The 72,089-nt window shown below is 40.7% G+C and overlaps 3 protein-coding genes across 3 annotated transcripts; 2 read left to right on the forward strand and 1 right to left on the reverse strand.

Annotated features, from left to right (window-relative positions):
* Positions 1-8,834: 8,834 nt before the first annotated feature.
* LOC112201496 lies at positions 8,835-10,609 on the reverse strand. The gene is made up of 5 exons (XM_024342379.2): positions 10,453-10,609; positions 9,878-10,027; positions 9,706-9,783; positions 9,160-9,318; positions 8,835-9,061 (listed from the first exon to the last, which is right to left on the reverse strand). Exons 1-5 carry the CDS (start codon positions 10,534-10,536, stop codon positions 8,984-8,986), a joined length of 549 nt encoding a protein of 182 aa, XP_024198147.1. The 5' UTR covers positions 10,537-10,609; the 3' UTR covers positions 8,835-8,983.
* A 1,908-nt stretch (positions 10,610-12,517) lies between these two features.
* LOC112203724 lies at positions 12,518-12,886 on the forward strand. The gene has a single exon (XM_024344649.1). The coding sequence runs from the start codon at positions 12,518-12,520 to the stop codon at positions 12,884-12,886; it is 369 nt and encodes a 122-aa protein (XP_024200417.1).
* A 34,713-nt stretch (positions 12,887-47,599) lies between these two features.
* Positions 47,600-57,737, forward strand: LOC112203725 (WAT1-related protein At5g64700). Its single transcript, XM_024344650.2, has 5 exons — positions 47,600-47,808; positions 52,306-52,368; positions 53,918-54,034; positions 55,089-55,341; positions 57,516-57,737. Exons 1-5 carry the CDS (start codon positions 47,621-47,623, stop codon positions 57,735-57,737), a joined length of 843 nt encoding a protein of 280 aa, XP_024200418.2. The 5' UTR covers positions 47,600-47,620.
* Positions 57,738-72,089: the final 14,352 nt, after the last annotated feature.

Here is a 72,089-nt window from a genome sequence, read left to right on the forward strand (position 1 = left end):
CTAGCAATCTACTTCCCATACACCCCACCAACTTATTTCTATTCCCACTCACACAAAACTTTCCACTTTTTCTCTCTACTTTTCAAAACCACTCACTATTCATCTCACTAATACCCCTCTACATCATCTTTTTCTTTCTTATTACATCTTTATTATTTTTTGATAAAGCGTGGTGGGCTCATCCTGAATTATTTGTTTAGACTATAATTGCAGCTATAATTCATCCTCTATATTCAAAGGTAAGCAGTTAAATTTTACTATTCATAATTTCGATTGTCGACAGACTTGAGTTAGTTGCTATCTGTAATAGTACCAGCAGAGAATTGAAAAAAGAAAAAGAAAAGTTGAGAAAGTTGAAAAACTTTAGAGATAATCTCAACAGGGAAACTCCCAATTATTGGGATATCATCTATAGACTTCAAACAAGAATCTACAAAATTGAACAAGATATTGAAGATATCTTATATACTCTTAAAGAGGAACAAAAACCTCTTGATTATTTGAGCATTAGTTAGATCCGCAAATCACTGGTATCAGAGCTTGTAAAGAGCTCAAAAAGGGGAATCCCCAATGGGGACAATGTCTGATTTAATATTAGAGAAGTTGAATTCTCTATTAAAATCTTCTGATGAGAAATATCAGATCCTACTGGAGGAATTATCTAGATGCCAGGATCATTTAGAAAAACTACCTGATATAATCTACCAATTAGAAAAATTGGAAAACAAAATAGATTATATCAAAGAACTTTCAAAAACGGAAGAAGAAAAGCTAACAAGTGTTAGTAGAAAAATCAATGAACAACAAAAAACGCTGGATTGTATGAAAAGTATATTGAAAGACAAGAAAGTGCCTGCAGTAAAAACAAAGAAAGCTAATGGATTTAAACCATTAGAAAAACCAGATAAGAATCTTATTCCTAACATGATTTTTCTGGAACCATCTACTAGTCATACTTGTATTCAGTATGAAAACCCGAAAGATACAAGAGATGTCAAAATGATGAGCATCTTCGGGAAAAAGAAAGGAGTACAACTCCTAAATGCTGAAAAGTTCGAATACAATGAAATTGAACATGAGGTAAAAAACTCCTCAATTTCAAAGTTAAATTTCAAACAAATCTACAAAAGGGGAACGTTTGATCTGATGGAAAACCATCACTTCAAATTACTAGAATTTACAACCCCCTCCACAACAGGAGAAACATATCTACTAATGATCACTCCTGCAGAAGTTGTCCGAGCAAGAACAAAAAATTATCAATTTATGCATATTGGAGCAGTCCAAGTAGGCATAAAACTTCTTGCCCGAGAAGGCATAAACTGTTCAGTCCTATGTGTCTTACAAGACAATAGACTGACAGATTTTCAAGCTAGTTTGTTGGGAACCCTTGAAGCATCTTTATGCAATCAAGTGGCTTATTTCAACTGCTTCCCAAATTTCTCAACCAGCTTAAAAGATGCAGCTCTCTGTCTAAGACTAAGAGTCAAGACAGATGGCATATCAATGAAGAAAGATATGCAAGAACTGGCTATAGTATATAGAATATACTATAAATTGATGAGTACCACAGTAGAACCTAAAACTAGGATATCAAATATCCCACTGGTTTCCTCACCAGCCAGAAGAACCATTCACAGCAAATCCACAAGGTTACTTAGAATGAAGTAACTTTTCTTATTGAATGGAAATTGTTTGGTACGAAAAAACCAGCAGAAAATGCCAAAGCGGCAATTTATGAAAGCAGAAAGACAGGAGATATCAATCTAAAATTCGACGATCACAGAAAAGGTAACGTCTGTCCTGAAAATGTCAGGATAAACAGCAATCTTCTCAGAAGAAGCTACAGCACTAGAGAAGCTAGTGTTAGTGGTACCAAATACTCTGAAGAACCATCAGAGTCCATCACTGAAGAAGAATTAGAACCAGATCTGAATAGACCAGTAAATATGCTTAGAGCACAAAAGCTCTATGACCTCTATGATGAAGCAGAATCCTACGAAAATCCTGAACGATTAGAAAAACTAATCAAAGAAATGAAAATTTTCAAACCAGGAAAGGAGAGAAAACTCCTGCCCTATCAGGATATTGAAATGGAAGAAGGAGAAAGCTCCAATTCCAAAATTGTCATCATAAGAGAAAAACGAAAAATAAAACTCTCTTTACAGAAAGCCCCTACGGGCAAAAATGGAGAAAGAAATTCTCAGAGGTTTGTCCCAGAGGACAATATACCCAGAGTACCAGTTTCCACCCATGGAATTTGGCTAAATCTAGACAAAGCTCTAGACAAGTGAAAAACTCTTGACCAATGGGTTGACAGCCTGATGATGGCTTCTGCTCTGACCCTTGGAAAATTTGAAGCACCAGATCTTCAGGTGTACTATGAAACTACTCTCACTGGAGTAGCAAAAAAGTATTACTTCTCTTTCAAAGAGACTGCCAAAGGAAAAGACTGGCTAGAAGAAATTCAAAATTCAAAATCTCTGTATGATTTTGCAATACCCCTATATGATCAGTTCTGTGGAGATCTCTCAAATTTGAGTGAGAAGGCTAAAGAAACGGCCAAATCAAATATCTATGCTCTCAAAATTTGTGACATGAGATATTTTGAAGAATACTTGAATGAATTTCAAGAATATTACTGCACAATTGGTGAACTAGAAAATACTGATCTAGTCAACCTGTTGCACAGGAAACTCCCTGAACCATGGAGAACAGCTGTGAGAGAAAGCATAGCTGAAAAACCAATTAAAAGATTTTCAGTTGGAGGAATTGCCGACAGAATCAGGCAATTACTAAAAGAACAATGCAAAGCCAATCTTAGAGCTAAGATGGCCAAGAAACAACTCAAAGGAGTTGAAAATTTCTGTTATGGAATACTGGATATGCCAACCAACTGGGGACGTCATGAATCCAATTTCCACAGAAAAAGAAAAGAAAAATATTACTTGAAAAAATTCAAAAAAAGTAATAAGAAAAGAGATTGGAAATTTAAGAAAAGTTCCAAATTCAAGAAACAACATGATGAAGATCCAAAAAAGAAATTCTTCAAGAAAAAGAAGAATCACAGAATTAATCCTCAGAATACTCAACCAGGTAAGAAAGCTTGCAGATGCTGGTTATGTAAAGCTGAAGGGCACTATGCCAATCAATGCCCAGAAAAGGGTAAAAAATCTACTAAAGCTCTATTTGAAGAATATGACCCTATAGTAGAAACAGCAAATATGAAAGGCTACGAAATAGCCTATTCTGATGATGAAGAAGATGACAGATCAATATACTCTGCCTGGTCTGAAGAAGAAGAATCACCCGATTCTGAAATAGATTCTGAAGTAGAGTACTTAGAATCTAGACAGATGAATGTTTTACATGTCAAAAACTGGGAAGAAAGTAAGACAGAGGCAATAACGTCTTCTTATCAGGTGAAGCCTGGTACATTCGTTTGTGACTATTGCTTATGTCACTAAAAGAATGGACTTCCTATGTTCTGTGAAAGGTCCAAAAAGACTTATCACAAAGAATGCTTCATAGCAGAAGCAAGAAGAAAGACCAAAAATGGCCTTGTCAGCCAATTGGTAGAACAATAGTATGAAGAATATTTCTCTGAGAAAAAAGAGAGAATTAGAAACTAAGTTCCAAGAAATTATGAAACCATCTTCCTCAAAGAAAAGGAAGAAAATATCGAGGAAGAAAAACTCGATGCAACCATTGAACTAGTTGAAATACCAGAAAATATTCCAGAAGAATGTAAACCATTCACACCTCAAGAACAAGCTCAAGAAAATGAGCTACAACAATCGAAAGTCGTCTCTACTAGTAGATACAACAACTACATAGAGATTGGACTCAAATTCCCTGATCATAAAAAATATCATCTACATGCATTTGTAGACAATGGATCAGGATTTACAGTTGCAAAGAGATTTGCAATTCTAGAAGAACTCTGGAATGAAGATAAGAAAAGAACAACTACTGGTGTTACGTTTGATGGAAGCCATCTTACAATGAATAAAGTAGCAAAAACTGTTCATATCACCATTGGTTGAGGAACATTTGTCATCCACAACGTTTGGCAATCTGAAGGCCAAGGATCAGATTTCTTGTTGAGAAATGATTTTATTCTCCAACAGAGATTCATCCAGGATGAAGAAGCGATAGGCTTAAGAAAAGGAGAACGGGTGTTCTTGGCGACAGGCTTACTCAAGCCAAAAGTGTAGTAGGTCTAAATTTTACTACACAATATCAGAGATTGCAACAGAATAGTGGTGATCTTGCCCCCTACAAACCCAAATTTGAAACCATCCTCCAAATCAAACAACAAGAAGAACTACTTGTTGAAGAATCATCTTCTGAAGATGAAGAAGAAGAAATAACTAGCATAGACGAAGAAGCTAGTTTCATCCATGAACATAACCTCAAGCACTTTCAGAATAAGCTTGAGTCTCAGAAAATTCCCACTCTTGACAAAATTAAAAAACTACTAGAGCAGAATATCGATGTAGACCCTCAGAAGTTTTGGGAAAAAGACTCAGTGGTCTGTGAATTAAGATTACATGATATGAATGCTATCTGTCATGTCAAAGCCATTCATCAATACAAAGAGGAAGACCAAACAGAATTCAGAAAAGATATTGAAGATCTCCTGAACAAGAGATTAATCCAACCATCCTCTAGCCCTCATCATGCTCCAGCATTCTACGTGAGAAATCATGCAGAAAACCTCAGAGGCAAAGCCAGAATGGTAATTGACTACAGAGATGTCAACAAGAAGACTGTCAAAGACGGTTATCAAATTGCTCAAGTAAGAGTATTGATCAACCAGCTCAGAGGAGCTAAAGTCTTTTCAAAATTAGATGCAAAGTCGGGTTTTTGGCAAGTCAAGATGCATCCTGAGAGTGTTCCTCTCACTGCATTTGGAATACCACAAGGACATTACGAGTGGTTAGTAATGCCTTTTGGTCTAAAACAAGTCCCCCTCAATCAGGTAGATGGACAACATCTTCAAGCATGTGGCTGAATTCTGCGTTGTCTATATTGATGACATCCTTGTCTTCTCCAAAAATAGAGAAGAACACATGAAACACCTCCACAAGGTTGTAAAGCTGATAGTTCAGCATGGAATTATCCTAAGAGAAAAGAAAATCTTCTTTATCCTCGATGAAGTTGATTTCCTAGGAATAAACATCAAGAATGGAGTAATAAAACTCCAACCTCATATCCTTGAGAAAATCTGGAAGTTCCCAGATAAGATTTCTGATGCTAAGAGTCTAGAGAGATTCTTAGGAGTCATAAACTATGAGAGAGATTTCATTCCCAAAATCTCAGGACTAACAACAATGTTATCTCCTAAAACAAGTTCCAAGAGAAAATGGAACTTCACTGTAGATGATGAGAAAATTGTGAAGCAGATAAAAAATCATTGCAAAAATCTCCCTCCGCTCCAACAACCAGAGGAAAATGATGAGATCATTCTCCAAACCGATGCAAGTGACAATTACTGGTCCGGTGTTGTTCTGGCAAAAACGCCTGGAACTAACATTGAAAAGATCTGTAAATTTTGTAGTGGCAACTTCAGCCCTGCAGAATTAAATTATCCCACAGGGGAAAAAAAAATTTTGGCTGTCAAGAAAACAATTTTAAATTCTCCAGCTTTTCTTGGAAAACCCTTTACTGTCTGCACCGATTGTGCTAGAGTAAAGAATTTCAAAAATTTTAAACTTGATAAAGCTGCTGAAAGAGGAAGATTAGCAAACTGGCAATTATTTCTTAACCAATATGATTATAATGTTGAATTAATTACAGGAAACAAGAATTATCTTCCAGACGCCCTAACCATAGAAATGACAATGTTCAGCCGAAAAGATGACGACGAAAGTCGCAAACCCAGAAGCAGAAGAACTGGGAAAGAACATGAAACTAATGAGGATCCTAAAGAAAAAAAATCCTCAAAAGGTTTCTGCTAAACTCAAAAGATTTAGCCACAACTGATCAATCCCAGGGTAAAGGATTGACTAGCCTGTCTCAAACGGCAGACGGTAAAGTCTCATCAAGACAGTTGACGGCTGTTGCTTTGCCAAAAAGCAAACCTACTCCAACTGGAGTAATAAATGTTTTTAATTATGAACTTCAAATGTTTGAAACTCCTGTGTTCAGAACTGGCAGGAGACTTGCTTATCACCAGAAGGCAATTTTAGATAACATCTTATTTGCCTTTCAAGAAAGAAACAGTGGCATAATGTTCCCAGCTCTGTTTGGTTTAGCAGAAGAGCTCCATCAAAATGGCAGGCCACAGTTTGAAGAAGTTCATACACAGTAGAGTGCTGATAGAAATATAAAAAAATTCATTTTCTTGAAGATCCAGAAAGTGCTAGAGTTCCTATCATAGCATTAACAGAATCAGACTAGTTCGAGTTCCATAATCTGATAGGAAGTCATAATTCGGAGGCACGTATTCCTCCAACTCTCTTCATTATTGCAGGACCTTATGTTGGAAGATACCTAGTCAATGTTCAGAGTGAACATCCTCAAGAACACAAGCTCTGCTTTGTTGAAAATGGTTTTGTCCATAACCTATGGACTAAAACAAATGATGATCTCAAGGGACCGCCCCCTTTCATTGTCAACACAGTCAAAAATGTCAGAAAAAATGACTGTATGCTGAGACTGAAGTTCAGATCTACTCCACCATAATGGATAAAGAAGACAAATGGTGAAGTTGAATACATTTCTCCATATCATTATGTGAGAATTATTCAAAGGAGATATCTTCAGCCCGCCTGTGTTGGATACAATGGCCAGCCTAATTCAAGCATTCCATGGATGAATGCCATGTTTCTAGAATATATCAAAAAGATCATCTCTGAAGATACAAAAAATATGTTCCTAGCAGCAGGAGAAAAAACGATTATCACTGCTTATGATCATCCAGAAGAAATCAGCAGTGACCTCTTCATATCTCTCACCAGAAAAGAGATAGACTCGACATTGGCATGCTTACAGTGGGTTGAAAAGCTTGAAACAGACAACCACTACAAGATGTATGTTGATACAGATGTTGAAGACAATGCAACAACTGCTCGTATGGCCCAGGCAGATAACAACTCATTTGTCCTTAGTCACAATTCAGAAACAAACGAGAACATGTGAAGCAGCAGGTGTAGAAAACACCGAAAGCGTTTTTGGACTTTTCCCAAAAGTTGCTTTTGCTTTTCAAAAAGACAGTTGAAAAACATTTTACCTAAAGGAATCTGCTTTTTCCATCCGACCTCCACCAGCAGGAGCATTCAAGAAAGCAGAAAATCATGGAGTTGTTCTGTATATTTTTATGTTTTGAATTCCAGTTTGAGTTCCGCTCCCTATATAAGGAGCTTTAGCTTCAGTTGTAAGGCATTCGAAAATTTCCATATCAGTTCTAGATTAGAAAATTGAGAAGAATTAAATTCTCTCAAGAAGTAAGAAAGCCATACTAGCAGTATGCTCTTTCCTTCCTATCTAAGTGTGAATTAGTATGCTTTCATTACAAGTAAGTAACTGTAATCATTCTTATGGATAGCTAAACAGCTTTTTCCTAAGAATGAGGTTCTGAATTTTTAGTCTGTAATTATGTTTGAATAAATAATTTCAGATTGCTCATCCACCTTGTCATTTTATTTTAGTTTCATGTTTAAAAAATGTTTATTTCCGTTTTTGCCTCTATTTCTGTACTATTTTTAGGCTTGAACTTTATGTTTCTTAAAAAAATTGCGTCAGCTTAAGATAGAAATAAGCAGCAGTAATTCTGCCTGTTAAAGTAACCGCTAGGCAGGGAGCCGTTAGGTGAAAAACTTTGACATGTTGAAGGCTAGTTTTGTTTTTTTCAAGAGTTTGAACATGTTTTCCTAAGAAAAAGTAAAGGTTAAACCCAAAAGTCAGCATAGAACATATTAGACACTAGTTTAGAAAAGACTACCCCTATCGGTTTTTTCCTCTAAGATTTGTGTAAATGGGCACAATACAAACTTGTTGGTGCAAGTGGGCAAAATACATGTGATTTCTGAATAAACAGAAATGGTTTCTGGTTATATATAAAATGACTATGTGTATAGGGCCCTTACGGGGATTTCTTCCTCACCTTTTTTTAGGGATCCCGCTAGACCACATCAGAAATTTGACAGAACGACTGGGCATTACAGACTTGCAGGGAAGTGGGGATATCTTCTGACTTCGTGCGTCTCAAGATGGAAAATGCAGGCTTTGCATGCTTCTGACTTGACCCAAAACTTAGTGAAGTCTAGTAGATTAGGGATGCAGGCGTTGCATGCTTTAGACTTGACCAAACACTGAGTTGTGACAACTGACACGGAAGAAAAGATTTCTCCTGTTTCAAAGTAATATAATATCCTCTTTCTCTGCAGCAAGAAAACAATCCACCAAAGAGAAAAGCAATCCACAGAATATGGGTCCATTACACAGGAGGGAGACTGTTGTAACCATATTCTCACGAATCCATCTTGCTAATTCTGACCGCCTTCCCTATTTCAAATTGGTTTTGCTCAGATCTTATTTGTTCGTCTCTTTTACTCTGGGATTGGTTTAGGTAATGTGATTGATGGATGGACTGGATTCTAGCCCAAGAACAATGATATCTATTGGTGGGTTGTTAATCAATCTGATCATACATTCAAGATTCAAAATCTCTCACAATGTGTCACTCACTCAATTATACGATTTGCAACACAAATAGACAGATTGGCCTTTCACTCCCATTAAAGAACTAATACAAAAACATGGGTACAGTACAGATACTCCCAAGTCTCACCACTACTGGCTTCATTTGGTTTCAAAGCCTTGAGTTTTGTCCAAATTCTAGAATGCCTACAGGGTACCGTTCACTGCGGCTGGCGACAATGTTCAGGGAAGGGTTTCACCGCCTTGATTTTTCTCCAAATTCCAGAACGCAACAACAAAATCCCAGAATTACAAAAACATGCCTACAGTGTACCATTCACTGCAGCTGGCGACAATTTTCACAACGGGGCAGGTGCGGCATCGCAAAAATTTCTTCCCCATCTTCCATTTTCAACTGCAGAAGTCATAATACCATCAGAAATTGAATATATATATGCACACCCATATACATATAATATTTACACAGATGGAGATGGAGGAAAAAGATGGGACCTCATCTGGAGTCTGATCATAACGAAGCCGACGGCCATTCCACAAAAAAGCAAAGCAAGTGACATGCAGTGAATATCGATCACAGTAAGCAGTCATAAGCCTTTTCAGTTGAGTGGCTTTCTTGATCCTGAAGCACACTATGTTTTGATTTTCCGTGAACTACAAAACATGAACCAAAACTATTTCCAGCATCGACAATAAATAAAGCATTGTAATATGACTAATATCCATTGCAGCAGAAAAATTCAGAAAGTAAATTGAGAAAAACTAAAGGCATATACAGTAGTAGATTTAGCATCTTCAATGAATACAGTAAAGCTACAATCCTAGTATGTACTTGGTAAGTTAGTAGTATCATCATCATATGGTGAACAACATAATTCATAAAACTACAATTACTAAAGTGAAATTGCTGTAGTTTTTATTTATTTAATTATTGGATTCGCAAAGCATATTAGGTTTTCATTCATACAAGATACCCTATTTTTGGATTAGTTTTCAGGAACTAAAGCTGAACCCTAAGAGAAAGAAAGAAGAAGGCAGGACCTCGCCATTGACTGTGACATTGATCTTGCGTGGTTGGACTGAAATTGCATCAATTACATCCCCATCTTCCATTCTCAGCTAAAGGAAAAGGCATTCAGTCAGATTTTACCAATTCAATAGTAAAAACTGCATTCACAGAAATAGAGATGCACATGTTCACGAGGGAAGGGACCTGATCTGGAGTCTCCTCGGCCAAAACATAATGACCTTTATACACGAAACGAATATCATTGACTTCCAAAGACAGTCGGTCACAGGAAACAATCATAACCCTCCTCAGTTCACTGCTTCTCATCACATTGAAGTATACTTCATGCCCGTTCTACAAAAATTAACAACAACAACAAAAAAATTCAATAAAAACAGGCGAAAACTAAATCATATGCAATAACATCTGTTCTCAGCAGACTTCATGGCGAACAAAACTTTGTAAGGTAAATACAGAAACAAAAGATTGAGGCATATACAAGGCATTGCTTAACGCTCATAAAACAGACACTTCTTCTCTGATATTTAAGAAATTAAAATTTGTTTAATTATTGTATTATGAACAATTTTTCTTCTCTATGATATATAATGACAATTATCAAAATCAATGGAGCTGTAATATAAAACAGATAAATTGCAAAGCGTATTTAACTACACATTCAAAATCAAAACCATAGAAAAGAAACGTAATTTCTCAATTTCCAACTTAACATAAACTCTAAAAGAGAGAAAGAGAAAGGGCTGGCTCGTTGCGTTTACCGGGGACTTGATCTTGAGGTTGATGTAGGTGGGTGCTCCGTTGTGTGATCCCACTATCCGTCTGCGACCTTCGACACCCCCCATTTTCAAAATTTGAACGAGTTTGTTTCTCTGCTCCTCACTCTCTTCAGTCTTCACGCCCTTTTAACTTTTGTTTTTGGGCCTGAGACACTTATGTTCAAGACTTCAAGTAGAGGTGTGTCACAATTTATCTTGGGAAATGAACACCGTTGAGTGAAATTTGGACGAATCTTTTTTTTTTTTTTGGAGAAATGCAACATTTCATAAAAGGGGCAAAAGCCCACAGCAAGGGCTAGAGAAAAGTCTTAGGCCCAAGAACAGATATAATAGAAAAGTCTTTGGTCCAAGAACAGATACCAGGGCCATAAAACTTGGACGAATCTTGTGTTCAGAACAATAATGTGACTTGACAGATACAGTTGAAAAATTTGAACGGCTCTAAGAGCAAGTTCACCCGTAGTCAAGAAATGTCAAGGTCGAAAAGTCAAAGCGTCGACCAGTCAAGTAACTGTTCACTGTCACTGGACATGAGTTTCCACCCGTTTTTTTCTTGACCAGTCAAGACTGTTCATTTTTCACTGTTCAACGATTTTTTCTTACATAAATAAAAAACCAAGAATAAATACAATACAACGTTATTTAGTTGTTGCATGAGAAATTTGGTTTCTAATCGATTTTTATTTTCGAAACAAACGTTGTTTAGGGGGTCGTGAAAATTGACTTTTTATACGTTCAGAATTTGGGAAAACTTACTTCATGAAAGTTGTAGAGCTCATCGATACGATCTCGTGCATATATGGAACGCAATATTCGGAGTTCGTATGAATTTTTAAAATCTGAAATTTTTCTATAAATAGCAAAAAAAAAATTCAGGACGAAAATTTTTCTTTTTTTTCATTTCCCCCCTCCGGTTCTATCTCTCTCGCGCGCCCCCAGACCTGGAGGGTTTCGTCCGACCCGATTCACCTTTTTCTCCCTCCTCCGGCATCCTCCGTCCACGGACCGGGCTCCCCCGAGGTCGCCTCGCCTCGTTCGGCCGCTCCGTGGCGTCAGCCCGCCCAAACGCTGCCCCGAGGTCGAGATCGAAGCAACCCCAGGCGGAGCAAATCGTCCTCCGACTAAACCTCATTCGTGCGTCACCTCCACGCGTCTCTCTTTGCTTGTCTATTGCTGACGTTGGCCACGTCCGGCTTTGGCCGAGCTGGCGTCTCCTTCGACTGGTCATAATTTTAGTCAGGGCTTTGCCTTTTTTCTTGGCCTCGGTCAAGGAAAGCCAAACCTTGGCTGGGCAAAACTACACCGGTGGAGGGATGATTTTCCCCTTGCCCGGTCACCACATCAGTTTTCCTTGCTGGAGCCCAGGCAAAAGAGAACCGCTGGACTTGCTCTAATGATGTGACTCGAAAGACTCAGTTCTAAATTTTTTTTTTAATACGACTCACTTCTGAAATTTTGGGGGTGTATCGTATGTAAGGGGGCTGATCAATAGTCACTAATAATTATACACTAATTATATACCATTAGATGAGATAACAACTAAGAGCAAATTCATCCGTTGGGTCATCAGGTCACCAGGACAAGAAAATGTTCACTGCCACTGGACCTTTGTTTCCACCCGTTGGGTCAGGGTCACCAGTCAATTACTGCTCATTGAATATTTTATTATTTTTTTTAGTGTAAATAAGAAATGTATGATGTAAATAAATAGTATTGATGAACATTTTGGAAATGCAACGAAAGAAAATTTTATGGGTACACAAATTATATGTCCACCGACACTCTTTTTTTTTTTTTTTTACTCCACCGACACTTTTATCACATGTACACCGCCGAATTTTTTTTTTAAAAGGGTGAAAAACCCATCGACACTTTTTTCTAGTATGAAAATTTTCAATAAATAGACATGATCTTTACACTACACACACACACACACACACACCATCCGAGCTTAACAAACCTTCACCTTTTCTTATCTCTAGCATTACACATTCCCTTAATTTCCCTCATTTCAATGAATACGTTGTGGGATAAAATTCGACGGTCTATGGATGAAGATGATGAAGAGATGATGGTCACCAATGCCATTGTTATCGCAGTACTTGCAAAAGAATCTGGAAACCAAACTCGAAGGTGCGGTTCTTATCCGAATTGTGCACCAAATGAGGAGAGACTTAGAGAAGAACAGGGCAAAAAGTTGATGACCGACTACTTTGTCGAATGGCCAGTGTTCAAAGATTGGGAGTTCCGAACATGTTACAGGATGAGTCTCAATGTCTTCAAGCGTATATCTATTGACCTTTGCCAGTATGATCGTTACTTTATTCAAAAATTAGATGCTACCAAGAAAGTCGGATTACTTCCAGAGCAGAAGATCGATGACAGCTTCCTTGCGAATACTTGCTTACGGTGTTAGGGCAGATCAATGTGCTGAGTATTGTCGCATGGCGAAATCCACCTCCATCGTAGCCCTTCAGCGATTTACAAGAGGAATTGTTGATCTTTACTCAGCAGAATACCTCCGCCCTCCTACTGTTGTCGACGTCAGACGACTTCTTACCAAAGCTGAGTAGAGAAGTTTTCCAAGAATGATTGAGAGCATCGACTATATGCATTGGCAATGAAAGAATTGTCTGACATGTTAGGTTGGAGAATATAGTGGTAGGAAACATATCCCCACTATCATCTTGGAAGCAGTCGCATCTTACGACACCTAGATTTGGCAAGCATTCTTTGGAATGCCCGGGGCATACAAAAACCTCAACGTCCTAGCAAAGTCTCCGTTGTTTGACGAGCTTACCGCCGGTAGAGCACCTCAGATCTAATTCCAAGTTAATAACAGAATTTACAATTAAAGCAACTATCTCACTGAGAGTATTTATCCTCGATGAGCGACTTTCTTGAAAACAGTTCGAAATCCTACACGCCCCAAGGAAATTGAGTTTGCAAAGGCTCATCAGGGGTATATGAAGGATGTGGAAAGATGTTTTGGTATATTATAATTATGCATTGGTATTGTTAGAGGAGCTACTCGTGGGTGGCATAAAGAGGACTTTCGATATATCATGTTGACTTGTATTATATTACAAAACATTATTGTCGAGGATGAACGACCTGAAAACAACGATGATGTTAATGCTCAAGTCCGGTGGTAGCCGATTCCTTGCTTAACGAGGGTCCGGTGGGCGGACCGCTACTCCTAGGATTAGGTGATTCCTGTTACTGCAACACGATAGACAGGGCATCAGAGGGAGACCGCGTTGGGCGGTCTTCACTTCTCCGATGCCTAAGTCAGTCACTGTATATGCGCAGCATAACAATAAATGAGTAGTAATTGCGTAATTAATGAGGAGAGAGGAGAGAACCTTTTATAGGTGAGGAAGAGGTTGATCTTCTTCTTGTTTCCGATGTGGGACTGATGTGCTTCGATTCCCAGCGTCAGGGGCTTCTGATGCTATCTTGACGCGGCGCGTGGCGGCGCGTCAGCGGTGATCTGGGGGCGGCCCGGGGCTCGAGCAGTAGCCCTCCTGGCCGTGACTTCGCAGGTTATCCCCTTGGTGAGATTCGGTACCTCCGGCGGTACAATGAGCATGGCTCATTATAGCTAATTATGCTCGTTCTAGCACATGTAGGTACAAGTCCCCCAAGTCCCCAGTCAAGGAGGGCAATCTTGGTTGGGGAGTTGATCAGCGGTGTGAAGCGTTACTTCCGCTAGACTTGCAACAGCATAATTAGCGTCAGTGCGTTGTCAACCATGAATTTACTGAGCAAACGCTTTATACCCTTTCGGGTGGGCTCCTGCTAGGCCCGCCATGTAGTCCCCCACTCCCTAGCCAAGACGGACCTCCGGATGGTCGGCAAATTGTTTGTTGAGGGGAAGCTGCGCAGAGCAGAAGTGTTGGATAGCGAGCCCAATCTTAGTACCCAAGTGGCGGGGGTCAACGTACTTGATCAGGGTCGTCGTAGACTATTGAAAAGTCCCCGTGTCCCGTAGGGACGATCTGACCTTGACGTCGCGTGGCGGTCGTTGTCAGAATGAGGCGTAGCCTCGGGATCCGCCGCTGGCGGATACCCCCCGCTGGATGCAGCAGGAAAACAGCGTCGGGTAGATCTGTTTTCGGCCGTGGTTACTGAGCGGAACTGCTCTCAGCAACGCACGGGGTTTGCAAGATGGAGAGGGCTCTGCCGGCAGTGCCATGTATAGCCGGGGCTGTTTTTGTCAAGTGGAAGTCTAGCGGGAATTCGCTCAGCGGACTTCGACACTTGGAGGATGACAAGCGAGAAGTTCCGCTAGCGGGGTTTCGCTCAGCGGACTTCGATACTTGGAGCTTGACAAGTGAGAAGTTCCGCTAGCGGGGTTTCGCTCAGCGGACTTCGATACTTGGAGTCTGACAAGTGAGAAGTTCCGCTAGAGGGGTTTCGCTCAGCGGACTTCGATACTTGGAGCCTGACAAATGAGAAGTTCCGCTAGCGGGGTTTCGCTCAGCGGACTTCGATACTTGGAGCCTTTTACCCAAAAGTTGTGGCTTCTGTCGGACGCTTCGCCTGATGGTGGTGGACACGTGGCAAGCCCCTAAAGGGTTAGCGTGCGGAGGCGTGTCTCCTTCGTCGAGCCGTCTCCTCGCCATTAATGTCGAGTAATGATGGATTTCGTAACCGAGGGGACGCCTCGGTTAATCCGGAGAGTAACTGCAGCTGTTGGACACGCGTACGGCTGGCAGTCGATGTCGTTTTTTAAACGGACGGCGTGGGATTGTTTGACGTTGACATAAAAGGGGGGAAGGGCGCATATTTGGCACTGCTCTAAACTTCGAACTGTGCCCTCGTCGTCTTCAAGTGTTCTGTGTTTGAGATCGGAGAAGAAAGGCGAGGCGATATCGGCGAGTTCTTGCGCGTGGACGAACAGACGATCTCCGGCTGCGAAGAGTAGTGTGCACACTATTGTCAGAGGCTCCACTGTCAAGGTTGGTAATCTGGCCTTTTTCCTGTTTGATTGGGTGTCTGCGTTGTTGGATTTCTGGGTTTTTCCGTGATATGTTCTGTCAACGTACTGTGAGGGTGTGAGTGGGTTTGGGGAAGGGTGGTTGTGATTGACAATTGGGGTTGTTAGGGCTTTTCTAGATGGTCGAATCTGGGTTTTAGTCGGTTTGTTCTTGTTTTGGCATTTTCTGGGTTGAGTGTTGTTGATGTTCTTGGGCACTAACTGTTATAGGGATAGGTTAGATCCTGTGTGAGCTAACTGATTTGGGTTTTAGGGTTTTTGGGATGGCCGACGTCATAGAGATCTCGAGCAGTGAGGATTCCGGATCTGAAGTGTCGTTCAGCGCGGCGGATAGAAATTTTATTGACTCGTTGCGTCCGTCTGCCCGTGCAGGAACCTCACTGCCAGAACCGCTAGAAGTCGAGCCGCTACAGACCATTCCGTGGGACGTAGATATGGGTCGTGCGTCGCGTCCAGAGAGTTTTAGGGCGGGGGAGGTTGCTGCTGCGCATACTTTGCATGAAGAGCGGCTAGAAAGTAATAGTGCCGCCAGCGGTTCCGCTGGCGGGGGAGGTGACACGGGGGAGGATACCGAGTCTGCGTGGGTGTTCGAGGACGGCACTCCCGTTGACGAGGCGGGAGGTAGGATGACAGCAGTTGCCGTGAACCGAATGAAGTGGGTGTTCCGGTTGCCCGGGGCAGTGAAGCTACATCCACCGTCGGCAGAGGAGAGAGCTTCGATTTTGCCGTGGGCCATGCCGCGGTGCACGAGGCCATATTCCGCGAGGGAGTAACCCTCCCGCTGGTGCCCAACCTTCAGATTCTGCTGTGCAAGTTCGGCATCGCCTTTGGGCAAGTGTGCCCCAACATGTGGCGGTTACTGTTGTCGCTGAACTCGTTGTGGCAGTTGTCTGGTTGCGAAGGACCGACCGTGGCGGAGGTGTTGCATTTCTATGAACTGGTGTAGGTGAAGCGCCAGGGTTGTAGAGGGCAAGTAAACCTCAGCCGTCGGCAAGGAGTGCCCAAGCTGATAGAAAACCTGCGGGACTCTATGTCGTACTGGCGGGGCTCGTTTTGCGTTGCTGCAGCGGGATGGGAGTACCAGGCGGGGGCTAACGAGGGGGAGCCGTCGTTTAGAATTAAGTCAGAATTTCAGCCCATCCGAGGTTGTTTGTTGCTTCCGCTGAACACGACTGGCGTGGTTTCTCTTTTTTTTTTTTTTTTTGTGCTCTACTGATGATGACCTGTTTGTGCAGCGGGGTTGCGGTACAACTTAACTCGTGAGGAAGAGTGTCGGGTAGCACGCATCAGAGGTTGCTGGCGGAACCGCAACTTGCTGGACTTCCATCTACTTAGCGGGTGGGAGTTGCTGGTAGATCAACAATTGACGCGCGCCGTTGGTAAGTAATCTTAGCTGTACCGTACCTTTGGTGGGGTTGTCCCATGCTAACTGGCCTGCCACTAACTTTTGCAGAGACTCCGCCTGGAAACAAGGCTAGCCGCGACGCCTTTTCAAAAGCCATGGACCGCGCTGAAATCGACAACTTCCTTGAAGCCATAAATGCTTCCGGGATGGCGGCACAAAAGACGGTGGTGGATCCACAGACACTCGCGCTGAGCCAGTCAGAAGTTCCCTTGGTGCTGACAATGCCACACTACTCCCATCTTGGTAGTAATGGGCTGCCCGCCGTCCAGGCGGGGACCAGCGGGGCGAGTGAAGCGGCGCCGAGGAAAGAGAGGGCGCCGGCCCTTCGGCGCGGCGTGGCGAAAAAAGCGGTGCGCCCCACTGAGGGTGTCACCATAGCGGGGTTGGCGCCGCTGGCGGGGGGTTCGAGGCCAGCTGTTGCTGGGGGCACGCGGGTGCTCCAGCGAAAACGCCGCCAGCCGGACTCCGGTGGGGAAGAAGAGGAAGTGGAGGTAACGGGGGCCCGAGAGCAGCCCAAGAAGGCAGGCTCCGCCCGGGGCTGTTGCGGACGTGGCGAAAGAGGTGGGTGCGAGCGGCCTGGACTCATTCGCTGCCTGCGCTGAGTTCCTCAACGACAGTAAGCGGGACTTCCTGTACCACCTCTGCGAGCGGCTGGGGTTCGGCGGTCTGGAGGGGATCGTTAGGTCGACCGCCGTCAGCGAGTCGCCCTTCAGCACAGCCTTTGGGCACGTTGCCGTTGGGCTTCACGAGATGTTCCAGGCGGCGTCCAAGCAGCCCCTGGTTGAGCGGGAGCTGAGGGAGGAAGTGGCGGGCCTCCAGAGGGACTTGGGGAAGACCCAGGAGAAGTTGGCTGACGTCGAGCGTCGTCTGACAAAGGCCGACTGCGATGCGGCGGATGCCAAGGGCAAGCTGAACGTTGCCATTGAGCTGCACCTGGACCAGAATGAGCGGTACGCCAAGCTGGAGCAGGATATGTCTCTGGTGCAGGACCGGGTGACCGCGAAGGAGAAAAAAATTGAGATCCTTCAGCGGGAGTCCGCCGCTAAACAAACTGAAATCAAGCGGCTGGAGGGTGAGGTCGCTCGCCTGGAGGCTGAGGGAAACCGTGCTGCGGCTGCCGCTGTTGAATCGTATAAGCAGTCGGTGGAGCACAAGAAGGCGCTGAATGACGCAGCCAAGGCCGGTGCCCTAGCCAATGTGGAGATGTTGCGGCAGAAGGGCGCCATTGACTGGGCGAAAGCAGCCATGCCAGTCGTGCAGCCAAGTAAGGAAGCACCGCCGACAACAAGTACCGCTCCCACTGCCGCACCTGGTCCCGGAGTTCTCTCAGGTAGCGGGGAGAGTGGCGAGCCTCCAGAAGGTGACTCCCAACGGACGCCTACGCAGTCCGAGGCGTCCCGCGCTGGGTTCTTGGCGGCCCACACCACGGCGGATGGCACGATAGAGACTCCCAGTCCCACAGCCCGAGGGTCCGACCAGACGAGCCTCTCCCATCCTCCGCAGGCTGCCAGTGGAACTGCTGAAGGTAGCGGGGTCGACCCAACCAACCCTGCTGATCCCGCCAACCCCGTCAACCCCTAAATAGTAGGAAAGTTTTGTATAGCCGCTGAGGCATAATGATGTAATTCTGTTTTGAGATGAATGAAATTTGTTGGCACCCAAATTCCAAATGTTTGTTTGTGTGATAATGTGTGTGCCGCTAGAGGTCTTGATACTTGCTTTTGGCCATGAATGAAACATTAAAGGAATTAAAATTGGTCCAAGTGCACAATGTAGCCGACGTAGTCCGCTGACTGGCGTTGCCAGTTGCCCTCAGTGCTAGACTTGGTAACAATGGTTTGAATAATTCCTCATTTCATTGATAGCTGTCTGAACAACGTTTACAAAAGCGGGGTCGTACCCGTTGGGTAGCTTCCCTTAGCTAAATATTGAACAAAAATTTAGCTAAGTCAAGATGCTCTTGGGTAGCGGTATGACTATTTGTAGTAATACCGAAGGTGTTCGGTATTCCAAGGGTGGGTCGTTGTGACGCTGTCCTTGTCCATTAAGTAGAAGGTGCCTGGGCTAACGACCTCTACAATTTTGTATGGACCTTCCCAAGTTGGGCGGAGTTTTGTTGGTGGTGGTATGACTTCTTTCATTACCCAGTCCCCTAGTTGGAGGTTGCGGGCTTTGACCCTAGCGTTGTAGAAACGTGATACCCGCCGCTTATTCTGGAGATTGCGCAGATGGGCTGCGTCTCGCTTTTCCTCTAGTAGATCCATGTCGAGGTCAACGCCATCGCTATTGGTCTCGGGGCAGTAGCCTTCGACCCTAGCGGTTGGTTGGGTTACTTCGATAGGCAGGACAGCCTCAGTTCCGAACATCATACAAAAGGGGGTTTCACCTGTGGCGGAGGTCGGAGTTGTTCTAATGGCCCATAGAACCTCCGGGAGCTTCTCCGCCCACAAACCCTTTGCCTCATCGAGCCTCTTCTGTAACAGTTTCTTGATTATCTTGTTTGCCGCTTCGACCTGACCGTTGGTTTGGGGATGGGCGACCGATGCAAAACGCATCTTGGTGCCCAGATTGGCGGTGAAAGAGATGAGTTCCTTATTGTTGAACTGTGTACCGTTGTCTGTGATGATTGCGTGCGGGACACCATAGCGACAGTAGATGTTCTTCCAGAGGAAGTGGATTACCTTGGCGGTAGTTATTGCCGTCAGTGGCTCTGCCTCTATCCATTTGCTGCTGTAGTCAATGGCGACAATGATGTATTTGAATTGACCTTTGGCGGTTTGAAACTTTCCCATCAAATCCAAGCCCCACGTTGAGTGAATCCAAGGGCTGACGATAACCGACAGAGGTCCCGGCGGAGCGTGTGGAAAGTCTGCAAATTGTTGGCATTTGTGACAGGATATTGATATCCGCCGGGCGTCATCACCAAGCGTAGGCCAAAAGTAGCCTTGCCGCATTGTGCGATTGGCCAAAGACCTGGCGCTTGAGTGCTTTTCCGCATTCCCCGCCATGTATTGTTGCCAGCACGACCTTTCCCTCCTCTGGGGTTAGACAATGAAGGTTGGGGTGTGTGAATCCCTGGCGGTAAAGTTTGCCGCTCTGCATGTTGTAACGGATTGCTCTCCGCTGGAGCTGCCGTGCCTTGAACTTGTCCTCTGGCAATGTCCCGTTGCGCTTGTATTGGATAATCTCGTCCATCCAACTAGGATTGGCCTCAATGCTAAAGATCTCCGCCAGGGTTTTGGTGATACTTAGCCTGTCCAGGGATTCTACCCTTGTGTCTGCTGGGCTCTGGTGTGGTTGGGCGGTTGCCAGTCTTGCCAGTGAATCAGCCTTGGCATTCTTTTCCCTGGGTATTTGTGTGATGGTGTGGGACTTGAATTTTTTTAGCAGCGTTTTGGTGTACCCTAAGTATGCCGCTAACTGCTGATCCTTGGCCTGGAAGGTGTCGTTGACCTGGTTAACGACCAACTGAGAGTCGCTGAAGATGTTGACACTGTCGGCTCCTGAATCAATGGCGAGGAGTAGGCCGGCAATGAGTGCCTCATATTCCGCCATGTTATTAGAAGCTTTGAAGTTGAATTTCAACGCATACTCGACGCTAAGCCCCCCTGGTCCTGTCAAGATAATTCCGGCTCCGCTGGCCTTGGCGGAAGCGGAACCATCGACGTGTAGGTTCCAGTCTGATTGTTGGGGTGCCGGCTCCACAGCAGTAGCAATTTCAGTTCCGAGCGGTATAACGATCTTGGTTTCGGGCTGACGCTCGGTGAGCTCAGCAATGAAGTCTGCCACCGCTTGACCCTTCATGGCGGTTCGTGGTTTGTAATCAATGTCAAACTCACTGAGCTCAATGGCCCACTTGCTGAGGCGCCCCGAATGTTCAGGGTTCTGCAGTACTTGTCTCAGAGGTTGATTGGTTAGCACATGTATTGTATGGGCTTGGAAGTACTGGCGGAGGAGTCTGGCGGCAATGATGAGTGCGAGAGCAAGCTGCTCCAATAGAGGATACCGTGCCTCCGCTCCATTCATGCCTCTTCAGGCATAGAAAACTGGGAGCTCGTCCTGGCCCTCCCGCCGGACGATGGCGCAACTAACCGCTGACTGAGATACCGCTAGGTAAATGTACAGTGTTTCTCCTTGGACAGGGATGGAGAGGAGCGGTACTACCGCCAAGTATTCCTTCAGGCCTTGGAATGCCGCCTGGCACTCTGGGTTCCAGTCGATGACCTTCTTGTGGGTTGTTTTGAGGACTTTGAAAAATGGGGCACACCTGTCGGTCAGTCTGGAGATGAATCGAGACAGGGCGGTTAGCTTGCCCTGGAGGCATTGGACGTGCACCTTCCATTCCGGGTCCTTCAGGTTGAGGATGGCCTGTACCTTGTCAGGGTTGGCCTCGATGCCCCGTTCACTCACAATATATCCCAGGAATTTGCTGGCGGTGACGCCAAAGAAACATTTCTCCAGGTTGAGGCGCATGCCGTAGGCCAAGAGGATGGTTATTATGATTTTCAGATTTGCCACATGTCCGCTGGCTTTTATACTTTTGACCAACATCTCGTCTACGTAGACCTCGATTATCTTGCCCAGATGTTCCGCGAACATGGCGTTCATCAGCCGCTGATAAGTTGCCCCTGCGTTCTTCAAACCGAAAGGCATCACATTGTAACAATACAGGCCTTTGTCGGTGGTGAAGGTGGTGCATTCCTGGTCGTCGGGATGCATCCTGATCTGGTTATAACCGGAGAAAGCATCCATCATGCTGAGAAGCTCGTGTCCAGCGGTTGCGTCGACGAGTGGATCGATGCGAGGTAACGGGAAGCTATCTTTCGGGCATGCCTTGTTAAGGTTTTTGAAGTCAACGCACATCCTCCACTTGCCGCTAGCCTTCTTGACCATAACCAGATTGGAAATCCACTGGGGATAGATGACCTGGCGGATGAATCCAATGCCCTGGAGCTTGGCAATCTCCTCTCTGATAGCGCGGTACTTTTCTTCGTCGAAGGCTCTGCGCTTCTGTTTGATAGAGTAAAAGGATGGTTTGATGCTCAACTTGTGTGAGATGATTTCAGGGGAGATACCTGGCATGTCTGCATATGACCAGGCAAAGACCGTAGCGTTGTCACGTAGGAACTGGGTGAGCTCCGCCGCCAGCTCTGGGTCCAATTGAGCCCCTATGCGGACCGTCCGCTCAAGGTGCTCGTCCGAGATGCTGACAACCCTCAGTGATGTTTATGGGTTGACCGGCTCCTTCCTTACATACTTCTTTTCATCCTCCCTGGTCCTCAAAAATGTTTGGTGGCGGTGCCCGACTGCCTACCGCTAGGATCTCGTGGCGGCGGGCCGATTGTGCCATGGTAGTAGAATAACACTCGCGTGCCAATTGCTGACTTCCCTTGACACATCCTGTGCCGTTGGGTGTGGGGAATTTCATGAGCAGCATGTACCCGGCGATGATGCACTTGAGTTTGTTGAGCGCTGGCCGACCAATGATGGCGTTGTATGAACTCGAACAATCGACAACTATGAACTCCGTATGTATCTCAGCCATACATGGACTAGTGCCCATAACGATCCGCATATAGTCAGAACCCAGCGGTTGCGTGACGTCGCCGGAGAAGCTGAGCAGTGGTTCATGGTCTTGGAGCAATTTTCTGTTCCTCTTAAGGTTGTTGTAACAACCGCCGAATATAACGTTGACAACGGAGCCGCTATCAACCAGGATTCTTCCCACTGACATTTTGCCCAGAATAGCGTCAATCAAGAAAGGATCGTCGTGGGGCAGATGTACTCCGCGTTCCTCCTCCTCCGAGAAGGTAATGGGTTCCCAACCAGACCTTGGGAGTTTGGCGGATCTTTCGTAGCGGATGTTGCAGACTTCCTTTGGGTGATTAGCTCGAGCATAACGCTTTCTAGCTCTGTGAGACATGCTGGTGATTGGAGCACCTCCGTCGATTGTGTTGATGCGGCCCATGGGCTCAATATCGGCAATTACAGGTGGCGGCTGGCGTACCTTGAACTGCTCAAGCTTGCCGTCTCGGTACAAGGTCTCGATGGCCGTTTTGAGGGCGTTGCAGCTGTTGGTATTGTGACCGCTGTCCTCGTGGTATTTGCACCACCTGCCGGTATTCCTTAGCTTTCCTGTTTTTGGGTATTTTCCCGGGGCGGCGGCGGGATCTGATCCTTGCACTGATTGTATATTTCTTCATGTGAAGCCGTGAGGACTGTAAATACCGCATACCGCTGGGAAGACTTCGCATGTTTGTTGCGGTTGTCCCCATGGGATGGGCGGTTTCCCTTGTAGTGCTGATCCTTTTGCCGCTTGTTTTGGTACTGACCCTGCTGCCACTCCCTCTTCTTGTCAGTTGGCGGTGTGGAGGTTTTATTAGCGGTCCCTTGCTGACTGGAAGAGGGTTGTGTCGACTTTGCCAATGCCGCTGTTGGCGGAGGGGCCTCCCCATATGTGATGAATTCTGCTTGGGCATGAATGACCGCCTCGCTCATGAGGTGGTCGTATACCGCATTTGGATGATTGTAGTTGAGGTGATAGAGAAATGGCCCTTTGAGGAGTCCCTGCTTAAAAGCCGCCGAAGCCATTGTTTTATCGAGATCACGGCACTGAGATGCTGCCGCTCTCCATCTTGTGACGAATGCCTTCAGTGTCTCCTCCGCACCCTGCTTGACGTTGAACAGTTGGCTTGTGTTGTGGTGCCCGGCGGACAGTAGGATGAACCGAGAAAGGAAAGCATGCGATAATGCCTGAAATGAGTCAATGGATCACGGCGGGCATTCGAAGAACCAATTCATTACCTCATTGTCCAGCGTTTCACTGAACAAGTGGCACAGGGTGGCGTCATCGAATCCCTTGTTGTTGGTGACCTTCTTGAAGGTGTCCATATGGACGAAGGGATCAATCTTACCGCTGTAATATGACATACGCCGGTCTGACGGCTAGCAAAATTGCAGCGGTAAATGGTCCTGGCCTGGCCGCGAAAAGCAGGTTTGAAGTTGGTGCCGGGGTGCCCGATTCCGCCCGGATTAACCTTTGTTCCAACTGCTGCATCCTCTCCAGTATTTGAGCGGTTGCGTCGCTGGCGGGGCTTGGGCGGGTACTCCGCTGAACTGATCCTCGCCCGGGAGCGGGCGGGTCTCCCTCTGTTCTCGCCCTAGGTCTCGAGCGGTGGGTGCGCATTGATGACTCCGCCTCCTGTTCCAACATTGGCTGGGGTGCAGGGGGTGGTCCCATTGCCGCTAGCTCTGGTGGGTGTAGCGGGACATACATGTGTACGACCGGTGCTGGCATCAATGCTCCCGTGTCGGGTCGGCTATGCCTGGTGCTTCGTGATTGTTCACTTCGTGCAGGGTTGGCGGTTGCCTCCAGCGCCTTCTTTAGCTCGTCGAAGCGGGACACCAGCGTGGCCACCTGCCTCTGGGCCTCTGCCTTTTCCTTGCGCTCTTGTTCACGTTCTCTGTTTGCCTTGTGAAGATCCGCCAGTGCCAGCTCGTACAGGGAGGCGAGGTCTTGGCCTGGCGGGCGGCTGCTACCTGGGTTTGTCTCATCGCCGGGGTTGACCGGGGTGGTGAATAACGCGCGGTTGACGCCTACCGCTGGGTTGGTGGGTTGCGGAATGGCGGATTGATCTGCCTGCTCTTCAGCGTTTCCCCCACTGTCGTTAGTCATGGTGATTGTGGCGGGATGACCTTTTGTTCAAGGGTTCCCACAGACGGCGCCAATGTTAATGCTCAAGTCCGGAGGTAGCCGATTCCTTGCTTAACGAGGGTCCGGTGGGCGGACCGCTACTCCTAGGATTAGGTGATTCCTGTTACTGCAACACGATAGACAGGGCGTCAGAGGGAGACCGCGTTGGGCGGTCTTCACTTCTCCGATGCTTAAGTCAGTCACTGTATATGCGCAGCATAACAATAAATGAGTAGTAATTGCGTAATTAATGAGGAGAGAGGAGAGAACCTTTTATAGGTGAGGAAGAGGTTGATCTTCTTCTTGTTTCCGATGTGGGACTGATGTGCTTTGATTCCCAGCGTCAGGGGCTTCTGATGCTATCTTGACGAGGCGCGTGGCGGCGCGTCAGCGGTGATCTGGGGGCGGCCCGGGGCTCGAGCGGTAGCCCGCCTGGCAGTGACTTCGCAGGTCATCCCCTTGGTGAGATTCGGTACCTCCGGCGGTACAATGAGCGTGGCTCATTATAGCTAATTATGCTCGTTCTAGCACATGTAGGTATAGATGATAAGTTGGAGTCTGATGATGAAGAGGATAACAATATGAGGCCTAGGATTGCTGAGGTATGGGAGGGACCCACCGGTAGAGACTTTGATCTTGTTGGTAGATAGACATAATATGAACATATTCATGGACTGATACCAAGAAATTAGATCTAAGCATAATCACTCCAACCTTTAGGAAGATCTCATTAAGCACTTTTGGAAAGTTCAAGGCAACAGACGTATCTAGATATGCTATTTGTGTGTGTTTTCATTTAGTGTTTATCTTTTCAATTATGTTTGTGTGGTTTTCATTTAGCTTTTATGTTTTTAATTATGTTTGTGTGGTTTTCATTTGTAAGGGTATTATTGCTTGAGGACTTCCTTCCAATGTACCCACATATTCAAATAAATTTTCATTTCATCAATCTAATATTACATAAGTGAAAAACCAAGCATTGGAATCATAACAATACAATTATTTAAAATATATAACTCCCTAATTTTCCTAATCCTCATCTTCATTAGGAATCCAATTTGTGCTTGAAGGGCCATCCATATGGTTGGGGTTGGTAGATTCACCCGAAGATAAAGGTGGGGAAGGGACTGCACCGGCGAATGGTGGTTATGGGAAGCCACCGGGGAAAGAAGGTTGTGGATAATATCCATCGGTGAATGGTGGTTGTGGGAAGTTAGATCCACGGGTTGCATCTTCATCTTCTTTCTCCGCAATTTATTTTTGTTTTCTTTGCCAATATTTCTTTTTGGTTGGCATCATCTTACTTGTGTCCATCTCCATAATTCGCTCTTCCCTCTCTTGAATTTTGAATTCCCTCTCTTGTATTTTGAATGCCTCGTTTCGCATATCCATCTGTAAGCGTATATAATCTGGTTGTTGTTGGTCATGGAGATGTCAAGCATATTCCTCATCACGTTTCATCATTAATGTTTGGTTGATTGCTATAGTCTCCATGGTGGATGTGAGAGGACTGAAATCATTACATGTTTTCTTTCCTTTCTGGATAACTTCTTTGGCAGCCTTCTTTCCTTGAGGCCTCACAGAAGGATTGGGAGTTACATTGGCATTTACCTCATCTACATTTATGTCCAAGTTGACATGAGAATCAGGAACAGATTGTTGTGTGTGCATCCGTTCAGTTCCTCCCCTGGAGGTTCTTCCAGTCGAAGAGGTCTGGCTTGGAATGTCACCAAATTGTTGAAACCCCTTAACAATCTCGTAACATTCTAAACTAATGAAATCACCTCTTTTTGGCCTTCCTTTTGATTTGGTCATCGCAGCTCTCCACAAATCTTGTGTTTGACGTTACTATGCTAATTTAAAAAATATATATATAAATCTATTAGTACAAATATAAACGAGGTACAATGTATCAACTAATTAAATCCATCTACATCACCTACTAACTTTGAGTATAAGGTGAGTATAATGTATAAATTAATAATTTTAAGTAGAAAGTATGATTATCAAGTAGTAATTTGAAGTATAATTATCAACTAAATTTTAATATATCAACTAATAATTTAAAGTAAGATGTATCAACTAATTAAATTTTAATATACACTAAAAGAATCATAAAAATTAATATTCATGTTACACTACAAATTCATACCTCATCAATCATATTTGCACCACTCTTGTACCAACTTTTCGCTTGCCTTAACGAACAATGCCAAGCAAAAAGTTCGACTTTTAAGGTTTTCCACCTCCCTTGAAAAGCTTGCAATGATCGGACATATTCATCCCAATGTTCGGCATAGTGTTAGCGTACGTCTATCCATAGATCATCTTTTCTTCATTCCGTACCCTTTGCCGGATCTTGGCTCACAGCCCTCCAAGACTTGCACAATTGAATGTCTTCCATAGGCTGCCAATGTGTCCTGTCAATACTTAGATCTGCTACGGGTTGTACGATCGTATTGGCTCGTACGCTCATATTAGAATAAAAAAATTTCGGAAGATGAAAGCTATGAGGAGAAGGAACAAAAAAATTTGAGGAAGTAAAAAAGATGATTTTTTTGGTGTGAGAGGTAAAATAGGAGGTGAGGTATTTATGGGAAATTTTAGTTATGTTTTTTTTTGTTATCGTTGTAATCTAAAGGTTATTAGTTAAGTTTTGTTTTGTTTTGTTTTTTTTTTTTAACCTCTGCAAATCAGGTTTATAGGTCCATAATTATAAGCCGTCAGATCCCTTTAATAATCAAAAGCAACGGTCCAAATCTGTGGACCGTTGCATTCAAATTCCCAAGGAGCTCGAGCCAAACGGCTAGTTGCCACGTCGCCACCTGCACGCCACTACACAACAAAAACTTGGCTTATACGCTCATGCACGCTTGTCGGCGCTACATGACAAGCGACTGGGAGCCACTCCTTCTACACACGACGTGTCTCTCCTCTCCTCTTCTTTTTGGGCCAGCGTGGAGCCCTGGGTCACGGGCTCAGTCACCATGCCGCCCGAGCTAATGTCCTGGGCCTTCTGCTGTGTTGTTGGCCCAACTCTGGTGGAAGATGGAATAGTGAAATTTTGGTTACCCAAGTCACCATTTGACGTGGTGCCCGGGCATAAACAAGCCTAGTGAACTTGCTCTAATAGATGAGACTGAATAATAATTTTCAATTCAGTTTAGAAAAAAAAATATATATTCTAAAATACAAAGGTCTATGATTATCCTTTATTCTTTTTTATCGATCCTTCATTTACTACAGACAAAACCCAATTTGAAATAGCCAATCAGTCAAAATTATCTATTTAGGTACTTTTTTCTCTAACCTAATTCATTTAAGGTATCAATTGAAAAACTACTTTTAAATTTTCATAGAACATAGAGTAAACTTTTTTTGTTTGTTAAAAAAAAAAAAAAAAGAGTACCCCTTAAAGTAAACTTTGTTTAAAGGTTAAGAAAAAAATTCTTCATTTGTGTTTAAGGAAAAAAGAATTTAGGAGAATACTGAGATGCTTTTATTAATAATAGGAGTCTCTTTATATAGAGGATTACATATACAATATCTTGGAGTCCAAGGTATCCTAATCAAATACGGATTAGGAGATCAAAAATATTCTACCATATTACAACTACAAAAAGTAATCATGTTTGGGCCAAGCACACATAATTTTGGGTTTCCTTCAACACTCCCTCTTGTGTTATCCAAACATTGGTGTTTCTCACGTTGCCTCATTAAAAATATTGCCAAGTAACAAAAACCCAGTGGGACAAAACTAACCTATGTCGAAGGGGAAAAATAGTACAACACACCCTTCACATTTTGAGATCAAGCATGTAGACATCAAATCCTCCCCCTGATATCGGTGTCTCCTCCAGATTGCTACAATCATGGGAATTGAGAAAATCACCAAAACCAATGCTCTTCACATGCTTCTCGAATGTGGATTTGAGCGATGACTTAATAAATAAGTCTGCCACATTGTCCTAAGATTTAACTTGATTCATTTTGATCTTGATGAGAGTTTTTTTGTTGTTGATTGTAGAAGAATTTAGGCGATATATGCTTGATGTTGTTGCCCTTGATGTAACCTTGCTTCATTAGTTCAATGCAAGCAGCACTATTCTCATAAATGCTCATAATTTCATATGGGGTAGACTTTAAACCACAAGTACTTCGAATATGCCCAACTATCGATCTTAAATGTATACATTCGCAAACAGTTTCGTGAAGAGCTATAATCTCTGCATAATTTGAAGAAGTATCGACAATGGTCTATTTTGTAAACCTCTAAGATATCGCAGAATTTCTCATGGTAAATACATAACCGGTTTCGGAACGACCTTTATACAGGAAAGATAGAAACCCGACGTACATCAGCAAAACTCATCAAAATATCGCTCAAATTTTGATGGAAGGAGGAAGCACGTGTGCTGGTGATGGCGGCGGCGGGAACAGCACCGACAGCAGTAGTGGCAGCGGCGGTGGTTCTTTAATATGTGGAGTCCGATTCCACCATATCGGAATTTTGGGTTTCTCTTTCTAGGGATCGCACATGCTCATATCTATGATACTTTTTAGGTAACGAAAGATAGTCTTTCCACCAGTCTAATGGCGTTGCATTGGCGCTGAGCTATATCTAAAGAAAAACTACAAACCGAAGGCAACAAAAGACTATGGCAAGTGTCATTACATGTCATTCTTGGAAATAAAAGGTTCTAATAAAAATCGGCGACTTCTATGTCATTTGACATTGGCATAGTCAAAAATCTTCAACCTTCAGCTCGACATTTTGATCTTCATATTCTGTGTGATAAGCTATTCTGGCTTCCCAACAAGCTTTATAGGTAACAGCTATTAAACCAGATACATGACACATTTTGCCTAATGATTAATTGCTTCACATTGAAATCACACTTCATCATTAAATTTGCTCATATATTGCGGGCCCTATGGCCGACGGAGGCGCCACCATTGCCCGTGGTAGTGGCGATCCCTCTCTTTTCACCACGGCCTCCACCGTCGTGTGTCTGTTTGATTGTTATAGCGGTTTCCTTCTTCAGTATAGAGATTAGATGGATCAAAACGTCCGAATCGATTACCCTTAGATTTAAGGTTTCACTCATGGCGACCTTCCTTTGGTGTGCTATTATAATTTTTGGGCTAAATACTGCTTATTACCCTGTGGTTTGGGTCAAAAATCAATTCAGTCCTTAAACTTCTAATTTCATCAAAAACACCATTGGATTATGGTTTCTCATCCAATAGGTCATTCTGTCATGCTTCTGTCAAATGAAGCCGTTAAACAATTGACATGGCATGCCAACTCAGCTCTAGTGGGATCCACATTGGAAGGAAAAATTCTAAAACTAACCCTGACAAACTATGGTTTGAGTCCAAAATCAATTCAGTCCATGAACAACCTTTATCTAATTTCAAGAGAACTCGTTTGGTTGTAGATCATCTATTTCTTGTCTTGACAAACTAGGCTCTTCAAGCCTTCTTCTCCATCTTTTCCTTCTTCTTACGAATCTTTTCATCCTCAATGCCTCCCTTTGAACCTTTGTGACATAAATCCTTTAATGAAACTATTAACGTTAGAGATCCGAGGGGGTCTCTAGTTAGCTTTAGAGAGAGAGAAAGAAAGAGAGAACGACACAAGAAAAGTATAGTGGTTCGTTTCCCGCCTTAGTGGGAAACTACGTCCACTTGAATGTTGTAGTATGTGTGTTTAGGATTACAAAGTGTGTAATGGAGTGTAGTTTATGTGGGAGGAGAGTTCCTTTTATAGGTGAAGGAAGCCATCTCCTTTATATTTTCTTAGATGTGGGACAAGAACCCACTATTCTAGTATAGAAAGCCATGTTGTGAGGGTAACTTGGCAAGGCTTGGAAGGTGGCTTCCCGGCGACGTATTTGCCACTTCCGGATACCGTGGCATAGCTTGAACATAGGGTTACAAGATGCAAGTAGCGGTTGGGCCTCACCGTGCCTTGTGGGTATCTCAAAGAGGGTGTTACTTATGCTTGGTGATGTAGCAAAGTAGCTTGCCAGTAGAGCTATCTACAGAAACCAAATTATTTGTATCCTCCAAAAGCCGGTATCAGATATGTGTACCAAAATTTTTCAGAGATTGACATGACTTCAAGAGCACCGAAACCAACTCTCCAAGAACACCCATAACTAAAAAAGAATTAATTAACCCGTAACCACCGAAACTTCAAGAACACCCACACCAACCGTCCCCTCACCTCCTCATCCATCTCTAGATTTCTCTTGACCATTGCAACCTTCCCAAATTTAAAATCAAACCCCAATTTTCCACCCCAATCCCAAAAATCCTCTCTCAATCTTCAACCACCATATGGTGGATCAAGACAGTGCGGTCGCCATCTATAATTGCGGTGCAATCGCTGACGCGAAGATCAAGCCAAGCTCACCTAGGACGCCAACGCCTACTTTGTCATCGTCTTCGACCCGTCCCACCGCTACGCCAGTATTCTTTGCATGTTCTATCCCTCCCTCGTCAAGGACATCAAACGTGTCGGTTCGATCCCCATCATGGCCAGATCTTGGGTCGGGCATTTCATTGAGGCTCATATCCTTGAAGCCATCGAGGTGGAGTACCTCGACGAGAGCGAATATCTTGCCGTCGCTGATGAAGACCATCATAAACAAGTAGAAAATGCGTAATAGGTGGCGTGATATGGATTTTGGGTGAAACCTAGGTTTAAAGAGAGCCAGGGTTAGTTTTGGTATTTTTCGGTCTGTGTGGGTCCCACATAGCTGACTTGGTAGGCCACGTCAACTGTTTAATAGCTCCATTTGTCAGAAGCATGACGGAATAACCTATTGGATGAGAAATCATAATGTAGGGGTGTTTTTGATGAAATAGAAAGTTCAGGGATTGAATTGATTTTAGACCAAAACCACAGGGCAGTAACCTGTATTTATCCCATAATCCTTTTTCACAAGAAGGTGAAGAGAGTCTTCTCAATCAATTCCTCATCTATAATATTCTGATTATAGGATCGCATCATAGATCTAATGCTAAGGATTTCTGAATAGTAGTGAAGTATTGACTTATAGTCTATGAGGGAAAGCTTTTGTCATCTCTTACTCAATTCGGAAGTTGGGAGTCTCACATATTCCCAAAGTGCTCTTCAAGCGCAACCCATAGATTCCTTGGGTTATTTCCAACCATATACTCGAGTAGTGTCCTTAGTGAAGCAGAGTCGAGTTTGTTCAAGTTTGACATCCTAAAAAGGGAAAACAAGAAGAAATTAGTTTAGGAGCCCAAAACGCTTCCAAGAAAACAATAAATTCTGAGTGTAATTCATTACCAAGAAATTGACTTTCAAGAATTTGGAATTAGACCGATGATTTGAATGGTCATTTGTTTATACTCTCAACCAACCTGTTGTTCGGAGTATATTCAATTTCTCAACGAACCTCTTGCTCAGAGTAGCATGAACCCCCACAGTTCGGCTTAGAATCTCATGTTATAAGAAAGGTGGGATTTAGAAGAAATATACTAGAATGACAGAGTACGGAAAGCAGGAATTTAAAGAAAGGAAGAACCTTTAGAAAATCTTACTTGTTAGGATTGCAGATGTGCTTTCGATCCTGGTGTAGGATTGTAGAAGACTTGTGATACACACACACACACACAATAGATCATCGGACTAATGTATATATATTTTTCCCTCATAATGCCACTAAGAGAGAGAGAGAGAGAGAGAGAGAGACAGACAGACAGGAGACTACAGACAGACGGAGGGAGGGAGGGAGAGAGAGAGAGAGAGAGATCATTTTCACCATACATGGATCAAAGATAAAATCGTAGCTAGTTGGGAACACTGGAGCTGCCACTTGGAGCTCTATCCAGATCGTGAAGCTGCTAGGGCTGGGCATTTTAGCCTGGAAGCCAGGCCCAACCAGTCACAACCCTGCCCGTACGGTCCAGGCCCTAATTTTTTTACCCAAAATGGTTCGGTATGGGCCTGAAGTATGTAAAAGACGGTCCGGGCCCAGGCCTTGTGTTTTTAGGGAAGAAATAAAAAAATTAAAAAAAAAAACAAAATTATTAAAAAAAAAAAAAAAAAAAACCCATCATGCCCGTATATATCATTATTAGGTATTTATTTTCTCTCTACGCGTCATTCTTCACTCCATGCGTCAAATAATTTTTCTTCTTCTTATTCCTATTCTCTTTCAGTTCTAAAGAAACCTTAATCTCGAAGCCTAATCTAGCAAGAAACCTCACAATCTAAGTCCAATTTTTCAAGAACCAAAAGAAATCTCAAACCTACTTATGGTGTAGTGCCAATCACGCTTTCCATGGCACATGTTGAGCTGCGCCATGTTCATGTCGCCGATAGCATCGATCTCGATAGAGATGGAGAAGCTGTCCTGACCCATCGATTTTTCTCAATGTAAAGGAAGAGCTTTGGTTATTTTCTGGGTTTGTTTTGGATTTGGGTGTTGGAATTTGTTATGGTTCTAAGCTGGTCTATCCTATGTTGACCAGCAATAGTCTTACTTTTTACTAATTCGCACCGTATCGCTAATTTATCTGAAGGTTTTGATCAGTGCACATGGTTTGCACGTGGCTGTTTTGAGTAAATGCTAGGATTAGTTTTAACGAGTTAGATGGTTGACAAATGTCATGATCATAGGCAATCCCAAGTGGATATATTAGGGTTCTTTGTAAGCTTGCAGTCGTGTTGAATGAGAATTTTGCGTTCATTTTATTTCTTTTTAGCTCTTATATTCTTTTAGGGTTCAATACCTTATCAACTGGTATCAGAGCCCTCGATTTTGGGCAATGGTTAAGCTGTTCCACACACTTCCAAAGAGGTTAGCAGTGTGGAGTTTGATCTTCAAGTGCACCGAGATGAAACCGCTTCTAAGTTCCGTGAGCTGCAAATGACTCTTAATGTGTATCAGGAGTCACTGAACTCTTTATGGGTTGAGATGATGAAGGAGCTCCAGTTAGTAAAGGAAAACTCAGCTGCAGCTGTAGCTTACCTGGACTCCTCCTTGCTCAAGTTTGGATCTCTTCCTCCCACAAATGGATCTCCAGTCCTCCAAGCCAGTGGACCCCCTTTGGCACCAATATCTGAATCTCCACTTGCAACAACCAGGGAGGACTTTTCTTCTTCTACTAGGGCCTCACATCGACTGTTGTGACTTCCAACAATGGTAGCACTTCTAAACCTCCCTCTACTTCTTCCTTAGGTCTACTTGAGAATGATACTGCTTTAGGATTTACTAGTGGTGTGACCACTGAGCTAGTTGATTTATCTGCTGCTTTGAATACCTCTTGTGTGCTAGTGACAAATGCATCTGGAGCTATCATGTCACATACTGTTACCACTGGCATGAAGGGTAAAACTGATAGTAACCTGCAACTGACTCAAGGAAGTGGGGGCTAGCCCTATACTCAACTCTATCAGCACTCCAACTTTGGATCTCAGCCTTTTAATCACTTTGCTAGACCTTATATTGCTTCTAATAGTAACCAAGTTCATTCATTTCCACAACTCACACCAGTTGGGGCTACAGATCCCTTTACTATGACATATTCAAGACCCTGCTCCCATATCCCCATGACTTTTGCTCAATTATCTATCTCAACATGCTTCTCACACTACTTCCCATTCAGTGAGTACTACACAAGATATTTTTGCTACCACCACCACAACAACACCTCACTGTACTACCCTTGGGGGACCTTACAGCCAAAATTCTTACCCAACTCAAAATCAACATCAGTCTTTCACACACCAGCTACAACCTCCATTTTTCCAACAACAAACATACACACTAGTTTAGGATCCCACATTACCTACCATGAAACAAATGAAACTTGAGTTTAGCTCTTTCAGTGGAGGGGGTCCAGTGGAGTGACTGAATAAGGCAGAGCAATTTTTTTAGTTTTATCAAGTACCAGAGGATTGGAAATTAGCCATAGCAACTATGTAACTAAGGCTGGACTCGGTTCGGTACAGAAGCCTATGGGCTGATACCATGTACCGTACCAACCTATATTGGTATGCAGAAAATCATACCACTACCGGCCACAAAATCCAATATACCGAGAAGTCGGTATACCGATTTAATTGGTCGGTTTGGTATGGTTGGGCCTATAACCGAGTTTGATATTGGGCCGCAAACCAGTCACCAATACATCACCATAAGTCCATAATTCTAGAAAAACATCAAGCCTGCAAACATCCAAACACAGACTTAAACATTAGAATCAGTCAACAAATATCGAAACACATATTTAAACATCAACATAATCATCATAACCTGTCTCGTCTTCTTCTGTTTTCTCCTTCAGAGTGATGGAAGAGTGATTGTGGTGAAGGAAGAAGCAGCCTCAGATCTGCAACCTCTCCACTGTCAGTGGCTCAAACTAGTTTGATCTCTTCGCCTTTCTTTTTTCTTTGCCCACAGATCCTTCATGATCCTTTGATACCCACAACCCAAATACCAAAAGAGTTTAAACTTTGAACTCATAACAAAGAAAAGGGTAATCAAGAAAAGGCCTTGAGTTGTGATAAGTGTGTAAACTTGGCCAAGAACAAGAGTATCAATTGGCCTGAGAAGCTTGATGCCTGTGATTCGAACTAAACCAATAGTTCAACTGCAGAAGTAGTTCTTGATGAGGGAGAGGAAGAATGGATCTGAATCATCTAGATGATGGAATGAATCGAGAGGATGACGGAATGAATCGAGAGGATGACGGAATGAGTCGATGGATTGATTGGATTGAATCGATGGATGGATTGGATTCTAGTGTTCTACCTTCTACGGTTCAGTACTGGAGAGAGAGATGAGAAGCTGAGAGATAAATTGAGAAACTGAGGAACCCGATCTGACCCCTTTAGGGGTTTATATACATATTCACGGTACGGTATACTGTATTTAGCTAAAAGTTGATAATGTTACCGTACCGTTTACATGGACTCGGTTCGGTACAACTGTACTGACACTTCGGTTATCGACAATGTCGGCTACTAATTGCTTTGGTTCGGCTAGAATATGGCTGGTACTATTCTTCTCAGCTAAAATTGCTAGCTCTATATGCACCTAATTGAAAAGGCATATGACAGATGCTTTATGTTAAGCATGAGTTTCCAAACTCTTGGTTAGGCTTAGCTGACCTATTAATGAGAGAGTTCAGTGGGCACAATGTGTTAGATTACCAGGCAGCTCTGGCTAGGATGTCCCAGACTGGGTTAGTGGAACAATATAAAGATCAGTTCACCAAATTATCCAGGAGAGCCCCTAGTTTCTCTCCACAAGTATTGTTGTCTTGTTTTGTTAGTGGGTTGAAGGACACCATTTGAGCTGATGTCAAGGCTCAAAAACCAACAACATTGTATGAAGCTTGTGAATTGGAAAAAATTTATGAAGAAAGAGAACAACATCACAGAAACTATGTCAGAGACACAATGGGACCTAGAAACTAGGCTGGAATGGCAGCTAGACACCAATCACACCATGCAGCTGCTATCTAACCTCCCCCATTCAGGGCTCCTCAACCTGCTGCCCAAATTAGACCTCCTGCTCAAGCTGTAGGTAATAACTTGGGGGTGGGAATAGGAGGTAACACAGGCTGAGTACCAAGAAAAGAGAGCTAGGAACTAGTGTTTTTTCTATGATGATATTTTTGGACCTGGCCATAACTGCAGGAGAGGGCAGGCTATTATGGTCATGGATGTCTTATAGGAAGAAATTGATATACTAGATGCCAACCACATGTTGGAAGCAGAAGACGTACAAAATGAAATTGAAGGAGTTGAAATCCAGGAGGCTCAGCTCAATGCAATGGGAGATGGTAAATACAACAGCACAATGCAGCTCAAGGGGTTATGTAACAGAAAGAGGGTCCATGTTCTGATTGATTCAGGGGTTTCACATAATTTTGTCCATCCTGCTTTACTTAAGAAAGTGAGAGCTGTTACAAGGAATATACAACCAATGAGGGTGAGGCTGGCTAGTGGTGAGATTTTGCAAACATCTAAAATGGCAAAATTGGAACTCAACTTGCAATGTTACATGTTTACAGCCAGCTACTATGTTTTGCCAATATCAGGATGTGAGTTCATTCTTGGAGGGATTTGGCTTAAGACATTTGGGGATATTTCTTGGAATTTTGAATTTCTAACTATGAAATTTCTTTGCGATGGAACTGTTCATTTTTTACAGGGTGAAACTGCATATGAAGCAACAGTTGTCAACTGCAAATCCATGATAAGGCTTTTGAGGAAAGAAAGGGAGGGAGTGTTGATCCAGTTGCAAGGCTCTACCTCCATGCAATCTGAGCTGAACAATCCCCCAAAAATTCAGAAATTGATAAGCAAGTACTCATGATGTCTTTGAGGCCCCCAAACACCTACCCCCCTTCTAGGGATCAAGATCACAAAATTGAGCTCTTACCTAATATTGTTGCAGTCAATGTGAGACCCTACAAGATACCCCCACTTTCAAAAAGTGGAGACTGAAAAAATCATTCAAGAGTTGTTGGACAATGGAGTAATTAGGCCCAGTATAAGTCCCTTCTCTTCACCTATTTTGTTGGTAAAAAAGAAAGATGGAACTTGGAGGCTTTGTGTAGACTATAGAGACTTGAATGCTGCCACTATCAAGGATAAGTACCCAATTCAAGTGGTGGATGAACTCATTGATGAGGTGCATGGAGTTGTAATTTTTACTAAGCTAGATTTAAGGTCTGGTGACCACTAGATAAGAATGCATGAGAGAGATATCAACAAAACTGCATTTAGAACACATTCTGGTCATTCTGAATTCTTGGTGATGCCCTTTGGCTTGACTAATGCACCCACAACATTTCAATCTGGAAAATTTGCATTAGTGTTCTTTGATGATATATTGATTTACAGTTCTTCTATGGCTGAGCACCTAGACTATCTTGAAAGGGTATTCCAAAGACTCCAGCAACATTCACTAAAAATCAAAGAGAGCAAGTGTAGTTTTGGGGTCCCACAAGTGGAATACTTAGGCCACATTATCAGTGTAGAGGGTGTTGCTGTAGACCATGCCAAAATAGACTATATCAAGCAATGGCCAAAACCAAAAACTCTAAAGGAGCTAAAAGGATTCCTAGGCTTGGCTGGTAACTACAGAAAGTATGTCAAGGGTTTTGGAGTTATAGCTAAACCTCTAGCTGACATGTTGAAGAAATAAGCTTTTCAATGGAGTGAGAAAGCTGTGACAGCTTTTGAAGGATTGAAGGAGGCCCTCATCTCCACCCCTGTACTAGCTATTCCTGATTTCTCCAAAGAGTTTGTGGTAGAATGTGATGCTTCTGATTTAGGCATTGGTGCAATGCTGTCTCAGGAGGGACATCCCATTGCATTCATGAGTAAAGCATTGGCTCAGAGAAACTTGGCTCTCTCAGCTTATGATAAGGAAATGCTTGCAGTGGTAGCTACTGTACAACACTGGAGACCATACCTCCTAGAACACTATTTCAAGATTTTCACATATCACAAAACTATAGAACATTTCCTTAACGAAAGAGTTACTACATCTGCTCAATAGAAGTGGTTATTGAAACTGATGGGATATGATTATACAATACATTACAAGACAGGCAAAAACAATGTTGCACCTGATGCATTGTCCAGGTCACCTCACCTCTATGCCCTCACTGGAATTTCTAAACCAGTGCATACTTATGTATTAGAAGTGCAGCAAGCCTGTTTAAGGGACACTAAAGCTCAGGAGATCATGCAGGCTTTACAGCATAACCCTGCTGGTAAGAAACATTATTCCTTAGACAATTCACAGTTGTTTTACAAGAACAAAATTTTTGTTCCTCAGGTTGATGGCTGGAGAAAGAAGATAATGACTGAGTTCTATAAAGGATTCGTTGAGGGCCATGATGGCAGGTCCAGAACTCACAAACGAATCCATTGGAACTTTGCTTGGTCAGGTATGTTAAGGGATATCAAAAACTTTGTGGCTAAATGTGAGGTGTGTCAAAGGAACCATTTTGAGACTATCAGACCCCAAGGCTTATTGCAACCTCTGCCATCCCTGATAGGGCTTGGAGTACTACATCAATGGATTTTATTGATGCCCTACCAAAATCTGAAGGCAAGACAACTATCTGGGTGATTGTGGACAAACTGACCAAGTATGCTCACTTTCTTCCACTATCACATCCATATACAGCTGCCACTTTGGCTCAGGTATATATTTGTGCAGAATTTCCTTAAGTTGCATGGCATGCTAGAAGAGATTATATCTGATAGGGACCCTATATTTCTAAGCCTCTTTTGGGAAGTTTTCTTCAAATTATAAGGCACCAAACTCAGTAAATCATCAGCCTATCACTCCCAATTTGATGGGCAGACTGAGAACTTGAATAGAACCTTGGAACAATACCTCAGATGTGTAGTAAGGGAAAAACCACAAAGCTGGGTGCAAGCACTTCCTTGGGCAGAATGGTGGTACAACACAGCATACTGTTCTACCATCTAAATGACCCGTTTTGAAGCCTTATATGGTTATCAATGACCAAAATTTCAAGTATCGAGGAAATATCGATGGTTTTAAAAGTGGAAATTTCGACGGAAATATCGAGGATATATCGATATCAGTAAATAATCAAGAAAAATGATGAAATTTTGAAGAAAAACGTGGAAATTTTAAATGAAACTTTTGGTGATATTTATTTGCTCAATTATCTACTATATTTCAAAAGAAAACATTGAATAAACATTATTACATAGAGGACAGATGAGATTTTAAATTTTCACTCTCTTTATCATCTCTCAATATAGAGCCTGAGTGTATTTTGAAAATAGTAATTAAATGATACATCGTCCTCATAGTTTTGCATATATGTGTATGTGTGTGAACACTATGGTTTAGAGGAAATTAGCGGTGGGTTTTTGTGCTAATAGTTATTACAAAGATTGCTCAATTTTGGCCATAACTATATTTATCTGTAGGTGTAAAATTTTGAAAATAATAAAAAATCTAGAAATATTGGTGAATTTTGAAAGGTTTTTATATTTTGAAAATTGCAAGTTGGTTATTGGTTTAGCAAAGTTTCAGATTTGTTAAAAAAAAAAAAACCAAGGATATATTCATATAAGTTACGTGCATTAACCAAATGGAAGGGCAGTGAAGTTGGTTGAGCTGATTGCGTGTGTCACGATCAATCAAGGTTCGAATCTTGTCACCCACTTTGTTGGTTGCTCTTTTAGCATAAATGAATGGAATTTATAAGGAATATTCCCGAAATATTCTCTAGAATTCCGCAATATATCGGGTCTTTCTGAAATATCGTGATATTTCAGGAAATTTCTATTGTGTCACACGATATTTTGTGTCTAAGTATGGAAAGTTTCCAAACTCCAAAAAAAACGATATTTTCAGCAATATCGATATTTTAGTCATTGATAGTTATACTCCTCCACCTGTTACTCCCTATATATAAGGTTCAACAACAATTTCTCATGTGGGCCACCAACTGAGAAACAGAGATGAGCTATTAGCTGTGCTAAAGAGAAACCTAGTACAAGCTTAGGCCAAAATGAAAGGATTTCATGACAAGAAGCACTCAGATAGAGTTTTTGAGGTGGAGGATGTCACACCCCTGATTTTTAACACAAATAAAAATTGATATATAATCTCATAATTATACATACATGATCGTTCAATCATCAATACAAATACCTGGAAACCTTTTCCCTTTAAACCAAGTACATATTGATGCCCTGAACCCACAAGGTTAATATACACTCGCTCCACAGAGTTATATATTACACAAGCTTACGAATTAAATTGTCAACAACAAAATAAAACGTAAATTCTCCTCAGAGCTCACTACAAGCGGAAGTCTTAATAACGGTAAAGTCACAAAATTGGCTTCCTACCGTTAAGCTGCTAGCTCGCTACCTCAGTTTTCAGCCCCGATTACCCTGACTTGCAGGATTAACCCCTACACCGTTTGAATGGTGCACCAGGTTGCCACACAACAAACCCGGTAAGCTTTTGTAAGCTCGTATAAGTACCTCAAATAACTCACGCAAAACACAGAATAAACCCACGCGAATCACGAGATAAACTAACACGTTTCAATCAAGAAACAACTCACACAAATCACGGGATAAACCTACACGAATCACGAGATAAACTCACACATTTAAATCAAGAAACAACTCACACAAATCATGGGATAAACCCACACGAATCACGAGATAAACTCACACGTTTAAATCAAGAAACAACTTACATAAATCACTGGATAAACTCACACGAATCACGAGATAAACTCACACGTTTCAATCAAGAAACAACTCACACAAATCATGTTTCAATCAAGAAACAAAGCACGAGATAAACTCACACGAATCACGTTTAAATCAATAAACAAATCACGTTTCAATCAAGAAACAAAGTACGGCGGACAAACTAGAGCTCTAACTGATCGTATTCACTAACCCGGCCAAAGGCGTGAATTCCCGATTTTCCCACCCACGATCACATTTTGTGATCCACGATTCTCAACTCGTAAGTATTTGGATCCACGGTATAAATACCAAAACATTTAAAGGAGTCACAGTGGACCCAAAATGTTACACGAATCTAAAATAAAAGATTCCCCGTAATTGACCCCTATCAATTACTCCCAGTATAAGACCCATATTTAAATAACCCACCGCGAACTAAAATGTTCCACAAATACAAAAATCTCAACGCTTTTCAAAACAAATCGAAATCAACATTTCCACAATAATTTGTTTTCCAAAATCCACAACCCAAAACAATAAAAGGCATCATTTCATGCATATTGTTTTCATAAATCCACAAACCCACCAAAACATATATATTTTACGTAAATATATATATATATAGAGCTAAATACTGGTTAATACCCTGTGGTTTAGGTCCAAAATCAATTCAGTCCCTAGACTTCTAATTTCATCAAAAACACCCCTGCACTTTCAATTTTGATCTAATAGGTCCAATTCGTCAATATTCTGTTATGGATTCAAGTTATAGTTGAATTATTTGTTGAAAAAACTATTTATTTTTAATAGTATGACTCACACCTAAATTGACTATGCAGGCCACCTCAACACCACATTATAAAACATAGGCCATATATGAGTCACGTTAACAAGTTAAATAACTCAATTGTCGGAAAACTAACAAATTGGACCTATTAGATCAAAATTGAAAGTACATGGGTGTTTTTGATGAAATTAGAAGTTCAGGGACTGAAATGATTTTGGACCCAAACTACAGGGTAGTAATTTGTATTTAGCCCATATATATATATATATATATATATATATATATATATATATATTGAACTTTGCTCAGGTGCGGATATCCTCACCGAAGCAAAAAGGTACGGATTTGACATTTTTTCCCACTTTCCGATCATATTTTCACATCTTAACCGTTCAATTTTTAGTTCCTAATGTATAGATCATCTCTACAAAATTTCATCCAATTTGGTGATCGTTAAGGTATCCAAAACTGCAATTTACACGAACGGACCAAATCTGTCGAACCGGAACCGTTCGTATTTATAATGGTAAATTGCAGTTTTGGATGCCTTAACGATCACCAAATTGGCTGAAATTTTGCAGAGATGATCTATACATTATGACATAAAAACTGAACGGCTAAGATGTGAAAATATGATCGGAAAGTGGAGAAAAACTGGAAATCCGCACCGAAGCAAAAAGTGCGGATGTCCGCACCCAGGAAGGGCTGTATATATATATATATATATATATATATATATATATACGTAGTCATCCGCTCAGGAATGCCTGCTAATACCAACTATAGTTTGCAGTTACTAAATAACTCTAAAAAATAAAGGTATTCCGTTCATTAATGAACCTTGTGAGATTACTCCGCTCGAAATTCTCATTGCGCCTTCACACCACTAGACTACTCACAGAATGTACTCTGTCAAGCACCTAAGAAAAGTAAAGCCTTGATTCAGTTAATGAAACACAAGGAATAACGTTTGAAAAAGTGACGCCAATTGAGGCGAAACCACATCTGAGACCACCCAATGTCTCTAGAATACTTCTACGACCGATATGTCCAAACCACAAGTAGATCGAACGCTCGGGTCCTCACGGATCGAATAAATCAATCGATATGAAACCGTAAAAATCATAACAATTTCATACGAACTCCAAAAATTGCGTATTATATATCGAAACGCTCGTATCGACGAGTAGAAGATATATAATACCAGAAACAGTCCCTTACATGGCCGGAACTCCTCCAGAAAGCCGCCACAGGCGGTGGCGCACCGCCGTTGGCCAAAACTCAATATTTCACAAAACTTCCAACATCAAAGCTATTCATCTAAGCATGCTCGTGAATTTTCATAACTAGCTCGAAGTCTATAAACAAGCATAAAGGGTCGAAAACTACCTCACAAGTTTTGAATTTTTGCTCAATCCGAGTTGAACTGATTTCCACGTAACTCAATCCAATCAAACACCACAGATTGATCTAGAAAGCTTCCACGAACCCAAAGAAGGAAATTTGAAGCCGTGCCGTCACCGGAACAAGAATTTCTGGTCGGGTCTGAAATCCTCAAACTTTGCCGTCTTTCAGCGCCTCCGTGAAGGAGAATCGCGGCTAGAGGCCACCACAGGGAGGATCGCACGGCGGAGTCGAGCCTATCTGGAAAGTTTCGCCGGAAGAGGTTGCTGGAGCTGCGAGTTCCGGCCGGGTCGGATCGCGGGGTTCAGGTCGGGTCAGTTGCGGGTGATGAGAGAGAACGGAGAGTTTTCTGATTTCCGGAAATGGTAAATGTGAAAATTGAAATAGTAAGTTTCCGAAAATGGAAACTCTTATTTATAGAACTTTCCCAAAACTTCAAATGCTCATAACTTTCACATACGAACTCCGATTTCCGCGTTCCACATGTCCACGAACTCGTATCGACGCACTCTACAATTTTCATGAAGGAAGTTTTTGGAGAATCCCAACATATAAAAATTCAACCTTGAGTCCCCTTCTAAAGTCATACTTTCTGAATAGAAATTCGTCCGAAATACTTCCGCTCCATCCACGAGCCACGAAACTGTCCAATAACCCTAAATTAGATTCCGGAAAATCCTCAAAAAATAAATACGAATTTCAGGGGCATCACAGGGGATATGGTCTACCTCAAACTTCAACCCTACAGGCAACAAACTGTTCACCAAGGTGCTTAATTTCCATAAACTTTCTTCAAAATACTACACCCCTTTTGTTGTGTTGGAGAAAATTGGTTATGTGGCCTATAGACTTGAGTTGCCTGCTGATGCCAGAATACACAATGTATTCCATGTATCACTTCTTAAGAAAAAAGTGGGTGAGAATGTTCAAGTGAATACCCAATTACCCCCCATCATAGACCTTGCCAACCCCAAGTGGGAACCCTCTACTGTGCTTCAGAGAAGAATGGTGAAAAGAAATGGAGTTGCAGCTACTCAGTGGTTGATACATTGGCTGGGTGCAGCTCATGAGGAGGCCACATGGGAGTATGCTGATGGTATTCTTCTCAAGTTCCCAGGTTGGGACTCTGAAACTTGAGGTCAAGTTTCTTCTGAAGAAAGGTGAAATGTTATGGTTGTGAGCTGGTCTATCCTATGCTGACCAGGAATAGTCTTACTTTTTACTAATATGCACCATATCGCTAATTTATCTAAAGGTTTTGATCCGTGCACATGGTTTGCACGTGGATGTTTTGGGTAAATGCTAAGGTTAGTTTTAACGAGTTAGATGGTTGACAAGTGTCATGATCGTAGGCAATCCCAAGTGGATATATTAGGGCTCTCTGTAAGCTTGCAGTTGTATTGAATGAGAATTTTGCTTTCATTTGATTTCTTTTTAGTTTCCTTTTTAGCTCTTCTACTCTTTTAGGGTTCAATACCTTATCAGAATTTGACTAGTCCCATGCTTGCTGATGTTGTTTCTCTTACATTAGGGTTTAGGGTTTAGAATTTGACTAGTCCCGTGCTTGCTGATGACCATCCTTTTTATTCATTCTTTCTCAAGCATATTTCTTTATGAAGTTGAATCATTGTTGTATAACAGAGGAAGAGTCAGACTTGGTTTCCAATTGAATCATTGTAGTTAATATATTTTTAGTTGGGTAATTGAGTGGTTTTGCCAAAGTCTTGTACTTTAAAGATTCATAATTGATAATTGACTTACATGGTCATGATCTTGGGTAATTGAGTCTGGTATTGAAGTACTGACAGTGGGTCTCCGATGCCATTGATGACGGCATCTTGACCTCTAAATAGGTAGCCTTTGGTTGAAGCATTGACAGAGGAATTTTTTTTTTCTTTTTTTCTCAAAACAGGTAAAATGGGCTTGAAAATCCGAAAACCCAGCCCCAAAAAAAGGGTAGGGGCCAGATGTGGTCCCAAAAATTTAAATACAAACTTTGGCCCTGGTTCGGGCCCTTCAAATTTGATACATGGCCCGGCCCGTACCCAGCCCTAGAAGCTGCCACTGCTTGCAAAGGAAGATCACCACCCTTCCATTCTATTAGCTTCCAAATTTTCAATTTACATGAGTGTGAATTTAACAAAGATGTCCATAAACTAGGGGTGGGTAAAAACTGATCCGAAAGTGCAAAACCGGCTCAAAGACCAAACCGGACTAAATATAGTAGAAAAAGTGTCATTTCTGAACCGGACTGAATTTTTTCATTTCAGGACCGGGTTCAACCTTTGAACTGACCAGAATAACACCGAATCGGCCGAATAATTAATTATTTAGTTTTTATTTAAATTAATATTATTTTTAATGATTGTCGAATTCTTATTGGCTGAAATTAGGTTACATGTAGAACCTATTGCACTTGATTCCTCTCCTTAGAAGAAAACCAGGAACTCTATCTCAGCCTCTCATCTCTCTCAACCAACCACTCTCTCAATCTCTCACAGATGTCGACCAATGATGACCACGTCGCTGACCAACGCTGCCTACCAACAACTTCGATCTGCACAACGCCGAGCTCGATCTTCAGCCTACCAACGCCTTCTTCGATCTGTACAACGCTGAGCCCGACCCTTCAACCTTAGATCTGCAATTTTGCACAACGCCGCCTACCAACGACATCAGAGCGACGACGCTGATCAACGAAATCGAACCGGGCCGACTTGAAGGTTTGGTTCACCAGAATTTCTCGGCCCAGTCCAAAACCGGTCCAACCCGACCCACACCCACACCCACCCCTACCATAAACATTTAGCGCATAATGTATATATATTTTTTTAAATCAAAGTGGAAACCAACATAATCAATCATCTACCCTATTAGAGCATTTTTAGCAGACTCTCTATTTTGGCTTCTTAGTTATTTTAGAAAGCATGTTTAGCTTTTTATCTATTTTAGGAGCTGCACCAGACTCTTAAGTGACTCTCTATTATAATTTTTAGCTATCTCGCACCTAAATATAGAGAGCGAGATGTGCCTCTCTATAATTTAAAAAATTCATTTTGAGTTACTTTATGTAATTTATAAATACATTTAAACTATTTAATATTCATTTAAAAAATAATATAAATTTAAAATTAGCTAAAATAGAGAGTACTGATACAGACATATTTCTAAAGTGGTTAACCAAAATGACTTTTTAGCTACTTTAGCTGAAATTTGACTAAAAAATAGCTAGCATTGCCAAAAATACTCTTACCCGGGAGCTTTTAACTTTGTCCTCACATCCACAAATGAGGAAACTCTACAAGAGCAACAACCACAAACTTTAATTTCATTTTTGAAAATAATCAATAAAAAATGTCGCATCACTGAGAAGAGAAACATTATAACATCAAATATGCATAGAGGAGAATCTGGCTTAAAATATATAGCCAAGGCTTTATACCTTTTCGTTGATCTGTATATCGTTCTTAAAACACTAAAATCAAGCACTATGAGGTTATAATAAGCATATGTGAAAATAAAATAGACAATAGCATACTTTAATCTGGCAGAAAGAAAATGAGCAATAAACCCTAACTTTCTATCGACAAAAAATAGTAATATAATGTAATACACTAGTTAAGATGATAAGAATATAAAAAAAATGATGGAAGAATAAAGAATATAATAAGGTTTTATGTCCCTCAGGTTGCAAAATCCTACTATTAATATAATAAATGAAACCAGACGTGGGGCTGAGCCTTCCAGCTAGGCTGGGTTCCAAACCCCTTCCAAAAAAAAAAAAAAAAAAAGAGAATATGATAAGAATGGGAGGAAGAATGTAATTCTTATACCAATATGATAAGAATCAAATGATGCATACTATCATAAAGTACAGTCAAGATGAAGGGCTATAAAAATCCGATGTGATAAATTAAAGTTTGATTTGTATTTGTTCACACGTTTTCGTGTTCCGATCTTACTTTTTATTTTTAGATTTTTTTTTTCTTTTGCTTTTTCTGGCAATCTTTTTTTTTTTTTTATGCTTTTTAATATACTAGTTAAGAAGAAAAAATTTGTGGGTGGAGGCATACCAATAGGCGGATGCTTATTTTAGTTGAGTACTGTTATTATACGACATATAAATAAGTACAATTAAAACCAAGAACTATATTTCGTAGTATAATTGATTGAAAACATGAGAAAAAAATAAAAGAAAATATTGAGTATCTATAAATAAAGAGTCATTTTTAAGTATTAGACTACAAAAAATAAATATTTTGAACATTTTTTGAATTCTACCCACCTAGGCGCCACGCAGACTAATCGAAGCGGCTGGCTACTGCCTAACGCTTAGGCGGGAACTAGGCGGCCTCCCAGAGGAGTTTTTTAAACATTGATTTATGTATAATATTTTGTTTTTCACGACTGAAAAGAAAATGTCAAACTAGTCCAAATTAAAGAACCGTGAACCAGAAGGAACGATAGGATATTTTAAACTTGATCAAATGGCAGATTAACCTACTAATAAAGTTTTCTGCCTCTTATATAAAGGCTTTGATTTTGTGATCAGAAAGTGGAGGTTTAGGTATAGCATCACCAAACTAGCTACAAGAATGGAAGCAGGAAGAAGTAGCAGCAGGAAGCCTTATTTGGTCGTTACTGTGATACAAACAATATATGCAGGCATGTTCTTGCTCTCCAAGGCTGCATTGAATGGTGGCATGAACACTTACGTGTTTGTGTTTTATAGACAGGCTGCTGCAACTCTCTTTTTAGTTCCTCTTGCTCTTTTTCTCGAATGGTGTTGGCGTGAGTCATGCTATGTAATTAGGATTGTGAATATTGTGTATTATTAGGATTATTCTGTTGTAATTAGTTTCCTAATAGGTCTGGTAATTAGTTTCCTAATAGGTCTTGATGTATCTTGTATATATACTCCATTCTTGGAGAAGGTAAATAACATCAGAAAATTCTCAATCTCTTATTCCTTTGTTCTGTTTGACTTGGTATCAGAGCCGAGATCCATTCGGATTCGGTTTGTTCTTTCCGCTGCGAATAGAGGGTTCTTTTGATTTGGTCTTTTTTGATTTGGTTGAATTGGTTCTTTTGGTTGGTTGATTCTCTTGCCTTGGTTCTTTTTATCGAATTGGTTCTTTTGCTTCTGCAAGTCGTGAATTGGTTCTTTTGCTTCTACAAGTTGATTTCATCCTTTGTCCATCAGTTCATCTTTTTTGTTCTTGTGTCCGTCCATATCCATCCTGGTTCTTTGGTATTCTTTTTGTTACAATTTGTAGGGTCTGAAAAAAAAAAAAAAAAAAAAAAAAAGGATGGTGGATTTGACTCTTACCGACAGTAATACTGGAGGACATGGTGGTAGTCAAAGAGGCAAAGCGGCAGTCCAATTGGTGCCAGAACCTGACTTCTACGGCATTGCAGGGCAAGATCCCTCACAGGGTAATGTTTCCTTGACTAAGGGAACTCGAGGTAAAATTGGTGTTGCTTTACATGTTTCTGACTTTACTGGTAGTGATACATGGATAATTGATTCTGGTGCGTCTGACCATATGACCTATGATAAGTCCTTCTTTATGTCTATGTCATCCCCTTCTATATCCCATGTTTCTAATGCGAATGGTGCGTCTTTTCCAGTCTTAGGTATTGGGTCTGTTCAGGTTACACCATCCATTGTATTGCATGATGTGCTTTATGTACCCTCATTGTCTCATCATCTTTTGTCTGTATCCCAGTTGGGGTCACAAAATAAATGCTCTGTAACCTTTTATCAAATGTATGTTATTTTTCAGAATCTGTGCACTAGGGTGATCATGGGCAAGGGAGACCTGAGGGGGAGACTGTTTCACTTGGATTGCATGTACGCAGAGCCAACACAAGCACCAGAACAACCTTTAGCCCTGACATTGAATTCTGACAGATTAAGTGAGCTATGGTTGTGGCATAGGCGTTTGGGTCATCCATCTTTTGGAGTTATGAAGAAGTCCATGCCTTCATTGTTTTTGGGAGTTAGTGAGTCTAGCCTGCATTGTGAAACTTGTGCTTTGGCTAAGAGTCATAGGTCTAGTTATCCTTCGAGTTTTCATTCTAGTACTATGCCTTTTGAGTTAATTCATTCAGATGTGTGGGGTCCTTCTAAACATTCTACCCTTTCTGGAATGCGATATTTTGTGTTATTCATTGATGACTTTACTCGATTATCCTGGGTGGTTTTACTTAAGTCCAAAGATTCTGTTTTCTCTGCTTTTACAGCATTCCATAAGCTTGTTCGTACTCAATATGATGCTCATGTTAAGGTCTTTCGTTCCGATAATGGGGGTGAGTTTGTCAATCATTCTTTTCATGAATATTTCCAACACCATGGCATCATACATCAAACTTCATGCTCACAGACACCTGAGCAAAATGGGGTGTCTGAACGGAAAAATCGTCATCTTCTGGACATGGCTCGGTCTCTTCTACTTAGTGCTAACATGCCTAAGTATCTTTGGGGAGAGGCCGTATTGTGTGCTTCTCATCTAATCAATCGTCTTCCGTCTGTCCCTCTTCAAGGTCGTGTCCCACTTGAGGTCCTGTCTAACTATGTTTCTATTCCATCTTCTAATACTCTTCCTGCTCGTGTCTTTGGTTGTATTGCTTATGTTCATCTATATAAGAATCAGAGGTCAAAGTTGGATGCTAGAGCCCTTAAGTGTGTGTTTGTGGGGTATAGTTCTCATCAGAAAGGTTACAAATGTTATCATCCTCAATCCCAGAAGTTTTATGTCACCATGGATGTTACGTTCAGTGAAGATGCATGTTATTTTTTGCCTCCTGTGACTCCTTGTCAGGGGGAGAAGTCTTGTTATTATGAAGATTTGTTTAGTGGGCAAGATGGGAGACTAGCATCCGAGTTCTCAAGGCTGGAGTGTTTTGGAACGGAACTTGAAAAAGAGGACAGCAGCCCACCGAATCGAGAAGAGAATTTGGGTGGAACGGAACTTGAAAAAGAGGACAGCAGCCCACCGAATAGAGAAGAGAATTTGGGTAGTCAGTTACTGACCAGTCTATCGGATCAGTCTGACCGGTTGGTTGAAGAGGAAGTTTCTGATTATGTTTCCGATGAAATTCCCGATGTCACCAATGCCGTTTTGAACAGTTCTTCTGTCTCTCCCTCTCCTTCAGTGGTCTCGCCTGCTCAATCATCACCCAAGGTATGTTCTAATCCTTCTTTATCTAATACTCCTTCTGTGTCAACTAGTGTTCCTTCTTCTGTGTCAGATATTGTTCCCACCAAAACTCTGCCTAGTCGTTCCACCCGTGGTCAACCCCCGAAGCACTATGAACCTACTCTAAATGCCAAAGCTAAATACCCCGTTGCTAATTATGTGTCAACCCATAGGCTGTCTAAACCGTATGTAGCATTTGTGAATCAATTATCTTCTGTGTCTCTCCCTAGTAAAGTGCAGGATGCAATGAGGGATGAGAAGTGGATGCAAGCAATGACAGTCGAAATGGATGCTCTTGAGAAGAATTGTACGTGGGAGCTAGTATCATTACCACTCGGGAAGAAGACAGTTGGTTGTCGGTGGGTGTATACTGTGAAACACAATTCAGATGGATCGGTGGACAGGTACAAGGCAAGACTAGTGGCTAAAGGCTATACTCAAAAGTATGGAGTGGATTATGATGAGACATTTGCACCAGTGGCCAAAATTAACACAATTCGGGTACTTCTTTCGTTAGCTGCTAATCTTGATTGGCCTTTACAACAGTTTGATGTTAAGAATGCATTCTTGCATGGTGATTTGCATGAAGAGGTTTATATGGATTTGCCTCCTGGATATGGTACTTCTACTGGAGAGCAGGTGGTGTGCAGATTGAAAAAATCTCTTTATGGTTTGAAGCAGTCTCCCAGAGCTTGGTTTGGCAGGTTCACCAAGTTCATGAAGAAAATTGGCTACCAACAAAGCAATTCAGATCACACCTTGTTCCTTAAACATCGGTGTGGTAAAGTGACTGCCTTGATTATTTATGTTGATGACATGGTTGTGACAGGTGATGACTTTGAGGAGATTCAAAGGTTACAAGATCAGTTATCTTTAGAATTTGAGATGAAAGATTTGGGTAATTTGAAATATTTCTTGGGAATTGAAGTTGCTCGTGGGAAGGATTGTATTGTGTTGAGTCAGAGGAAGTATGTTCTCGACTTGCTGGCAGAAACAGGTATGCTTGACAGTCAACCTGTTGATACTCCTATTGAGCAAAACCATCGGTTAGCAGAGTACTTTGATCAAGTACCTACGAATAAAGCAAGATACCAGAGGTTAGTTGGCCGGTTTATTTATTTATCCCACACTAGACCAGATTTAGCCTATGCTGTTAGTGTGGTGAGTCAGTTTATGCATAATCCCAGTAAGACTCATATGGATGCTGTATTTCGTATTTTGCGGTATTTAAAGTCTGCTCCAGGGAAGGGATTACTCTTTTCAAAACACAGTCACTTGGATGTTTCCGGGTACACAGACGCGGACTGGGCAGGTAATATTACAGATCGCAGGTCTACTTCGGGCTACTTCACATTTGTGGGTGGTAACTTGGTTACTTGGAAGAGCAAGAAACAAAAGGTGGTGGCTCGTTCTAGTGCAGAAGCAGAGTATAGAGGAATGGCCCGAGGACTTTGTGAGTTGTTGTGGTTGAGAAATTTGTTGAGGGATTTGGGGTTCAGGCAGGAAAAGGCTATGCAGCTTTATTGTGATAATAAGGCTGCAATTGAAATTGCTCACAATCCTGTTCAGCATGATCGCACGAAGCATGTGGAGGTAGATCGACACTTCATTAAAGAGAAGCTGGATGGACAGATCATTATGTTTCCCTTCGTTCCTACTGAAGAACAGTTGGCGGATATTCTTACAAAGGCTCTCTCAAGTAAAGCCTTCTATGACTCACTTGACAAGTTGGGCATCCGTGATCTGTATGCACCAACTTGAGGTGGAGTGTTGGCGTGAGTCATGCCATGTAATTAGGATTGTGAATATTATGTATTATTAGGATTATTCTGTTGTAATTAGTTTCCTAATAGGTCTGGTAATTAGTTTCCTAATAGGTCTTGATGTATCTGGTATATATACTCCATTCTTGGAGAAGGTAAATAACATCAGAAAATTCTCAATCTCTTATTCCTTTGTTCTGTTTGACTAATGGTAATTACTGAACTCTGTTTCTTTTCATTATCTCTAACAAAGAGAATGATTAGTTGATTAGTACTGATGAGGAGGACCTTAATTCATCTGCATATATATGATAGGAAAACGGCGCCACCGCTGTCTTTCATGACCTTCTTCAAGATTTTTCTGCTTTCATTTTTCGGGTAAGTATGTCAGTACGATCCATCTCTTACGTACTTCGCTTTCACTTCTTGCTACGTACTATATTAGTTGTTCATATGCCTGCTCTGATTTAGTTCGTTAATTTGGATGTATATATGAGTTCAGTCTGGTCGGACTAATCGACCAATCTAGCTAGTGAAGAAAGCTGCAGACTAGCTAGCAAGCTGAATAGTCTCTGAAAATCTGAAATCGAAACTGGAGCTTCTTCCATTCACGCAACTAGCGCCCACCTGAGTCAGTAACAAGAGCGATTGTTACACGCGCTGGCAGCGTTAGCTGCTTTGACGGAAAAAAAAAAACGTACAACTCGGTAAAACTTGTTTACTGCAAGCACGTGCCATGAATGTCAACCTAATTGCATATTTTTCTCATCTACAATAATAAAATCCACATATCAAAAAATAAACCAACCAAATCCACCACCAAAACCCAAAATCAGATCAAAGAATCAATGCCAAATGGAATAGCAAGCAATTGGGTATTTCTGACATTTGATGAAATCCCAGTTGAGTACAACAAATCTTGATCATGTCCAACGTACCACTTCTCTCTCTCTCTCTCAGATCTGCTTAATTCTTTCCCGACTTACCATGTCCGAAAAAGACTTGTACGTGGCTCTTTTCTTGAACCTTACTTCAATCTTAACAAAACCATTATTTCTCACCCAAAATTGTATCAACCCAAAAACTCGATCAAATACCAAATTCCTCAATTTCCTTTCTTTGCCGAGTATGAAAGATCAGAGGATTCAAGCTCAGAAAACGACTCTGCTGGGTCACCCAATGGTTCTTCCTCCGAAAACCTACGACCCGAACTAGACACAATTGGCTGAGCCCGTCTTCATCTACTGAATGCAAGTACTGCAAGTCTCTCAATCTAACTTTCAATTTGACTCCTCACAAATTACCCATCTCCTCCATTTTTAGCTCATTGACTGAACAGTTCTTTTGTCCTAACACTACTTAGTTGCCTCAGTGAACAAGATCTGTTAAGTTGTTAACACGTCATTGGGGTGATCACCCACTTGGGTGGATAAAACAAGTTGATCTTCAATTATTATTTGTAAATATTGAGCAAAATTAACAAGGTGCTGCCAAAAATACACAGTACGTACATATGCGGGAAAACACTGCGCAATGATTAACAATACTATGTACGGAGTATGTATACATATGTATATATACGTAATCTAAAATTCACTTAAATCTCTATTACTATAAATGGAGACGTTATTTTGATATCAAAGGGTTTCACTAAATTTTAAAGTGCTCGTAATAACATGACATAATTATCAAATTAAGCCAATAAAATATAAATAAACAAAAGTGTAAATTGAAAAAGTAACTAAACCACCATTACTATATGTCTATAAAAAAAATCACTATTCTTTTTAGTCGACCCGTTTCATTAACCTCATAATACCCGCGAGAAACACGGGTACGTTGCTAGTATTAGATAATAGTACGGGTATAATTTTTTTTTTTTTTTACATTATTTAAAGAAATTACTATGTTTGTGTTGGGTATACAGGATTACTGTAAGCTTGGACTTCTGCGGCGTTGGCCTTCTTTATACCTCGGCGACTTTGTATGCTGCAATCAGAAACAGCCTTCCTGTCATTACTTTCTTATTGGCAGTTCTACTCAGGTACATACGCACGCTCCTAGCTATATATAGTTTTCAAAAAACTTCTCCTCGGTTCAAATAAATGTGATCTGCTATGTTCATTATATCAGCCCGGGCCATAGAGATACATGTAAATGTTAAAGAAAAAAAAAAAGACATGTAAATCCAAGAGGAGAAATTTTATTAACACATCCCTAAATACTTAATACACATTCTAATTTTTTTACATTTACAATCAGATTATATGGGTAAATGAAATGACTGAAAAGACATTCATATTAGAAAAGGAAATATAATTGGAATATGTTTAATAGCTTTTAATATTGTTATAAATTCAAGTTGAAATCTTTGTCATGAGTTCATGACAAGCTTGATTATTAGCAATTATGCATTACAAAATTCTTATGATCGTTCATATTGTTTCTTGGTAATTAATAGAAAGAAAATAAAACCTAGTATGATATATATAAACCCTAATTGGAATCTTCTTCTACAAGCTTGACTACTAGCAATTTTGCATTACAAAATCCTTATGATTGTATATGTTGTTTCATGATAACTAATGGAGAGAAAATAATAACAAGAGTGGTGAATAATTTAGGGATGTGCGAATATCTCATCCAAGAGTGGTGAATAATTTTAGGGTTTATGTAGAACTTAGGATTTACTTTGCCCCATCCCCTTGTTTTTTAATAACAAAAAAGAAAAGTGCACCTAGATAGCCAATGAGTATGAAATCTTATCCTCAGCAAACTTGTATAGGATGCATTCAGGAGACATACATGTCCAAAACATGCTCTGTAGTTTGTCCTAAACAAATACAGCAAACTAAAGAGTAAATTATCGACATAATTAGGCTGGTATCCCAACGTGGTAACTAAATTGTGAGGCAGACCGAGGTATGGAACGACCAACGAATTAATAAAGAAAGAGAAGTCCAGGTACTTAAGCCAAATGTGATACGAGTCTTTACCCAAAGGAATTATAATAACCTCTAAGAAAACAAAGTAATCCGAAACTTGCTTTGATTCATTTTTCTGAGTCTATATAGATATGAAATAATTTTTCCCTATAGGATGGAAGTATTGAAGCTAAGGACAACCTCAGGTGTGGCTAAGCTTGCAGGCATATTATTTTGCACGGCAGGGGTGGTGACCCTGGCCGTATACAAAGGCCCCCATTTGAATCTCCTGGGGCATCATAATCTCTTTCATCACCATAACATCCAAGAACATGAAGGCCATGTGCCATCTGGAAAAACATGGATAGAGGGTTGCTTCCTCGTGCTGATGGGCCACATCTTTTGGGGCTTGTGGCTTGTGTTGCAGGTGACCTGTTTCATAACTCATCTACTCTATCGATAGACAATACTTGGGTCTAAATCGAAATGGACGGGATCATAAAATTAAATTTTCTCTTATCATTTTCATCTAACATTGTAGGGTCATGATCAATATAATTAGTTTCAATCTAAATCATCCAATATAATTAGTTTCAATCTAAATCATCCTCTATATATATATATATATATATATATATATATATATATATAGGGCTTCCACTAAGGGATCCCTTTTTTTGGTCTTTTATAGGGATAGGCATTAGACCTACTTTCTGATCATATTTTCACATCTTAACCGTTCAGTTTTTAAGTCCTAATGTATAGATCACTTCTGCAAATTTTCAGCCAAATTGGTGATCGTTAAGGCATCCAAAACTGCAATTTACACGAACGGACCGAATCTGTCGAACCGGAACCGTTCGTGTTTATAATGGTAAATTGCAGTTTTGGATGCCTTAACGATCATCAAATTGGCTGAAAATTTGCATAAGTGATCTATACATTAGGACCTAAAAACTGAACGGTTAAAATGTGAAAATATGATCGAAAAGTTGGTATAATGTCTATCCCTATAAAAGACCAAAAAAAGGGATCCCTGTATATATATATAGGCCCGATCAGGAGCGGACGTCCGCATTTTCGCTAAAGTGCTGACGTCGATGTAGGGGGCGGCGGAGTGGGGGCTGGCCGGAGGCGTCCCAAACCTCTTCTGGGCAGCGTTCGAGGTCGGAGGAGGTCAGACTTGCCGGTTTCTGGGCAGCCACCTCACCTGCAGTTGCAGGTTCTGTGCAGCAAAACAGAACCGTCGTCGGCGACTCCACCGGACCGCAGACCCCTCCGCACGACCCCCAACGTCCCTCAGGCAAGCCACGCTGCGCCTTCGCCGCTCGATCTAGGCCGGAGGAGCGACGTCAGCACTTTTTCTAGGTTGCAGACGTCCGCTCTCGAACGGCTTCTTGTGTGTGTGTGTGTATATATATATATATACATATATATAACTTTGCTCAGGTGCGGATATCCGCACCTAAGAAAAAAGGTACGGATTTCCAGTTTTGACCCACTTTTCGATCATATTTTCACATCTTAACCGTTCAGTTTTTAGGTCCTAATGTATAGATCATCTCTGCAAAATTTCAACCAAATTGGTGATCGTTAAGGCATCCCAAACAGCAATTTACACGAACGAACCGAATCTGCCGAACCGGAACCGTTCGTGTACATTGTTGTAATTTGCACGAACGAACCGAATCTGCCGAACCGGAACCGTTCGTGTACATTGTTGTAATTTGCTGTTTTGGATGCCTTAAAGATCACCAATTTGGCTGAAATTTTGCAGAGGTGATCTATATATTAGGACCTAAAAAATGAACGGTTAAGATGTGAAAATATGATCGAAAAGTGGGTCAAAACCTAAAATCCGTACCTAAGAAAAACTGCGGACGTCCGCAGTGGAGAAGAGCTATATTGGCTGCAGATATCCGCACTTAAGCAAAAGGTGCGGATTTCCAGTTTTTCCTCACTTTCTGATCATATTTTCACATCTTAACCGTTCATTTTTTAGGTCCTAATGTATAGATCACTTATGCAAATTTTCAGCCAATTTGGTGATCGTTAAGGCATCCAAAACTGCAATTTACCATTGTAAACACGAACGGTTCCAGTTCAACAGATTCAGTTCGTTCGTGTAAATTGCAGTTTTGGATACCTTAACGATCATGAAATTGGTTGAAATTTTTTAGAGATGATCTATACATTAGGATCTAAAAACTGAACGGTTAAGATGTGAAAATATGATCAGAAAGTAGGTAAAAATGGGAAATCCATACATTATATATATATATATAATGCAAAATTAATCGACGGGCCAAGTGATCTATACATATAAATAGCTTTGGTCGTCCTTCTTACTTGTTAAATTGTAAAGAAATGTTAATTTGTTTCATTGCATGCTTAAACAATTTTTTATTTTTGACTTTTTTTGCGAAGTTATTCTTTAAAAGGGTGAATTTGAAACCAAACCACTAATTTGGAACCCGTACAAATTTATTTGGGATCGAGTATTTTCCTATATTGACAAACACAAAAAAAAGACCAAGGAAAAATTTAGATTTTCATTATGTGTAAATTAATTGATCGATTTTTCCCTTGGAGGTGATATAGGCAGGAGTTATGAAAAGCTACCCTTCAATGCTTCTCTTCACAACTCTACAATGCTTTCTAAGTTCAATCCAGACGTTTGTCATTGCCATCGCTGTTGAGAGAAACCCCTATCAATGGAAGCTCGGATGGAATCTCAAACTTGTTGCAGTAGCTTACTGCGTGATACTCTCAAGCCACAATTTAATCTCCTACTGTGGATTAGTTTTAGAATTTAATTGGTAATATCAATTTGGCTGCAGGGAATTGTTGTTACCGGCATTACTTTCCATTTACAAGCGTGGGTAATAGAGAAGAAGGATGCAGTTTTCTTGGCTATGTCGACACCATTGGCTTCTATTATCACACTCTTTGCTTCTGCAATTCTCTTGGGAGAAATCATTAGTCTGGGAAGGTAAATTAATGACAATGTTTGCTTACTTTCATGCATCTAATTCCCTTGAAAATGTAATCACAGTTTTGGTCACCATCTTTTCTATGTATGTTAATTTGCAGTATCTTAGGTGGGCTCTTATTTGTTGGAGGGCTTTATAGTGTTTTGTGGGCGAAGAGCAGAGAGCAAAGTATAGGTGATGAGAGTTGCTTAAGAGCTGAAGTTGTCAAAGACTCCTCAAAACTGAAAGAAACGAAGGACTTTGTTTCTGTACCGTAATATATCATGTTTTGGAATCATATCAATGACATCATTAGTGATATATGCATTTACCCCAACTAGCTAGCTTATCATCAATGAAGATGTAAAATATGATCATTTCAGTAGTTCCAACTACATATACCGTAGTGAATTTGAGAGAGTTTGAAGTCCAGTTCAAGCCAATTTTCCAAGATCATTCACTATTCACTACTTGGGTTCTTGGTGATGCAGGACAAGATATGAATGAACAATATTGTGCCCCTACGACTCGTCCTTGTAACTGTTTATAGACGGGTTTTTCTGTCCAATAAAAATACTAGAAGCTTTGCGACTCATCACCTTAGTTGTGAACTTTTGATGCTTAAGGCTTGTTTTGGTTTTTTTTTGGGAAAAAAATATAAACAGTGTAAGGTCCATTCTAAATTTTTGTACCTAACTTTTAGAAACTATCATATTAATATCTGGAGTACCTAATCCAACTCAATTTTCGTATATGCCATCCATGACAGCGTTAACTCTTCTAACATCTGGCATAATTTAAGGGATATCTTATTCACTTCTCGTCTTAACTCAGAATTTTTTTTTAAATATTTTTTTCCTTTCTATTTTTTAAACCAGGCAGCTTTTATTCTTAAAAAAAAAAGACCTTCTCTATCTCTTCTTCTTCCCCGAATCCCCCGATAAAGTCTCCGCCATCTAGTACGAACTTCCGATGATCTCGCTCACCGTGCTTGGGGTCGTCTGCCAGAAATTCAAAACCCAAAAGCTGGTACTGCCTTCTTTCGCTGAGAACACGTTCTTGAAAAACGAGCTCCATGTATTTGAATCTAGGTTCTAGGTCAGGCTCTGTTCTGTGTATCTTTGTAAAATTCGGGTTTGGATTATGGGATTTGAGTGATGGGTGCTAATTTATCGTGTGGTGTTTCAGACATGGAGGCAATCTTCAATCTTCTTATGGTCTTCTGCTTTGAGCATGGAAGCAAAGAGAGAATCTCTCTCCCTTCAGTTAACTAGGTGTCCTCGACCCATTCTTCACTCCGGCTTCAAACCCAAGTCAGAGCTCACTCCAAGTGCGAGGCCTGGATAGATGGAGCAACTCCCTCGCGGACATCACTCTTCCATCTCGACGGGAGCTTCGCCAGCAACAACCTCAAACTGATTTGGACTGCCCTCAAATCTTCTCTCTACCTTACTCTGATCACCTGCAATTCTTTCCTTTTCCCTCTAATTAACCACATTTATGGGAATCAAGTTGGCCTCCAGTTTTATTTCAATGAATCACCACGACAATGGTCAAGACCAGCGGACTTCGATATGCTTTTGGGATGTATCAGCTCCCACACGCCACCACTACAGACATTCAATTGAGGTCCTAGACTTAGGTTCTCCAACAAGACTTCAAGAAATCCTAGAAGTGCAAAATCGGACTCGAGTTCTCATTTCACCCACGGTATGCAACAAATTGAGGAGAGAGAATTAGAGACCAAAGAGGCGACCAGAGGAGGGAGATGGGATCTGCGACTCTGCTTTGGTGGAGGAGACAGATAAGGAGACGACCCAAATACCCCTCTAAAATTAGCACGTGGCATGATAGTTAACGCGGTCATAGACGGCGGGTATATATGTTGGGTCGGGCTGGCTATTTGGGGTACCAATGTGATAGTTTCAGAAAGTTAGGTATGAGAATTTAGAATGGCTATAGTTGGAGAACTGTTTCTATTTTTTTTCCCTTTTCTTTTTGGTTTTCTCTATGTTTTCTCCATGCCTACCGTCTCGGGCGGTTTTGCCCGGAGTTTTTCTCCTATCCGGCCCTGCTTAATCCTCCTTGTATTCAAGTTTCCTCTTTTTAGATCCATCACTCTTCATCATCTTCCTCTCACTGTTCTTGTATTCTGCTTTGGTCGGTTAAAGTGGGGATTACCCACAGCTGCACTCGGTGATGCAACAAGTGTTTGTTTACCTTTAGGTGCCAATCTCTTTGGTCATTCTCAGGATCTCACCTATTCCTTTCATTTGGTTTATCTGGACTCCCTTCATCCGGTGTATCTGGTTGTTGTTCCATTGGTTTCTTGGCAGAATATGATCTTTGTGATACAGGTGTTGTCTTCAATGTTTTCTGGAAATTTGGAGACTAGATACATCGAAATCGGTATGGGTCTTGCTCGATTTAATGCTCTGGAAGAATTTTGAAGCTGCTTGCCTAGCGGTGGAGTAGCGACTATGCTTCTTCTCGTCGATAAGGTTGCTGGTGGTAGCATGGTGGCTCAAGTTTGGGCCAACCTATGTTACTGTTTTCTTTATTTGGGCCTTCAGGCCTCTGTCATTAGCTCTTATGGGGAGTTCTTTTGGGCCTCTTTGTAATTGCCTTTTATTAACAAAAGTCCTTGTTTGCAAAAAAAATAAAAAATAAAATGTCTAGTTAGTTACCCTAGAATGCTACTGGCCTGTTTATATAAATGAATGACATCTGAATCTGAGAAACGAAAACTGTTCATCTAAAGCTTTAGGAAACACATGTACTCAGTATGTTCAAGCTAGAATTATATATATAGACACACACATATCTCATCAAGAGCGAGGCCTCGCTTTGAAATTTCAAAGCGAGGTTAGGCTTTAGGATCACTTTTCTGTGCATATCCACATCTTGACTGTTCAGTTTTTAGGTACTAATGTATAGATCACCTCTGCAAAATTTTAGCCAAATTGATGGTCGTTAAGGCATTGATAACTGCTATAAATCTAGTATGGTTCAGGTTGGACAGATTCAGTTCGTCCATTAGTTTAAGCAAGTTAGATACCTTACAGAGATGATCTATACATTAGTACCTAAAAACTGAATGGTCGAGATATGGATATGCGACCGAAAAGTGACCCTAAACCCTAGTGAGGGATATATACAAGGCCCTTCTAGTGAGGGATCCTTTTTTTTTTCTTTTTTTCTAGAGATAGGGCATTTGACCAACTTTTCGATCATATTTTTGCATCTCAACCGTTCAGTTTTTAGGTCATAATGTGTAGATCATTTCTGAAAATTTTCAACGAAATTGATTATAGTTAAGGCATTCAAAATGGCGATTTAAGATTATAAGTATGAACGGTTCAAGTTTGACAGATTTGTTCATCTATTGATTTAATCTAGTTTGATACCTTAACGACCACCTATTTGGCTGAAAATTTGTAGAAATGATTTACACATTATGACCTAAAAACTGGACGGTTAAAATGACGAAATGTGATAAAAAAGTTAGTCTAATGCCCTATCCCTATAAAAGACTAAAAAAAGGGATCTCTTAGTGAAAGGGCCCTAATATATATATATATATATATATATATATATATATATATATATATATATATATATATAAGATTCTATCCAGAGCGGAGTTCCGCTTTGAAATTAACGTGTGAAGTTCGAGTTTTGGGTCACTTTTTTGTCGCATATCTACATCTCAACCGTTCAGTTTTTAGTTACTAGTGTATAGATCATCTCTGCAAATTTTCAGCCAAAATGATGATCGTTAAGACATTGATCACTACCTTAAAGCTAGTATAGTTCAGGTTGACAGATTCAGTCCGTCCATTGGTTTAAGCGACTTAGATTCCTTCACGATCATCAATTTGGCTGAAAATTTGCAGAGATGATCTATACACAACTACCTAAAAACTGAACGGTCAAGATGTGGATATGCGACAGAAAAGTGACCCAAAACTCGAACTTCACACGTTAATTTCAAAGCGGAGCTCCGCTCTGGATAGGATTTGTGTGTGTGTGTGTGTGTGTGTGTGTGTGTGTGTGTGTGTGTGTGTGTGTATATATATGACCTTTCCACTAAAGTATTCCTTTTTTTTGACCAATTTGAGGGATCGTTATTAGACCAACTTTTTGAACACATATTAACATCTTCACTGTTCAGTTTTAAGCTAAATTAGTGACCATTAAGATATTGAACTAGATCTAATTAATAGACAAACCAAATTTGTTCAACTTGAACTGATCGTGTTCATAATTAGTAAATCACTATTATGAATACCCAAATAATCATCAATTTGGCTGAAAATTTGTAGAATTAATCTACTCATAGAGACCTAAAAACTAAATAATCGAGATCTCAATATGTGACCGAAAAGTTAGTCTAATAAGTTATCCCTTAAATTGGCCAAAAATAGGGATCCCTCTATAGAAGGGTTTTGTCTGTGTGTGTGTGTGTGTGTGTGTGTACAGATTTTATCAAGAGCGGAGCTCCGCTTTGAAATTAACGTGTGAAACACAAGTTTTAGGTCACTTTTCGGTCGCATATCCACATCTCGACTGTACATATATTTATATATATATATATATACACACACATATACATACGTACATACATACATACATATCATATCCAGAGCGAGGCCTCGCTCTGAAATTAAAGTGCGAAATTGGAGTTTAGAGTCTCTTTCGGTCGCATATCCACATCTCGACCGTTCAGTTTTTAGGTACTAATGTATAGATCATCTTTGCAAAATTTCAGCTAAATTGATAGTCGTTAAGGCATTGATAACTGCCTTAAAGCTAGTACGGTTCAGGTTTGATAGATTCAGTTCGTCCATTGGTTTAAGCGAGTTAGATACCTTAAAGTCATCAATTTGGCTCAAATTTTGCAGAGATGGTCTATATATTAGTACCTCAAAATTGAACGGTCAAGATGTGGATACGCAACCTAACAGTGACCCTAAACTCCAACCTCGCACTTTAATTTTAGAGCGAGACCTCGCTCTTTATATATAAATATATATATATATATATATATATATTTATAGAGAGAGAGAGAGAGAGAGAGAGAGAGAGAGAGAGAGAGAGAGAGAGAGAGAGAGGGCCCTTCCACTAAGGGATCCCCTTTTTTGGTCATTTTAAGAGATCCTTTATGAGACCATTTTTTCGATCACATATTTGCATCTTCACCGTTCAGTTCTTAGGATTCCATGAATAGATCACTTATGAAAATTTTTAGCCAGATTGGTGACCGTTAAAATATCGAACTACATTAAATCAATGGACGAATCAAATCTGTCAAACCTGTACTGTTCATGCTTATCATAGTAAATCACAGTTATGAACGTTTTAATGATTTTCAATCTGGCTGAAAATTTGCAGAACTGATATACTCATATAGACCTAAAAACCTAACGGTGGAGATGTCGCTATGTGATTGAAAAGTTGGTTTAATATGTGTGTGTGTGTGTGTGGTCTCTTGTTTTTGGTCATTCTCAAGAAAAACATGTTAGTTTTAATTACCAAAGTTGCAAACATAGGAGCTATGTGAAGTATGTCAATTCTAAACAGCATCATACTTTCACTTTCATTCTTTTGTGATCTTATAATTGGATACTTGCCTGAGCTTGTTTTCCTAAAATCAACCAAGTCACAGGTGATCCCGCATGTGTTGATAACCAAAGAGCAAACAGAAATGAACTCCTCCCTTCGATCAAAAGCCTAGAACTAACGACCTCTCTCAAACTCATCTCTCAAAGACTGAAACCTAGAAACCCGATCTCGCGGCTAACAATTTTCATCCCCATATTGCGGTAAAAGTGTAAAGCCTCCTCCATCACTTTTTAATTTCTTATTCTACTATCTTCTTCTTCTCTCTAAAACTTTCTCTTTGACTCTTCTACTCGCAAATCTACATGTCATCACTGTCTCTTACGATGTCATATTGGTGCCATTGATGTACTTGCTTCAACATTGTCTTAGTCTTAGATGCCTCTATCACCTGCCCCTACTGAGACATAGGATTCCTCGAAGAGACAGAGATGACGCTGCTACTGCTGACTCATCACCACCATCGATTCCCAGTTTCTTAGAGACGAGTAGCGATCTCCGTCCATGCTGATCTGTAGGATCTGAGTCTCTGAGTTGAAAAGGAAGTTGATGACATTTGGGATCTTAACTGCCAGAACAAGCAAAGAGAGAAGAGATTGTCGTCGGAGCGCCCTACTGCCGTCTTGGTGGTGAATGTTAGGAACCGAAAAATGGCAACAACTGAACCGATTGGCTTTGGTTCCACAATGGTTCTAGAAATTTTTACAGTCAAACCCTAACCGATTTCATAAAATGATTTTGGTGATGGTTCCTTGCAATTTTAATAAGATCCGAACCGATCCTAGGCCTAGTACAATAGTGGACCACGGGTCATGCTTGTCGCTGTTTAACATAGTATTAGAGCGGATCCTTCTCCAAACACGTCTTCAATTGTCAAACACCCGATTTGGCTTCATTAAATTGGCCATCAGAAAGATTCCGATTAAATTATTACCAAGTGTCCGATGTGGGCCTTGGATTGTTATGTGATTAGCCAAGTCTCTAATGTGGGACTTGTGCCCCAATTTCTATTGTGGGAATTGGATTTGTTAATTGATTTCACGTGGTAATCTAGAGTTAAGGTTGTACAAGAGCGAGCGTGTTAGATAGGAGATATTCCACATTAAAAAAATGATGAAAGATAATATAACTTATAAGAGGTGGCTCATACCCAATTGTACCGAAGCTTTTTATTATTAAAACCCAATACCTAATTATGTGGTTAAGTTGGGACAGTATCAATACAATGATATGGACCACATGCCACACTTGTCGCTGTTTAACAAGAATGATAATGAGCTACTTTCTCATGCTAGAAAAATGCTTGGAAAAATATAATGCAGATGATATGTTACGCACTTGTGAAATTTGCATATCATAATTTTTATTGCTGTGTATTTTTTTTGTCTGGTTTCTTAAGGATCAATACCTTCTTTGCTATGCCTTTTTGAGGATCAGTACCTTCTCTTTTTTGTGGCGTATCATAATTCTTATTGATTATGTATTCTCTTCTACCCCTCCACCAGTACCTTCTAATCTCAGTACGTGTAGTATCATTTCCTGCAGTACATTTATATTAAATAAATTTTCTTAATGATAGTAGTGTTTTGTAAGGATTACCACATGAAGACACTGTTGCCGAACTACAGTTTTTTTTTTAAAGGGGTTTGGAACCCAGCCAAGCTGGGAGGCTCATCCCCACGCCTGACTTGTTATATTAGAATGGGCACCGATCACTCCAATTTCCAACGCTTTTCTTGTGAACGTCGGAGATATTATTGACGTGAGTTTTTATCACCATTAGGATCAAAACTTTCTTGCACCGGACAGAATAATACCCAACTTCCAAAAGTGATCAAAATGATACCTAAATTTTTAAAAACAAATCAACTTGATACCCAACTTTCATAAGTGATCAAAATGATACCTAAAGTTTTAAAAACAAATCAACTTGATAGCTCAGTTTATTTTTTCTAACTTCTTTGTTAAACAAATGCAAAATCAAGCCAAAAAATTGAAGTGATTTGTGGTCAGAGAGCCCATCAACCATCTATAACCCAATCTTTTTTTCTATAGAATTAAAAAAAATCTTCCATTCAATTTCAATTTCTACCATCGATTGTAGAAACAAATAAAATTCGGATGTTTCCAAACTTCTAAAGAAACAAAGAAAAATGGGAAGAGAGAGAGAAAGAGAGAGAGGTAGAGATAGAAGAAGAAGAGAATTAACAAATTAAAATAAAAAATAATTGAAAAACAGTTTTTGTGTAAAATATTATTATAACCCCACAAAATACCGCACCACACGTAATTAATTTTAACAAAAAAAGTTAGAAAAAATAAACTGAGGTATCAAATTGATTTGTTTTTAAAACTTTAGGTATCATTTTGATCACTTATGAAAGTTGGGTATCAAGTTGATTTGTTTTTAAAAATTTAAGTATCATTTTGATCACTTTTGAAAATTAAGTATTATTTGGTCCAGTGCAAGAAAGTTTTGACCCTAGTGATGATAAAAACTCTATTGAGGTAGCATATAAATCCAGATTTTTCAATAAGACTAATTAGTCTCACTTGCTAAAAGAAGTTATTGATGGGCTAATTGCTTGGCTATTTATTGTGGCATTTTACATTGGCTCTCTCTCTCTCTCTCTCTCTCTCTCTGCAATTTCGGCAACTAGAGTTTGGAGTATTATGTATTTGGTATCTATATGTTAAATAATACTTGTTTTGATATTTTAGGTCATCTCCAATGGTGGATTTAAAGTCAAAATTATAAATCCTTAATGTTTAAGAAATCTAGTCGCCATGATTTATACACCCACGAGACTACTCCACCGAGCTGTCTAATCCACCAAAAGTAGTCTTGTGAGTGTTTAAATCACAATGACTAAATTTTTTAAACATAAAATTCAATTATATATGTCATTTTCAACATAAACCAAAAGCGTTAGTTCATGTTCATTTGCTCGTAAATGACACAGAAAATGATGAAGATTGAGGATTGATGGCCATCAACCCACAAAACTCATGCTTTTATTTTATTTTTATAAATAGATTCCACATGTCAATTTTATTCTTACATTTAACTGAAAAATTAACATAAGTACCAAAAGGAGCCTAAGTTCATGTATCAAATTGTCATCTTTTGAAGACTAGGTACCAAATTTTCAAATTGGCTATACCTACACCATAGAAGGAATTTACCCATAAGAGAAACATCGCTAGCTAAATAAGTAAGTTTTATTTTATATTATTGATATAATAAATTAACAATTATAATTCATATAGTTTCCTCCCAATAATAGGAAGCATATCGAAGTCCTATAGTTTTGTGGGGTTTATGTACCTTTCATCTGCAATGGGAAAAATACTATGAAAGAGATCTAACAAGTTTCCCATAATGGGAAAAGGAAAAGGATCAGAACCGGGAAAGTAGGTCTGGGATTGGGTCGGTTCCTTTGAAAAAGTTGTGGAACTGAGAAAGAAATATAACTCTTATAATCGGTACAGTTGTGTTAACAAATTTCTTGGAACCGTTTTGAAACCGAACCGACTCTAAACGGTTCGGTTCTTGCCTTTTTTCGGTTCCTTAAGAACCTGTTTTTGTGCCTAGAACCGTTTCTAAATAACACAAATGAGTGGCTGTATAAAAGCTTTCACAGTGCAAAGACATCATAACTACAAATTTGTTGACTTTTAAGTTAAGTTACAGCTATTTCAAACATCAAAGTTCAAACTTAACAAATTGAAAAGTTACAATCAACCAACAGATCCAATTACCCAAACTTCCAAAGTAGTGAATGTACTGAACCAAAGCAGCCTTCATCATCACTTTCTAAACACAAAATTCAACAACTCCATAACCAAAGCAGCAACCGATTTCAAGACCAAACCTAATTCAATTCTTGCACTGCCCACTACACAAAATTACACTTCCCATGATTCCCCATATTGAAAACCCAATAAGAATCACCAAACTCACTCACCGACAAAACCCAAAACAGCAAAGTCTCTAGCTTTGCATGTATGTGTGTGTGTGTGTGTGTGTGTGTGTGTGTGTGTGTGTGTGTGTGTGTGTGTATATATATGAAATAGACAATAAAGCAGAAGGTCAAGAAAAAACTTTACCTCAAAGTGATTTATACCTGGCTCTGTCGACCACTGCAAATTGTTGACGCAAAAAACAAGAGGTAAGTGAAGGGTTGTGTCTGTATGTGAATTTTGGAAGTGGATATGACTAGAATTGAAGCAAGTGAAGACAGATGAAACTGAAATTGAGGATCAAACTTCAGATCTCCCAATTGAAAAAGTGAAATTGCAGATCGATGGGTTCCAGACTTTGAGAGAAGAGAGACGCTCGTCTAGGTTTTGATCAATGCAATTAGGGTTTCATGTTTCATGTTCATGAGGCGGGCTTGAGAGAATCTGAGAGTTTGAGAGAGGAGATAGTTTTTTAGGCTATCGATCAAAGGGATAGGAGATGAGATGGGAATTTCTGATCGCATTTGGAACTAAGCTGGTGCTTGATCACATGAGAAGGGGTTTATTTTACAGGAATAAGGTTGGCCCTATTATCCACCTATACTTTGACATCTATAATTCGGTTCTAAGTAAGTTTTAAAAACAAGCACCGAAACCAAACCAAAAAGGCATCAACAAGAACCGAACCGATAAACATGTAAGCACATATGTCGTAAAACCGAACTGAACCGGGTTTTCGGTGTGGTTCCTCCGGTTTTATGGTTCCAGATCCCAGGCCTGCGGGAAAGTCATTAAACTTGCGCTCCTACTTGGTAATTGATCACTTGTTCTACTTTATATAAAGGACTCCATTGGGTTACACCTCTCTCAACTTCATCAGATCGATCTGATATCTAGAATGAAGATTCGGTTTACTTAATCAGTCGCCCTCACTTCGCTGACAAGAAGATGGTCCAACGTCTTTTGTCACTAGATGGTCAAAAATGTTACAATAAATCCATCCTCGTGGTTTAGATCTTGTTCTCAAAATTGAAGACGCACCCTTCATATGTAACCTCTATTACATGGATCTCAAATTTTTTGTAAACTAAACTAAGTTTGTTAATCAAGTATGTTGTTATATTGGTTGTACTTGTTGCAGCCTCAACCTCTTTGTCACTAATAAGACTAGTTTTATATGTCAATTTTCATTAAAGTTGGAGGAAAGAAAAGAATTTTAATATGGTTGACAGATATGGCTCATTATTATAATTGACTTTTGTAGTTTTGTTTCCTCTAGCTTGAAAGAAATTTGACTTATATAAGAGCAACTCCAACAGTTTTCCTAAATCTTGTTTCTCTCTCTCTATTTTAGGGGAAAATAGCCATTTTTTTTCCTCTAATAGATTTCCAATACCAATCTCCATTTTAGAAAAACTAAAGAGAGAGAAAACAAAAGTCCTATATTTACAGCAAATTCTAAAATTATAGGGGATCATTTTTTTAGGAAGTTTTTACTCTTTCTCTCTCCTCTCTTCAAAAAATATTTATCTTCATCATTAATTTTTTTGATAACATTTGTGAAATTTTAAAAATATTAATATATTTAATCTTTATTTTATTTTATGAAATACTATATTTAATCTTTTTTTATTTTATGAAATACTATATTTAATCATGGATAATAAATTATAAAGAATATGATAGAGAATCTATTGAAATATAGAGATTTTAACTTCTTCTTCTTTTTTTTAATCAAAACCAGGTGCCAATATATTAATTTAAAGCCAGAATAGACTGTTACATACCCTTCTGCCGCCATCTAAAGACAGACAAGAAGATAGTGATAGTACCTACAGTGGTACATTGAAATAGATCTACTCATTAGACATTTATGTACGTAGACATAGCCAGAATCCTTCTTTGGTACTACTCCAGAGGCCTTAGAGATACATAGAGTGCACACAAATGCTTAGCTTCCTAATACATAGAAATTTTAACTTTTAAATCTACATAATATGGATTTTTTTGGTAAGCTGTTGAAGATGTTCTAACACTACCTCTTTTAGTCTTTCAATATCTTGGTTTGGTTTATGAAACCAATGTTACAACAAACTTTTATCAAACTTGGTTTGGTTTATGAAAAAGCAGGAATCCCTATATAGAAATAAGGGTGTGGTGCTTATCTTATGTGCATAAGTCGTGAACAAGATCTAGAATACGATAATAGATTTTTATTTTTAATTTTCTGAAGGAAGATTGCCAAAAAGTTTAGGAATTAATGAAATGAAAACTAGATTAGAGTATGTTAACATTATGGTTTCGTACAAGGGTCTTTCTAAATGTACCCAGCAAATATCTAAGTATACCCAGCATATTTTTCACACCCAGCTAATTTCCAATAATACCCTTGTTTGTAATTAAACCTGGCAAAACCTATTACACCCAACAAAACCTAAATTATTATTGAAGATAAACTCCATAAGTCCACATACAACAAATCCTTCGTTCTTCTCAAATGTTGACGAGCAACAAGTCCCGAAAAACAAGACTTCCTCAGCTCCAGTTGTAGTTGATGAGAACAAGTCTAACACCAAATTTTCTTGTGCAGGAATAACATGGAGCAAAGACGGTGAGATTGTATTTTGGGTGATCTGATGATCTCATTTCAGGGAGATGCAAGAGAATATAAAGCAAGGACTTTTATGCAATACATAAAGAATCGCCTCAATCGTGGAGATTTGATCCAAGTAGAAGAGAGTAAGATCCCTTAAGAGAAATACATGGGGATGCATAATCAAATTCTTTTTTTCTTTTTTTTTGGTGCTTTGAAACTTCCCAGAAGGAGTGTTCCCATGAGATGAAGGTATTGAAATTGTCCAAAGCATATTGGGTACGTACGTCATACTTAATTCTCATATGTTGTCACTAATGCATTAACTAATAATTGTTTGTTAAGTAGCAGGGTATATTTGATGACAAATTAAGCAAGGGGAAGGAGCAGGAACAGGTGGAAAGTGATGGCCAAACAATGGTAGTGCAGTTGTCCGACAATTAGAAGATGAATGCTGATAAAGTGATGATCAGAGCAAGTCGAAGATTAGTGGAATTCTTGACTTTGGGATTGGTTATGCATCCATGTTAATTTAGAATCTCAAAAGAATGAAGGATTTGCTGGGTATATTATTCTTCATTCTAATAAGGTTTTGCTGGGTGTAATGAGTTTTGTTTTGAATTAAAAATAAGGGTATTATTGGAAACTTGTTGGGTGTAAAAAATATGTTGGGTATACTTAGATATTTGCTGGGTACATTTAGAAAGACCCTTCGTACAATTGAGAATCAAGATTGAATTATGTAATCAACCAGACCTATAGAGGAACGCGCCTCATGCACGCACCCAAATCTCATCTTCAATCATTCTTCCTTCCTCATCCAGCAGCCCACCGAATCGGTGTGGGCCTCTGGTCCCATCGTCATGAGGTGGGTGCTGCTGGGCGGGCCCTCTTCACTGTTTGGTGCCATGAGTCCTTGATGGACAGCGATTGATTCTCTCGGAATAAACCAAGTAGGAGTAAAGGTGGCCGTGAGGTTAACAGCGCCAATTTTCTCTCATCTAAAATGGTGGGGATTTACGGAGAGTCAAGACGAAGGGTTAGAGGTTGGTGGGAGGGGCTGCGCGTCCTTGGATGGGAACGGGATCTCAGCTTTCTTCTCTATGCGCCCTTGTATCTGTGTGTAGATCGAAGTAAAGGGTTTTGGTGGAAGAAGTTTGAAGGTGACAGATCGGAAGGCTCTTATGGCCGGCCTAGATCTGAGTGTGACCTATTGGTGGGCGAGCAGTCAACGGTGGACAGTGGCAGGTGTGATAGCGGTGGTGTGGTAGCGGCTGGAACTCAGGCGAAGAGGTGGTGTTGGGCTGCTTACAGCATTCTGCTTGGACTTGGGCTTGGTAGTGATTATGCCTGGGCTTGGGCCCTTGACCCATTTTATTTGGTTTTATTTATTTATTTTGGGTTGCATCATGTTTCCGAGGGATGGTTGTGGTAGGTTTTAGTTGTTGGGTTGGGTGCACTGCAGGCTATGGCAGAGACAATCATCACTTTGGCCTTCCTGAGGGTCGTTCCTGTCTGGTTTTGGGTCAGCGAAAAGTCTGATTGTGGCATAGACGAGCATTACTGGCCTTCTAGTGGGTCGTTCCTATCAGGTTTTTGGTCGGAGGCAATGGCGATTTGGATCAGTCGTGGATTGACGGTGTTGACAATAGGGTGGTAACGGTGTTGGGTTTAATTTAGTGCCAGGTCTGAGTGTTCGGCAACCCTTTTGGTCGGGTTTAGGTCATAAAAAGTGTAGGCTTGGTCGATCAAAGGCTGGTCAGGTGGACTTCGGGTGGCGAGTTAGTGTTGACATAAGTGAGTTGTCTGGCTCAGTGTTCTTCTTGGTTGGACGAGAGGTGAGACGTCAAGGATTCACTGCTCATGCTCATGTTGTCATTGCCATATAGTTGTTATGCAAGTTTTCTTTTAGTCTTTTTTAAGTATGTAGTTGCCATTTTGTGAAAAGCGATGGCAACAAGATTGCTTTCCGTTTGGCAAAATTGATTTTATTGTTTAGTCAACTGTTACTTTGTTTGGATTCGG

This window comes from Rosa chinensis, chromosome 5, assembly GCF_002994745.2.
Source record: "Rosa chinensis cultivar Old Blush chromosome 5, RchiOBHm-V2, whole genome shotgun sequence".
NCBI lineage: Eukaryota > Viridiplantae > Streptophyta > Magnoliopsida > Rosales > Rosaceae > Rosa > Rosa chinensis.

Bases quoted from the DNA above. Each gene is read 5' to 3' on its own strand.
- LOC112203725 (XM_024344650.2), top strand. From the start codon at position 47,621: ATGGAAGCAGGAAGAAGTAGCAGCAGGAAGCCTTATTTGGTCGTTACT. The intron at 47,809-52,305 runs GTGTTGGCGTGA...TATATATGATAG, and splicing joins CTTGCTCTTTTTCTCGAATG to GAAAACGGCGCCACCGCTGT. The intron at 54,035-55,088 runs GTACATACGCAC...TTTTCCCTATAG, and splicing joins TTATTGGCAGTTCTACTCAG to GATGGAAGTATTGAAGCTAA.
- LOC112203724 (XM_024344649.1), top strand. From the start codon at position 12,518: ATGGATGAAGATGATGAAGAGATGATGGTCACCAATGCCATTGTTATC.
- LOC112201496 (XM_024342379.2), bottom strand. From the start codon at position 10,536: ATGGGGGGTGTCGAAGGTCGCAGACGGATAGTGGGATCACACAACGGA. The intron at 9,784-9,877 runs GTCCCTTCCCTC...CTTTTCCTTTAG, and splicing joins CCGAGGAGACTCCAGATCAG to CTGAGAATGGAAGATGGGGA. The intron at 9,319-9,705 runs GTCCTGCCTTCT...CATGTTTTGTAG, and splicing joins ATGTCACAGTCAATGGCGAG to TTCACGGAAAATCAAAACAT.